General features: G+C 35.4%; 3 protein-coding genes across 3 annotated transcripts; all 3 read left to right on the plus strand.

Moving 5' to 3' along the window:
* Positions 1-4,007: 4,007 nt before the first annotated feature.
* On the plus strand, positions 4,008-11,205 carry LOC140151045 (monocarboxylate transporter 12-like). The gene is made up of 5 exons (XM_072173239.1): positions 4,008-4,092; positions 5,482-5,668; positions 7,173-7,313; positions 9,005-9,838; positions 11,082-11,205. The coding sequence occupies exons 1-5, from the start codon at positions 4,087-4,089 to the stop codon at positions 11,192-11,194; spliced, it is 1,281 nt and encodes a 426-aa protein (XP_072029340.1). The 5' UTR covers positions 4,008-4,086; the 3' UTR covers positions 11,195-11,205.
* A 639-nt stretch (positions 11,206-11,844) lies between these two features.
* On the plus strand, positions 11,845-27,558 carry LOC140151046 (uncharacterized). Its single transcript, XM_072173240.1, has 5 exons — positions 11,845-11,973; positions 14,195-14,440; positions 21,116-21,595; positions 24,640-24,857; positions 27,120-27,558. Exons 1-5 carry the CDS (start codon positions 11,895-11,897, stop codon positions 27,339-27,341), a joined length of 1,245 nt encoding a protein of 414 aa, XP_072029341.1. The 5' UTR covers positions 11,845-11,894; the 3' UTR covers positions 27,342-27,558.
* A 42,258-nt stretch (positions 27,559-69,816) lies between these two features.
* On the plus strand, positions 69,817-71,184 carry LOC140150251 (uncharacterized). Its single transcript, XM_072172254.1, has one exon. The coding sequence runs from the start codon at positions 69,817-69,819 to the stop codon at positions 71,182-71,184; it is 1,368 nt and encodes a 455-aa protein (XP_072028355.1).
* Positions 71,185-72,089: the final 905 nt, after the last annotated feature.

Genomic DNA, 72,089 nt, shown 5'->3' on the forward strand with positions numbered 1-72,089 from the left:
GTGCAATGTGACGTAGGCTATGTATTATCAAAAACATTTCAAGGTTTATGTTTTATTATATTGCGTGTTCATAAAGAGTATTATATATACTTAGCAAATAGACTGTCTGTCAACCTGCTACATGTAGGCCCTACATCTGTACATAAGGCGCAGAATCGCACATGACGATGAGGAATTTAACAAAGTGAGTATTTCGTCATCCTCATAACCAAAGTGCCTAAGTCATTATTACATGTTTCTCATTTGCAATTCTAATTTTCTGAGTAATAAACCCATAATTAATCAAATTTCCAGCTGCATCCTTCATAACTTGTGGAATACATAAAAAGAGATGAATTCCATCAGTTAATGAAGAATGCAGCTGGAAATTTGATTAGTTATGGGTTTATTACTCAGAAAATCAAAATTGCAAATGAAAAACATGTACTAATGACTTACGCACTTTGATTATGAGGGTGACGATTTGCTACTTTTTCTTAAATCAAAATACATTATAACGTCTATGCGAAAAATGTTCATTCACGCACGAACATTAATTCATTTACTCTACAACATAAACACTGTCAACTAAGAAAACCAACAAGTAGCCTATAGATGACTTCGTATGGGTCTTTAGAAACTTTCATAAATGGGACCAAGTTTTAAAAAGGCTGAAAAGCCACACAGGTAAGATTTTTTATTTTTGTGCCCCTTTTTACGTTTTGAAACGTTTTTGCTAGATATTAATTCTTTTTTGAGGTAAAAAATATTGCGCGGTAAAGTGGTTCTTTGTAGCCATGCGAGGCGAACTAGTTGGATATCAATTTTTCGCATATATCATATAGCATATATCGGTTATTAAAGTTAAAATAAAAAATTAAAATAAGTGTTATTATTAAACTTTGGGATTTTTCGAATTCACATAATGGTGTTTGATACACGCCCGTATTTGTTATACTTACGTCGGGGAGTAACATAATATTCTGTGTGCGTGGCCTAAAAAAGGTCTGTAGTACAAAGCTGTCTTTTTATCTAGTGTTTAGACAATGTTTACTCAACCATTGCTATCTAAAGACTGTGGATTCTGGATTCTAATCCGAGTATTTATGGCATTGTATCATGATATGCCTACTGCGGATGAAGTTACATACCATAATTCATCACTGACGCATAGAAAAGAAACTTTCACACTTCTCGGACCAAGATTATAAGGGATTAAACACTTGAATTATGTTGTATTCATACTTGCATCTACCGCCGCTATCGCCGTCGCTCGATGTTAGCCTTTCCAATATGCTTCTTGCGTGGAGTGTGTGAATAAACGCGTTATGTGTCAAGCATGTAAACATGTAAAATATATAAAAACGCCCATAGACAGTGGCTAATGTCAATGTAGGGGTGCACGTGTCACCACTTTGCTATGTTATTTGTGGCAGAAGGGACATTTTGAAGGTTTTTCGTCTCACACCGGAAGTGCCCCCTTAATGACCTTTGACCCCAAATAAAAAAATACCACATATATATTGGGTAACCACAATTCATGTGTGAACATACCGTTAATATCCTATGTTTTTCTTAGCAAATACAAATTTTTGAAGGTTTTTCGTTTTATACCGGAAGTGACCCCTTAATGACCTTTGACCCCAAATCTGTGAGGACCCCATAAACATTGTTACAGTTTAAATAAAAAAAATCTACTATGCTTAGTTATGGAGATAAAAATTCTTGAAGTTATTTAGCTTAAAACCGGAAATGACGTCTAAATGACCTTTGACCAAAAAAATAAAAATACAGTGCATACATCGGGTATTAACACTAATGCATATATGAAGTTTATGTTACTCTGGTCTGGTTACGTTTTGAGATAAAAAAAAATGAACATATTTGATGATTTTTGGTTTTTGACCGGAAGTGACCCCTTAATGACCTTTGACCCCGACACCCCAAAGACCCTGGTTTTGAACCGTTCCAATGGGATAATACACATAATGTGCTGCATTGTAAGAATGGAAGAAAAATATGAAGTAAACTCTGGGTACGAGTTGAAAACATCGACCAACCAACCACTCAATCTCTCAAAGAACGTTTTCACATCTTTCACTTGGGTTAACAATTATGTGAAAATATACCTTCTAAAAATATAGTTCACAAATTTCTCGAGCAACAACAGGGCCATGGAGTTCAGCGAAGTTCCATAATGTACACATGCGTGAGCAGACAAAATGGTCTTTTTCAGAGACTGATTCGCGCGAATCGTGTTGGGGGGGGGGGTCAAAACCTCATTGCATAATGCATTTAGGAGACATTTTATTGATCCCGCTATTTTTGCAAAGCGTGTTTCTATTGATTTGCATCAAGTTCAACACTCAAACATTATAAATATTGGAAAATGATTTTAAAAACACCGTATATAGGGTGTATCCTTTTAAAATTATTTATTGTTAAAATGCCCTCAATTCTTGTATAGGGGTGTTTTGCTCAAAAGGCTAAATCCTGCTTAGGCTGTTTTTAAATCTCTAGTCGCGTATCAACTAGCGTTTTTGACCCCCTAAACGCCAATTGTGAGATTCATTTAAGAACTTTTTTTCGTGTTTTTCTGGCCACGCATGTGTATACTATGAAACTATGTTGCTTGAGATATGTTTGAACGATATTTTTTTAGAAGATATACTTTCACCTGTTGTTGGGGAGCGTGGCCTAGCGGTTAAGGCGTTGGACTGTGAATCCAAGGGTCAAGGGTTCGAATTCCAGGTCCGCCTGAGCTCGGCTGGCTCTTTGTGTCCTTGAGCAAGGCACTTCACTCTACTTGCTTAGTGCTTCGGAGGGCACTTTAAGCTGTCGGTCAGTTGCGGTCAGTACCACTGACCTTCAGCTGGGTTGTGATGTTAAACACCTTGAGTCCCGATGACGTCATCCTGTGACGTCATTTGGCGAGGTAGAGTTCGGATGGTTCTGTCCCAGGCGTGTGAGAGGCTGTTTCGGACGGTCCTCCACCACGGTTGAGGGATGGTTGTTCTGCTTGCACCCAGATGGCTTCTTTAACTCCCCGTTCGTACCACCGTGCTTCGCGGTCGAGGACTTTGACGTCCCCTGGGTCCACCTCGTATTTGCTGGCTTTTATGTGTGTGTAAACCGTTGATTCTGCAGGCCCCGAACTAGAGCGTTGATGTTGCTGCAGCCGTTTCTTAAGTGGTTGGGATATTTCTCCAATGTAAGTGTCAGTACAGTTGAAACTCTCCGCGCACTGACTACCATATAACTCTGCCTGCCTTTGGGTTGCCTATCCTTGGGGTGGACTAAGGCTTGGCGTATGGTATTGACTGGTTTGAAGTGAGTTGTGATATTATACTCTCTGAATATGCGCTTAAGTTTCTCCGATAAATCATCGTGGTAAGGGATCGTAGCACTTTCAGTTCTACCAGAATTATGTTGGAATGATTGGTGGGCTCTTTACCGTCTTTTCCACCTGAGTTCAGGGATTTATCAATGGCCCAGTTCTTAAAGCCACAATGATGGAGGGCTTTACGCAAGTGATAATGTTCCGCTTTCTTTTCGGTATCTACGTGAGGGAGTAAGATGTATCATTAATTTTTGGTGGAAATAAAAGATCACCTGAAACATAATCATAAGCATACATTAACTCGATTTACTCAAAATTCTCGATTCGTCACGCTGCCGAATTGATGACAATATGAAACAATATGGAAATAGATTTCAAATATTTTTGATATATAGCCGTTTGGAAGGTGTTTATATGTTTGGAATACAAATTTATTTGATAAATTTATCGGCATAAAAAAAATTATGCTGTATTTTTATTGGTGTAATAAATTCATACGCGGTCAAAATTGCAGGCCTCAATTTAGTTGAACAATAGTTGAGTCACAACTTGACGTCGCTCATATCATGTATCTTAGCAGATATTGGTTGTAAGAGGGGTAGTCCTGATGTGAGCTGTAAATAAATATGGTACATGTATTCGTCATATTTACATACGATAAGGTTATCGGATATTATCTGCCAAGAATCAACGGATTGTTCAGTATTCTGTGTATATTGTGAAAGGATTTGTTAGAATCAACTATAATAAAAAGCATCCGTGTTGATATGGAGGTAAGATAATGGTACCTTTATTTATTTTATCAAGACATTTATAAGTAAGATTTGATGTATAGAAGGATCAAGTACGGGATGAGGGCGCCGAATTTTCATTTCGGTATTAGAGTGCCAAAATGAAAATATACACTGAAATTTTGTTTAAAGGCTTATTTAGTAATTTTGTACATTAGGAAAATCGTAAAACGCATCAAAAATCAGTATATTGCACCTTTGTAACATCCCAGCAAAAACAAAACGTCTTCGACATCATTCGCAAAAGGTTATCTAAGGTTGTCAGAAAACATTTAAATGTCGGGTTATATAAAGGGTATATTAAGGGTATATAAAACGTTTTCATAACCTTAAAAAACACGTTTTGATAATCTACTTCTCAGCAAACAAAAATGTATTACAGAAAACGTTTAAATATCGGGTTATACAAAGGGTATAAGAACGTTTTAATAACATTCCAAAAACATTTTTGAAAACTTGATACAAAACATTCTAAACAGAATGTTATTTTGGGGTTGAAAATATATTTTGCGAAAAATGTTTGCCCAAAATAATTGCAATAAAAATATTTTCATGACCTTTATATAACCCGACATTTAAATGTAATTAAAACGTTTTGAAAAAAAAAAAGAACATTTCTGTGTTTGCTGGATGTAAATATTTTAACATAATGTTATTTAAGTGTTGACAAAATATTTGACAAAAAATGTTTGAAAAAATTGTTTACAATAACATTTTGAACACATTTTTAAAATATCGTTGTGGTGTGTTTTCATTACCTTTATATAACCCGACATTTAAATGTTATTAAAACGCTTTGGAAAAAAACATTTTAAGAACATTTCTGTGCTTGCTGGGTGCAAAAATAATTTACAATAACATTTTGAAAACATTGTTGTAGTGTGTTTTCATACAAAACGTTTTAAAATATTTTCATGACCTTTATATAACCTGACATTTTAATGTTATCAAAACATTTTTACCTAAACAAAAAGCCAAAATAGAACTTATTTAAAACGTTTTTGTGTTTGTTGGGATGGATGGTAAAACCGAAAGCCGATTATTAAATTCAAAACAGAATATAATACATGAATATAATTTCTCTACTTCAGTATAGAAATTAGCTACATTTGTTTGAATCGGGCTACAATTTGTCAATACTGCTGTTTTACTCGTTTTTTTGCCAAAACAATTAATACACGTTTGCCGAGATCACTGAATGGGCCTTTAATTAAGTTATGGTAGTCGAGTATTCGGGGTGTCGGCCTGTCCGGTATGACTCGTGGGGAAGGGCCACTCTGACTGCACCCCCTTGGTTCGCCACGGCTAACACTCACTGGCAACAAATTTATTTACTGCCCATAATTAATTCCACCATCTCTTATGATTTAGCACTCAGAACTTAAAAGCGTCCGGGGATGGATCGTTATAGCAAGCAGTTTTCTCTTCACATTCTTTCATTTGGGAAGTTTCAAAGCTCTCGGCGTATTCGTGCCACAATTTGAAGAGCAGCTAAGTATCGGAGTTGGGGCGGTCGGCAGTATTGTCAGTTTTTGTGGGGCGCTTCGATTTCTTATAGGTAAGATAGAGCACACACTTATAATTATTTTACAAAGTTTTGTATTTGTGTGATGAACACCATAAAGAAACATTGCCGCAAGGCATTTTAATTGTGATTATCAATTTAAAGTAGAAATGTTAATATTTGTTCTTACTATTAAGAAAATTAATAAAACATAACAAGGTGGAAGGGTAACATTCCGCATTTAAAGACCTGGGTCATATCTTGAAAACTGAACAAGATATGACATGACCCCTTTGGTGATATCAAATGAAAGAGAAACGAAGAGCAAAGAATATTTTCCCTACATAGGGCGAGGAGTGACACTCCTTATAACTGTAAAAGACCCGGGTGAGTATTCATGTTGATATTTTTTACCATTAAATATCTCGAAAGCAAAACAGAAGTGTGACCCTAGGTGGTGTCAAATGAAAGAGAAAAAAGAAAAGAGAATTCAATAAAGTACACCAGGGGTGGAAATTAAACGTCCCCAGGTTGTGTCAAATGAAATAATAATGTGAAATAATAAAAGATGTGATTTCTATGTTATATGTTGGTATAAAGCAAATACGGATTCGGTACGCCGGAAACGGTTAAAAACTGTATCCAAAAGTTTAGTAAGCATCATACTGTAGCTTTGGATAATCCCCATAAAAAAGGTTTTAAGATGCGGTTGTCCAACTGCTTACTCAGGATAAATATTTTGTTCCTATTTGAGCTCCCTGACATGCCTTGCGACTTCAAAACAAAATAAAACATGTTTTATATAAATAGGAAACATTGAAGGGCTCAATAGACACACACATTTTAGTGAAATTTGCTAGATTTTGACTAGACCACGTTTAATGGTAATTCGTAATTACGTCCTTATTTTAAGCAATGGATGCGTCTTGATGTGGAACGAGAAGAACAATTTGTTAAAACCTTCTATATTTACTTACAAATACAAAAACTGTGCATACGATTGATTTGTTTTTAACTTATGAACCAATTAATACGACTTGAACCAGCAAGTGCTTACCCCCATCGAAATAAACAACCTCCAGAAAAGGGTCAATGAACAATTCTGAACATGTATCGGGTTTGTTGTGCAAAGGACACGATACCCAGTAAAACTGTACTATCTGCAAGCATTAGACATGTTAGATATTGATTCAATTATTTGAACAAATATATAGATGTGGGTAACCTCTTTAATAAAAAAAAGACTTTCTTTTCAGACCGTTTCCGACATACCAAATCTGTATTCGGTTTGACCAACACATCTTTAACAACCAAAAATCACATTTTAATCAAATGACTGTATTTTTGTGGCCAAGATTTAAGAGTATAATCATGTGTAACTTCAACTTCTTGACACGTAAGGTAACAGAGATATGACGACGGAGGTAGAACTTTTTGAATAACCCTCGTACAATAATTTTGGAGGGTTAGGACCATATTACACCCACCCCTTCTATTGATAATTTGGATGTCGAAATAAAATTACTGTTGGAATTATCGTTATAATCCCTTCTGACAGGTCCTGTGCAATCTAGACTAGCTAATGTGGTAAGCGCCAGGGTTTTGGCAATGGTTAGCGGGATTTTAACAGGCCTCGGATATATCTGTTCAGCTTTCTCAACGTCAGGAATTACACTTGCTCTTTCAATGACCCTTCTGAGTAAGTAATTTAAGTCACTTTAAGGGATCTAAAATGAGCGTTTATTGCGTTTCGACAGTATTTTTTGTGGGACATGAGAGCACCTCAGACCTATCGAATTGCATTCTGAATAAGAAGCATGTCTTTCTGATATCAAATAATTTTCATTTTTTGAAAATCACAATATAATTCAAATTTTATGACAAATTTGATATTTTTCAAATTTTTGATATATAACAGTCCTCGAAGTAAATTATATAAATCTAATGATATATTCTTAAAGTGTATGTAGCAGGAGGAAAAGCCGACGGTCAATGAAAATTTTGACCTTTCATATTGAAGATATGGATTTTTTTCCCAAAAAGACCTTATTTTTTTTTTGGTGTTTTGGGAAAAAATCCATATCTTCAATACGAAAGGTCAAAATTTTCAATTGATCGTCGGCTTTTCATCCCACCTACATACACTTTAAGTATAAATCATCAGATTTATAATGTTTACTTCAAGTACTGTTAAATATCAAAATATCAATTTTAATGATTTGCCATAAAATGTGTATTAAATTGCGAATTTCAAAAAATCAAAATTATTTGATATCAGAAGGCCATTCTTCGTATTCAGAATGCAATTCGATATGTCTGATGTGCTCTAATGTCCCACAATAAATACTGTCCAAACGTTCATACCGCAGCCCTTAAAAGATTAATTTGTTATCAACTGATTCAGTAATCTCTTGTTGTATAAAAGTTTATTGTAATAATTATTATTCTATACTTTTCAATGTGTATTAGCCTTGATTCATATTTCCTTCGTCTATGCCAACATACGTACGTCGTCTGTCTCACTTGTCCTGGTCCTGTCTTCTCGTTGTTTTCACCATGTCTGTTTCTTTGTCTCGTATCCTTCGTCTCTTTGCACTCCGTACAATTTTTCATTGTTCTAGGGTGGCCAAATATTTTCAAGCTGTGCTCTCTTTTGACCATCCCTCCATTATATGCATATTATTGTTATTTTGCATGACTTGATGGAAAAAATAAATTACACTGAACTATAGTAATGTTATGGTGAGACAATGTGGTTGTTGGTGATGGTGGTGTTTTTGGTATCTTAGTTTCAGATTTGTAACGGGTCATGGCTCAAGACTTAATTTTTCAAAATGAAATTACCTGACTCAGATTTGATCCAGAAAACTGATTTAATGACAGGAAGACCGCTGTTCTTCTATTTTAACGATGGTCAATTCAATGTTATGTTTGAGGTATTACAGTAAATTTCACTTAAAAAACGCATAGGAAATCTGCACCGCAGTAAATATTTTATTCGTTTAATGATTTAATTTCTATTGTCCATATGCAATACTGTAAAGCGCGATTGAATAGATAAACATACCCAAGACGTCAAATTATACTGGGATATTGAGAAAAATGTGAGCTTTCTTTTGATACCAAAATCTCAGTTTTAATGCCGAAAATGAGAATGAGCCAGTCGATCGGGTCACAACCCTTGAAGAAATACAGAGGTTGAAACTGCCAGAGATATTTGGGACGTTAGTGTACATTTCTTTGGTGATTAAAACAGAGAATGAAATAAAAATGTATGAGGTCAATTGATCGGATGACAATCGGAGTATTACATTCTCATGTTTTATCGACCAATTCTCCTGAAAAATGTCTTTTAATCTTATTTTCCCCATATCTCACTGTTTCCAATAGGTTTAGGACTGGGTGTACCCATGGTAGCATACATTAAAATTGGCAGGCAATACTTCAATGTAAATTTTACACTATATTCGTCGATAACTTTTACCGGCGGAGCAGTCGGCATGATGATACTTCCACCACTGTCCGAATTCTTTATCCAGACGTACGGTACTCAAATGGCTTTGATACTTCTTGGAGCATTGTCATTCAATCTCTGTGTTGGAGGAGCTCTCTTAAAACCACCTGATGAAACATTGACATCCAGGCCGACATCGAGAAAGAACTATGAACAATTAGACAGCGATCGCAATGATACTAGTTTAGCGACTTCGGGACACATTGAAGCAATATTGAATACCATTCTTTCATGGTTTGGGGTTTCCGCCATGAGAAAAAGACCCGTTTTATTCGCTTATTATTTAGCTTTTCTTCTTTGGAATATATCCCTTGCGGGTTGGATCATATTTTTAGTTCCATATACCATCGGTTTAGGTTTTCCTGCGCAACAAGCGTCGTTTATGTCGACTCTAGGAGGGGTCGGTACCTTAGTTGGACGAATAATTATGTTTGCTTTTCCCGATCAAACTTTGAACTCACATCGACTTCAATTTATGATGCTCTCAATAGGTGGAGCAGCAAGTATTTTTCTTTATCCGTTTGTGAACGCATATTGGCTGTTTGCAACACTTTCGTTTTTTGCTGGCTTGTTTCTTGGAACTCCAGTTCCTGTCGCAATGGTAATGATCAAATTCGTTGTTGCTGATGAAGGAGAAGACTTCGCTGAAGCCACTGGGTTATTACATACATCTTACGGAATCGGGACGCTTGTTGCAGGGCCAATTGTAGGTAAGTGAGAAACGATAAAGGAACGACGGTGATATAATATAACAAACCTCCAAGAAAGTTAAGATAATTTACACCGCGATATTATGTCTAGCTGCATAGCTTTAATGACGCCATGATTATCAACCAATCAGCGCGCGGCAATTTGGTAATGAGGAGCCTGTTTTCTTACACTTAGGGAATCTATTTTAATTAGTAAACGACTCATGCAGACATCGCACAGTGTCATCGCCCCGATATCTTCATGGCAGAAATCGCCATGGTAGGTTGAATCCACAGCCACGCATGGCCATTTTGTTCCGACCTTTGAGACGCATAATGAGCCGAGGGACATGACTAAGGCTACTGACAATAGCCTGGTAATTGACCTCTCACGCTTGTATACGCCATTGAGGTCAATAGTCATCGACTTTCGTATTGCCTCCACGGGAGTAGTGAGTACAGCTAGCCTACATTTTAATAAAACCTTAGAATATAGAAAAAAAATCACAACATTCTCTAAAATAACGGAAAATATCAGTATAGATATTCTAAGGTACTAGTAACACTGAATTTCAGGAGATATTCTAAAATAATTTGTTTTTTAAGGATACTATGCGTTATCGATCAAGTGACATCTAGGGCCTTTCGATCATATTGACTCTAGAAGGGATCGGTACCATATACTCTCTAAATTCTAAAGAGTGAAAAGTCAATCCTCCTCGGAGTGACTCTTTGGGTCAATCGAAAAGATTGATATTTCAATCTACCAAGAGTGAAAATCACATATTTTCCTCCATACGAGTAAAATTTTCACTTTGCAAAGAGTGAAATTTCAATCTTTTTAGAGTGAAATTTTCAATCTTTTCACAGAGTGTTCCTTCAGCACAATCTCTCTCGATTGAAGTTTATTTATGTTTATTAAATTTAAACACACTTCAATCGAGAGAGATTGTGCTGAGGGAACACTCTGTGAAAAGATTGAAAATTTCACTCTAAAAAGATTGAAATTTCCATTACTCGTATGGAGGAAAATATGTGATTTTCACTCTTGGTAGATTGAAATATCAATCTTTTCGATTGACCCGAAGAGTCACTCCAAGGAGGATTGATTGACTTTTTCACTCTTTAGAATTTAGAGAGTAGCCTACGCATAAACGAATATTAACTATGTTTCTTTCTCCCGACCATAATTATGACAAAAATATAACGCTTTGGTAGTTTGTACACCTGTAACTTTATTCATGTACCATTTTCCTTAATACAGGCTCAATCTATGATATCACTGGGAGCTATCACATTGGATTCTTCATAATGGCAGCATTGGAGGCTTTCGCAGCTATTCTCGCAATCGCCAAACCAAAAGCTGATACATGCTAGTGTCGCACAGAAGCTCACAGAGAGACATAATTGTGGATAAAACGAAGTAACGTTATAATTCACGGTCAGCCTGGGAACAAATTGACTTACAAACGAATACACACATACTAGTGCACATAATACATGTTACACATAACCATACCCCCATTATACACCCCACCAATATCCCCACCCATACCCCCACCCCACAAACAAATGCACACACATAAATATGGTGATGAATTTTGCAGTCTACACCTGTTGCCATCTCGTATTGATTTCAAAACCAGCATGAACATGATTCACGGAGTGCTGGATGGTTCGCGAAATTTAGGGGGGGGGGGAGAACTTTTGCATTTTGATATTTTTGTTTATGTTCTTCCAATGTAATTTTTCATCCATTTATTTTCAATATAAATCAAGCACATGCAACTTCTTCAAAATATACACGTTCACCTTGCTGATGAAATTTCTTTCATCTAAAAGCTTGCAATTAAATAACACGGATTTAGAAACACCGTTTACGCTGCTGCTAAAACACTCACCACATGTTACAATATTGATTACCAAATGATTTATTTAGATTTTAATTATTTCATTTTATCATTAGCATGCACCCTGTATAATACACGTTTTGTAACAGATGATCTTAACACGTATTAAATGCGCATTTAATAGAAAATTACTTCGACGTTCTTCCTCGTGAAAAACGGAATAAAACATGTATCCTGCGGACAACTTTTGTACTTCTGTGGTAGATAAACTTTGTATTTGCTTGATCTTTCTTTCCGCGGTTACTGGTAAGTATTAATGTGTTCTAATGTTTTGTATTTTTCGACGAAAGTGATTTATGAATATCTCTGGATTCTTAGGTAAACTGTACACACTTATCCATGTTGGATAATTTCGTGGATTTTAAAATCGAGATTTTAACTCGGAGACAGAAAATACATTTAACATAAATTATGTAATATGTAATTTTAACTCTTACGGGGACTCGTGTTGAAAAACCCAAGCATACAAACAAGGAAATACAATAATAAAATGGGATGCATCACTAAATTCATTGGTGATATATATCGGAACAATGTTGCACTTAGTATGATTAATATTGACGAAACAGTCAACAAAATGCATTTGTTGGTGAAAATAATGCATACAAACATGATTGGGAAATAAAATATTTATTATAGAATAATAATATTGGGAGTGGCAATGAATATATAATAAAATGCTTGGCACTGTATAGCATTATGGTTTTCAAAACTCAAAACCTACATTCGTCATACTTGTTTCGTTCATGAATATGACGTTTCAGAATTTAAAGACCTTTTTGTTACAGGCCGTTGATGGAGTGAATATCGATATAATAACTTAACTTAAGTTAACTTAACTTAACTTAACTTAACTTAACTTAACTTAACTTAACGGATTTATAACGCACATACCATCAAACAAGATGTTCAAGGCGCAATAGAAAAGCAATTTAAGGGATCTAGAATGAGCGTTTATTGCATTTCGACAGTATTTTTGTGGGACATGAGAGCACCTCAGACCTATCGAATTGCATTTGAATACGAAGCATGTCTTTCTGATATCAAATAATTTTCATTTTTGAAAATCACAATATAATACAAATTTTATGACAAATTATAAAAATTTGATATTTTTCAAATTGTTGATATATAACAGTCCTCGAAGTAAATTATATAAATCTAATGAGATATTCTTAAAGTGTATGTAGCAGGGAGGAAAAGCCGACGGTCAATTGAAAATTTTGACCTTTCATATTGAAGATATGGATTTTTTCCCAAAAAGACCTAATTTTTTTTGGTGTTTTGGGAAAAAATCCATATCTTCAATACGAAAGGTCAAAATTTTCAATTGATCGTCGGCTTTTCATCCCACCTACATACACTTTAAGTATAAATCATCAGATTTATAAAGTTTACATCAAGTACTGTTACATATCAAAAATATCAATTTTAATGATTTGCCATAAAATGTGTATCAAAAATCAAAATTATTTGATATCAGAATGACATTCTTCGTATTCAGAATGCAATTCGATATGTCTGATGTGCTCTAATGTCCCACAATAAATACTGTCCAAACGTTCATACCCCTTAAGGGGGAAAAAAGAAAATAAAAAGAAAACATGAAGTACAATGAAAACCAATACATTAAAACCACAATATACGGGCTTATTTTATATTTACATGATACCCTTCTTGGCCTCGCTTTCGTTATTTTACAATATGTGATATCGATGTTAACCCCATCATCGGCAGGAAAGTGTCAATAATAGGAATGGTTTATATATGCAAACATAACTACATAGGTGTGAGTTGATTTTAATAGGAAAATAACCGAAATAAAAGATTCTTGTTAAAGCCATCATCGATTTCTGTCCACCTTTAAGGGGGTACTACACCCCTGTCCAATTTTGTGCCTATTTTTGCATTTTTCTCAAAAATTATAGAGCATTAGTGACAAGTAAGATATGTATATTATAGGGGCAAGGACTACAACTACTGCACTGGAAATTTTATTTCAGCACAGACAACAGTTGTGGAGTTACAGTCAAAAATGAGGAAAACCAATATTTGATCAATAAATCAATAACTACTTGCCTTGAGTTGCTGAATTTTCAGTGCAGTAGTTGTAGTCCTTGCCCCTATAATATACATATCTTTTGTCACCAATGCGCTATAATTTTTGAGAAAAACGCAAAAATAAGCAAAAAATTGGCTAGGGGTGTAGTACCCCCTTAATGTTGTTAATATTTACCAGAAACGTTGAAATAATATAAGTATTATCCGCCAGGAAAGTTTTCTGATCATTTTACGCTGAAATGATGAGGTGAAATTTAAAAAAATAAACGTACTTTACATCTTGGCCGTTTCACGTGGAGCTGTACGAGGGATTTAATGTCGTAATTACGACACTTTTTCAAAATAAACACAGCCAAATTAAAATTATTAAGTTTGTAATTACTGTGTATCATTGTTTCATTTTCAGGGTTAACATTCGAAACGTGTCCTCCTACTGAGACAGCTATTGTGCCGAGTAATAGTGCCCGAACTCGAGTAGTATGGGATCCCCCGGAGACCGATGGAAAGGGTACCAATATTGCTATATCCCACGACCATAACCCGGGGGAGCTATTCCCTATTGGTAATACTACTGTCACCTACACAGCATTGAATTTCACGGCTACTTCTGTCATAGATAGAGCAGTGTGCTCTTTCCAAATCATGGTATTGGGTACGTATGTTTTTGTTTGTAATTCATGTAATTTGTTTGTTCCCATTTATTTTATTTTATTTATTTTTTGTCTTTTTTTTCCAACTTTTCAAGAAATAAAGCAAAATAAAACACACAAGACAGTGAACATGAAAGTGTGTATTCTATGCACTCAACTAGGGTTTACTATCCAAAACTACACTGTAAATAAAAATAAATAGGCCAATTGAGACACATCTGAGATACGTCTTCAGCAAAGAATTGTCATGGTAGAAGACATAAACTCCAGACATGTCTCAAAATTGGCTTCAATAGGCACGTCAGGTGCTATTATAGGGAGGAAAAGTCACTGCACGCCGGTAAATAGAAAGTTTCCGGACACATATCTGTCTCTGTTGTTATCAAAACGCAGATCTGGCCCAGTCGGAGGGGGGGGGGGGCTTCATCAGGATTACCAAAATGTGTAAATCGTTAAAAAATGTTTTGGAGCACCATTTTCGCACTATTAGTGCTCTAAACAAAATAATGTACCGGTGTCCAGACCAGAAGCCAAAATTGACACTTCTTTGTATCCGTACAAACATGCAATCTAGCCACGGAAGTAGTCAGCTTTCTTGGTTGTGGTGGTGGGTGGTGGTGGATTGTATTTTCACTAAGGAAGGAACCAAACTCTAAAAGCTTATTTGCATGTAGGGTAACCAAAAAAGTAAAAATAGCGGAAATTCCCAGAAATATTATTGTTATTATACTTAATTATTTTTATAGCGCCGTAAGATGTGCTCTGAACTGAACTGAATTTCAGATACATTGTAAGGTCAAACTTATGGTTTTTGTACTTTGCACAGTATAGACGGAATAAAATTCTAAAAGCTTTTATCTGTAGTGTAGCAAAATTGATACGGTATTTTTAATAGTCGTAAGATGTTCTTTGAACTGGACTTAATTTCCATAATTTTCTTGGAGTACTTGCTTTTCATAAAAGCTTTTATGATCTGTAGTGTAACAAAAGTAAAATGTATATTCGATTTTTTAGTTACCTGTGCTGTTAGATGTGCAGTGAACTGGAATTAATTCAGATAAATATAAAGTAAAATATATTTAATCCCCCCCTTAACGAGCCTTTCCACTATTCATGATATTAGTTTGACCAGAGAAGATGAGAACAGACAAACTCTTGACTTGATGAATTCTTAGAGCAAACAACGTATGCTGAGAATAGACCGTGGCAATCCAGAAACCGCGCTATATCATAGACCTTGGCTATATCGATATACAGAGAAATGCTAAACCCAGTGATCGCTATCCCTGAAAGTAATAATAACAAAGGCTCTACTAAACATCTCAACTGCATATTTCAAGCACGGATCTTTAATTATCACTGCACGGATTTTTAATCTCGCTGCACGAACGTTAAAATAGCCCCTGCAGTCACGTCTTACATTTTAGATTATGTTTTGCCATAGATTTTAAATCTATGGTTTTGCATACATTTCATACAGGCTGTATCAAGTGGAACCCATTAGTTTATTGAAAAGCTCGCTTCTTCCCAATGCAGCATGTAGGATCCTCTTGGAATGGCCCGTATTTATAGTTTTTAACATTTTTAACTCTAATACTCTAATAAGAACAACCCAGCAAACACAAAAACGTTTTAAAAACGTTTTAAATAAGTTATATTTTGGGTTTTGTTTAGGTAAAAACGTTTTAATAACATTAAAATGTCGGGTTATATAAAGGTCATGAAATCGTTTAAAACGTTTTGTATGAAAACACACTACAACAATATTTTTTAAATGTTTTCGAAATGTCATTGTAAACTATTTTTGCAAACATTTTTGGCCAAATATTTTCTAATATGAACAAACTCTAATAATTATAATTTTTAATAATTATGCTGTCAAATGTTTATTAATCAGTGTTCTACAACACATGTAGCTCACCCGATCTGATATAAATTTGTAGGTCTATATTTGGTTTGACATCATTGTCTTTGTAAAAATAAATTTGCCAAATAAGTACAGTTGCATAGATAGACTAATCGATATAAAAACAACAGGCTGTTGTGAACATATCGAATGCTTAAGTTGTTTAATTACTTTATTTGACACAAATCGAATATTTACTCGTAAGCTCCGACAACGTGGATAATTAGACATGACCTACCAACAGCTGTTCATAATAGGAAAATATGTTTTCATGTGATTTAAGGGGTACTACACCCTCGATAAATTTAGCGTCTATTTTGCATTTTCTCAAAACTAATAACACAGTGGTAACAAAAGTTATGTATATTATAGGGCAAGGAATCCAATTACTACACTGGAATTTCAGTAACTCAAGACAAGCGGTTTGTTATTTATGATAAGAAAAGAGGTACCGCTAGGATGTACCTCATTTCCTATCATATATACTGAACCGCTTGTCTTGAGTCACCGAAATTTCAGTGTAGTAATTGGATTCCTTGCCCCAATAATATACATAAATTTTGTTACCGGTGTGTTATTATTTTTTGAGAAAAATGCAAAAATAGTCACAAATTTACCACCACAGGGGTGTAGTACCCCCTTAAGAGTAAAATTAATAAATAGAATTTAAAAGCTGACTCGATTGGTAACTATTGTGTATACAGGTTGTATCAAAATAATTGGTACCGATCAGTTCGGATGGTTAACGAAAAGTTTGCGGGGAAAGCCTGCTCTTTCAAAGTAGGCCTACAACATGCATTATGCTATGCTATGATAGGGTCGTCTTGAAAGGATCATGTGATTTATTGTTATATGACTGTTTATGGCATTAATGATCAACCAATTATGTGGATGTTATGTTGCATTTTGATTTGGCAGTCGTGTCCATAATTATTAATCACCGGAAACTGATGGGTATCAATCATTTTGATACAGCCTGTACTATATATTGTTGGCTTTTTACTGATTTATACTGAATGAATAATGAGGTATTGTGACCCGTTGTATTAAGCAAATCCAGTTTTAATCAACAAAGAGGCATACTATAAAGAAATTATTTAAAATAGAATTGTTTTCACATTTGTTTACACAAGGTTCGATTATTTTTAATCGTATAGACCTATTTCAAAGCTGTTCAGTGACTTGTTAATCAGAAAAAAAATCAAATGTAGAAAGTATTATATACTTGTATACCGTAAAACCCCGTCTACAAGGATATACCTAAGAAACGCCCTCAATAAAATTGGTTGCTTGTTGTACTTGGAGTTTGAGCAAATATATACTGGCACTGGGTGGCTATGCATTCCATCTAAGTATGTTGTAACACCAATCAATTGTATTGACATAATAACGACTGTTTCGTATATCAGGATCGTATAGCTCAATTGATAGAGCGTCAGACTTTGGAACTGAAGACATGCTGAAGAGAGCATGGTCCGGGCACCAGTTCCGTTTTTTCATTCTCGTTTAATTTAACTTTTTGACATGTTCTTTTTATCTTTCTTCAAATCTACCTTTCTACTTTTAATTTTAGGTGCGTTTTTTTTTTTTTTTTAATAGTTTTTTTATAGTTTTTTTTAGTTATTTTGTGGTTTTATAGAAACTAGTAAAAGCATTTATTCTAAATAATAGCGAAACCCACGGTTAGACAGATGTGTTGTAACTACTTGTCTGTCCTCGTCTTTGCAATAAAAACCTATGTTGCACCTTTGTGCCATCCCAATTCTTGAGGTAGGGTGCGTTTTTGGCTTAAGCACGATTTTGTTTCTACTTGAAATGAAATCAAAATAAATATTGTTCTGTTGCCACAATTGCAGTTTTTCAATAAAAAAAAATAGATGAGGAATAATAATTATTCAATATTTGAATCTATTGTCCCATCAAGAATAGAGTGTCATCAAAACTTCAATCAATTCATCTGACAAAGGAAACTATTCTGGTCATTCAATTTTGTTTCGCTTGCACCTGTTATATCACAGGCGTTGGTAGAGAAGGCACACTTCTCTTGTCTTCACCGAAGTAGTGATGTAAACACTAACATGATTAATTACCATAGCTAGCAATGGACATACACTATTTTTTGTTCCACTTGAACCCATACTATAGGCTATTCGTTGTCGATGTGACGTAATTAATCGGATTAACTACCATAGCAATTGATGAATACAATTTCGAATATATAGCCCTGCACTTCATCGTTCACGTGGCACCTATGCATTAAACCATAGTTGTCAAAGAAATGCTAATCACTCGCCATGTAAGATTAGTATTTATGAAAGAGTGGTATTCAATCTATGTTTGGTGACATACGCGGGTGATTAGTGCAATCTGCTTGATGGTAGTTATTGCGATTATTACGTCACTTCGACAGCGAATTGTAGTATAGACGAATCCAACAAGCCAAGTGATGGTCAGAATTTATTCGGCCATTATACGCTGGTGAAGTTGCGTAATTAATCGGATTAATTACCATAGCAATAGGTGAAAACAATTTTGAACATATCGCGCTGCGCTACAAGCAGGTTACACTCATCACCTGTACTGTGTATGTCTGCAATCATAGATTGAATACAATACTGGTCTTTTCAAAGATCTTACAGGAGCAGCATGATATGGTTCAATGAAGAGGTACCGCCTGAACGTATCAGTGTATAACGCGGTATATTCAAAATTGTTTTCACCTATTGCTATGGTAGTTAATCCGATTATTACGTAACTTCGCCAGCGTATTGAAATAAAACAGGAGGATGTGAGTTCATAAGGGCAATGTCGGGGATAGGTCACAATCGATGTGGAGAGATGAGAGGTCCGACCAACAGCCATAGCGATTCAACTAATTCCAGCGGACGGTCTGTGGCTAGTAAGGAATCGTCTTTGACCACATGCGCAGATCTGTCTCGTCAGGAAGATATTTAATATCCCGAATTTATAATAGGCCTATGCCTACCAGTTCCATCGTATAACCAGAGAAGATGAGAAAAGAGGAGATCGCTCGAACATATAATCCGATTACCCACAGTTAACCTCTATTCACTTTTCTTTGTTTGGGGTACTTAAAACACCACTTGAAACTTCCTTTGTGGTAATCTGTTCATCCGCCACACGCTCGTCTGATTTGGTAGTTCTCTCCAGTGGAGAAAATATTCCACACACGGAAGTACATCGTTAAAGTCCCAATTTTGCAGTCAAATCATGCTTTTTTTGTTTAAAAAAATAATACTAACCAGGGTGACCATGATTTTTAAACGAGTGAAGAAGCATTATATATATTGCAACTCCCATTAAAAAAATCAAAAAAAATTGTTAAGTTATGGAAAGTCAAGCATAATTAATTTTCCAGTCAAATTAATATAAGGTCAAAGGAAAAGAAATTTAAATGATAACTATTTGAATATTTGCGGCAGTTTACGGAAACATAAAACCAGTGTAATCAGTAATTCAAACTCGTGTCAGTTTCTCCATATACTCCCGTTTTGTGTCCAAACGTGTCCAAAAATGCTATTTGGATCCAAAATGCGGGTCTTTTTCACAGGGATCTCGGGTCAAACTTAGCAGCCAGTCATGCCAAACAATACAGAAATTATATTTCGCGGTCAACTGACGTAACAAATTGATATCCGGGCATGCGTCGTTTAGAGCTAGACAGTCGTGACTCGCAAAGCCACTTATCGTATTAGTTGATCAATCGGATTAGATCATTGTTTCCATCAATAGGCGGATGCACACATTATTTATTTGATGTGGGCAGCGAGCGACCTCCTCTTTTATCATCTTCTCTGGTATAACCGATCTGCTAGAGAATATTTGTTACCATGTTTAATAAATTCGTATTTATCGTATAATAAAATGTAGCCAAATGTATATTATGTGTCACACGGTTTTCTGCTGAACCACTAGCAGGCTATGTTACCACTTCTATGACAATGACAAAGGTGAATTTTGATGATTTTTACGATCGTCCGGATGAGCAAATCACTGAATGGGTCTTTAGTTCCTCCTCTCCTTATCCTGCCAATATTATATGAATCAAAGAAAATAAAGAAAAATAAAATTAAACAAGAAAAAAAGACAAAGAAAAGAAACAATAAAAGAAAAACAATAGAATAAATTAAACTAAATATGTAAAAAAAATGATCACGAAAGGAGTCTTTAGAAAATGCAAGAATGTATAAATGAAAAGTTTGAACAATATTTTGGTTATAAAAGTTTGTGTGACCGTGACGAGTCTCGAACTCACCATCTTCCGATCTAAAGAACCAAAGTCTTATGCCTTGCCAAGTGAGCTATGCTCGTGAGATGCGAAATAAAGATAAAATAATACATTGTATACCTGCTTGTGTCGGTAAATGATTTGCTCAAATTCCATAATGATATAATATTGTGGAGGGCGCTAGCGTGAAATATGCTATCATCACAGTCGCTTCTATTCCTTATAGACGGGTTTCTACGGTATTCTGCGAGTGATAAGATTTCATTGCAAGTGATTAAGATTTGGATATTTTTAGGCAATTGAATGGAATTTCATCAATTTTGCATTTGAAAAAAATATGAGAATTATTTAATGCTTATCTTCCACTTTTTAAACTACTCCTACAAACAGTATATGACCACAAATTTGTCATATTTTCAATTCATGCTGCTTCTGCAACAGTAGGGTATATACAAGACTGTTTGTTACATTTCACAAAACCAGTTTGTTTATATTTACTTTGCTATATTTTCACCAATGCAGATATCACTCCACCGTTCATTGTATGCCCTGATACCATCTCAATTGGCGTTCCTCCAGGCCAATTCAACACGTCCGTAGTCTGGCCCTCTCCGGGTGCCTTTGACAATTCAGAACAAGTCTCGTTGATTTCCTCACATGAGCCTGGTGACGTCTTCCAGCTTGGGACTACTGAAGTTAGTTACATTGCAAGAGACCCTTCAAGGAATGAAGTCGGTTGTTCATTCAATGTATCTTTACATACCACCAATATCAGCATGACAAGTGCTAGAACTGAGAAGACACCGAGTTCACGCACTTCTACAGAAGGACCCCTTTATGCACTTGTTGACATGATCGAGGAGATAGGAAACGCTACCGGTATGAATGTAACTGAAGAAGCCAATATATTTCAAAATTTAACGCCTCTTTGGAAAGGAATGATAGGATCTGTAGCTAAGAAACCACTGGGAGATGTTTTAAAACCTGAGGATGGTAGCTTTGGTAAGTAATTAATTGCATGCGTGGAGGCTATTTTATATACAGGCCTATATTAATACTCTTGCGCGCGCGCAGCCCCCCAAAAACAAACACACCCCACACATATACCCACAACATACATGCACCCACTGCACACGCACATAAACCGTCCCCTCTCCCACATGTATCTCACAGACGCACCCCTACACCCCATGTGTCTGAGTACCAATCATTCGTCCGCGATATGCCTAATGTTGTCAGTTGTCTTACCATACCCCGGATCTCCCTGTACGTAGAAATCTTATAAGAGTCAATTCCTTAACCCTAACCCGCCTGAATACTACAAAATACTACTTGATTTTTTGCACTGTTCGTGCATGCATCCCACGTGGTGTGATGACGCAATCGCCCTAAGTGATTATATACGCTGGCGAAGTTACGTAATAAATCGGATTAACTACCATAGCAATAGGTGAAAACAATTTTGAACATATCGCGCTGCACTACAAGCAGGTTGAACTAATCACCTGTGTATGTCTGCAGTTATAGATTGAACACCAAGGAGTTGAACACAATACTGGTCTTTTCAAAGATACTAATCTTACAGGTGCAAGTGATCAGCATGATATGGTTCAATGCAGAGGTACCGCGTGAAAGTATCAGTGCAGCGCGGTATATTCAAAAATAGTTTTCACCTATTGCTATGGTAGTTAATCCGATTATTGCGTAACTTCGCCAGCGTATAGGCACGGTTTCGCTGGCCAGCGAAGCCCAAGACCCGTGGCAAAGTGTCGCCGACCGAGTGCTTGGCATGCGAGGGGTCTCGGGTTCTTTTCTCTCTTTATTCTTTCCTTCTTTCCCTTCCCGTCGCCGAAAAGCCCTTAGGGGGTTAGGGTTAGGGTGGTACTACACCCCCTGATAAATTTTGTGACTAATTTTGCATTTTTCTCAAAAAATAACTACATACGGATAACAAAAGATATGTATATTATAGGGGCAAGGAATCCAATAACTTCACTGAAATTTCAGTGATTCAAGACAAGTGGTCCATTATATATGTTAATAAATAGGTGCATTCAAGCGTTACCTCTTTTCTTATCATAAATAACGTACCACTTGTTTTGAAATTCCAGTGTAGTAACTGGATTCCTTTCCCCTATAATATACATGACTTTTGTTACCAGTGTGTTATTATTTTTTGAGAAAAATGCAAAAATAGTCGCATATTTATCAAGGGGTGTAGTACCACCTTAAAGGTCTATTCAGTGATCCAATCGAAGGTGTAAAAAAATGTCTATAGATTGCCTAAGAGTGAAGGATTAGTCATTAAAATTGTAATTTGGTATTTTTGCTATGAAAAATTTGGCCAAAAAACTAGGAAAACAGCAGTATTGACAAAAGTTGAAACCCCATTCAAATATATACATGTAGTTAATTTTTCTACTTAAGTATATAAATTACAGATTAATGTAAAATATCTCATTTTGGCTTTTATACATGGCTTTCGCTTTAACCACCATGCAGCAGGCTATGTTGGCAGATCTATGACACTAACAAAGGTGCCAAAATCTGAATTTTGGTGATTTTTACGATACTCCGGACGAGCAAATCACTGAATGGGCCTTTAAGATATCCCCTATATCTTTTTCCTTCATTTCAGTGGACTTCCTTATTGCGCTGGGGACATACACAGAGAACAATCATGATGCAATCAAGTGCAAAGAAACAAAAATATACACAATTTCAAAGAAAAATTAATACGACAAGTGAGGGCAATCCCTACAACAAGCTCAAATCAACTTAATTCCAGCAAAACATTCATTATCATGATTATTGCACACTGATATCAATTCTCTACAAACGGAAAATTGCTGTTATTTTTGTTTCGATTGATCTGAAGGACACATTAAACGTTACACTTCTCTTTTTTACCAATAATTATGATATTGAACGCAAACGACGTGCATGGTAACAGCTGGTGTACATGCACGTATGCATTATTTTTGTATGATTTTATTTTGCACTATTTGTGTTTCTTTTGTGTGTGTGTAAAATAAAACATAATTTAAAAAGCTAATTGATCGGATTTGATTCAAACAATATGACGATGAGAAACACATGTTTTATCATTTTGATATTATTATTATCATTACTTCTTTTCTTAAGATAAAGATGTGTTGATAGATGATTTTCTTTAAATTAACTTTTCAATATCATGTAATTACAGTGTACCAATAAATCGAAACATTAAGCAAAATACTTAAATATCAACGTGTTACCACTTACCATTGAATTGAAAACGATTTCATAGATTGTTAATATGACAAAACAGGTCTTTAAACCTTTTTTGAATTATTAGAAATCCTATATTGCTTTTTCGATTAAGTTGAATTAGTTAACTTGCAATTGATTAAAAATTATACGACACAATTATACGACACAATACGGCAATTGATTAAAAATTATACGACACAGCTAATATATTAATAGTTGAGGATTATAAGCAATTTTTAACGGCATAGTCGAATTTGACTAAAATTGAATCAAATTCGACTATATATTGTTTAAAAGGGCATTTCGTGATCCACAGCATCATCCCCATTTCTCAAAAAAATTGAGATTTTTATATCACTGGAAACCTCTGACTATATAATGTTTATGTACAAAACATTTCTTGCAGATTAATTCGTTTAGCAAAGATATCGTGAAATTTGAATTTCGTTCTGGTATACATGAACCAGAACGAAATTACAACACATTTGTCTATGGAGCAGTCTATAATCATGCATAACTCCCAAACGCAAAATCGAAATCAACTGAAATTTTGGGAATAAGCTTTTTTCGTAGATATCTACTGAAAAATGTCATAAAAAGAGAATGCTAGTATCACGAAAGCGTATTTTAAATTGTATTCTTAATTTCTCATTTACTTCTCTGTCATGTCATTGGTGTGTGTTGTGAGATAAAAATACAATATAAATATCTGAATACTGTAATATGCGATACTTGTCTTTGTCCCTCATCATTCTAATAAATTATAACATACTTTCTCCATGTTGTTTTTGTAGATACGGCTGCACATGACCATGATGATCATGATGAGTATCATTCACATGACCATGATGATAATGAATCGTCTATCTTTGACTCCCCGACAATGCGCAAAATGGATTTATTTGTACATCGTAATGAGAGGGCAATAGAAATTGCCTGTGTCACTTTCATCTCATTGGTTCTCATCGCACTCATTATTTTGGGCGCTCTTTATAATAAGACCATCATTCAGGTATGTATTTAGTTTATTGCGGGGTTTATTGACCTAACTACAGCCTGTCTCCAAAACAATTATTATTATCATATAATATTGTGACACGTTGTCTTCTGTTCTTGTTGCGATCTACGAAGTTAAGTTTGTGAAGAAACCCAAAGACAGGAAAGGCTACCTTGCTTCCACGCCTTGCTGATTGTTACGTGCAATAATGTCACTGTATTACAAGACTAATTTTTCTCACGTGGGCACACACAGTGTGATTCAAGAGTGCACGTGCCAATTGGTTTAAGAGGTTGAAGCATAGGCGTAGATCCCGAGGGGGGGGGGGATTTATCCCCCCAATATTTTGCCAGGGGATGCTCCATACAATCATCCCCCCCCCCATGTTGACGCCTGAATATAGGTTTCTGACCAAATTAACCTCATATTTGCCCATTTAGCCCCAAAATGCAAATTTTCGCGCGCTTCGCGCGCATTTATTCCACTTTTGCACCATATTTCATCAGTTTAGCTTCAAAATAACATCAACTTATTCTGTCGCCAAAAGGTCATGGATTCACTATTCTTCAAGACTTTTTTTCAACACCATCCCCCCCATGTCAAAAAGAAATCTACGCCACTGGGTTGAAGTGACATTTTAATGACGTCACACGCTAGCATACCACGTCCGCATTCAAAAATGTAATCATGACTAATGTATAATGTGCGTACTCGTTCACCAGGGAAAAACACAAAAAGATTGAATTTCGTTTGGGAGAAGTGAGGTTTAAAATGTTGATTATGTTTCTAGCGTTCTGTAAGAAACGTCAATGTTGTGTATTTACTCTGGTCAGTTGTTTATTGATCCCTTAGCACGTAGATGGCTGACCAAGAGCTAAGGAATGACAAGCCTAAGAAAACACGAAGGGCAATTTATACATTGATGCTTACTGTCAAAAAGAAAACACTTTTATTTCAATTACAAAAGATTTTAAAACATTCGAATTGTCTATCAACAAGAGCATGAAATTGAGTTTAAAAAAGAAAACATTGTCTGTTTTTATTCCTCGGTTAATTGAGTCCCATTTTCAGTATTCCACCCTTTGAAGCAATATTATGAATATCAACGGTAATATTTTAACATCGACTTCTAATAACAAAGCAAATACTGCCAATCATAAATCGCTTGGATATGTTGGGCGAATTATACACGCTCCAATTATACGTATGTATAGCAGAGATGGAATTAAACGTGGTATTTTGCCGGGGTATTTTGCTTTAGATATTAGCATTAAAGCCATAATGTGTGATTTGCTTCACAGCGACGCCCTCAATTTTACTCGGATTTCTACTTTGTGCATAATTATAATGCCCAGTGGTATACTAAAATACCACGTAAAAGACTAAGCCTGAAGTGCTTTAGTAACAGTAAAATTTAACTTTTTGTATTAAAACCGGGTCGACCCGGTTTTATTCAGAGTTCAACGATCGAGTACTTGCTAACATGTACCGTGGATGTCAGTTTGTATGTACACACTCCGTGCAGTTACATGTAATACGATCGGCGAGCGTAGTACACGCATTGTAGTCGTTGAAATGAATCGCAATTTTCTTCGTTATACCTCATTTGTTTGGCTCGAAATTAAAAGGGGATAATGTGATCAGTGAAAACAAACATTTAAACAAGAACATATTCTTTATGCATATCACACATTATGGCTTTAAGATCACAATGAGAGATTGATGGTGACTAGAGATTTCATTCCAGAGAAGATCTGAACATCTTTTCTGATCATACACAAACTCAAACAACAGGGTCAAACTAACATTCCATGGTTTTCTTAAAGGAAGACTCCGGCAATCACAACATTATGTATGTTAGATAAATTATTATCAAGCACGAATCACATGGTTTTATTTTAAAGAAACTCTTATTGACCATAAAAAAATTGCCACAAACAATTTCGGCGCGGGAATTTTGAATAGCGCTTGTTGAGAGACGATTGTTTTATTCTTTAATGTTTGGTCAATTAAATGAGTTTGTTTTAGATAAAACCATGTGATTCGTGCTTGATGATTATTTTCTAACATACGAGGCATAATGTCGTGATTGCCGGAGACTTCCTTTAACAACAATAAAATGTATTTGTATTACACGTCAGCTGTCACATGGATATTACTTACCGGGTAGTATCATTCATGTTTCATAGCAGATTAAACTAAATTAAACTATTTTCAGTATTTCACACTGCAATTTTAATTGGTATAGGCCTACATGTACTTTTCTTGTTTTTCCAGACTCTAAGACTACGACATGAGCGAAAACGGACACCATTTCCATCCACAGCTTGGGAGCAATGCCCCCAGATGGAAGGCATGAATGATCCGCTACTTCAACAGGAATATACCGATCATCCAAACAATAAGAGAGGCGGCCAGGAAAGGACCTTGCTTCAGCCGGGAGAAGTTTTGCCTCTGTTAATCAATGGGAATGGTGGCAAAAGAGGGAAACAAAAATAAACTCCTGGACAATGGATTTGATGGACTGATAATTGGATAAGATTCCGACCATAATTATTAATGTGGAAGGTGCAATATGTTATTAGAGAGCTGGCGAGAGCCAAACGTACGTATCATAAGCCCGTGCATCTATTCCAAAGCACTCTAATGTGACGGGATTTTGAATAGATGCGCGGACTTATGATGCGTACATTTAGGAATCACAAGCTCTATATTATCTGCAATTCTGCATCTACTGAATTATTATAAATATGTAAATATCATTTTAATCTAAAACCTAACAAACCTTGTTTGGTAAGGGATGCAATCAAAACTCGCGGTTCCATTGTTTAGAACAATAGAATCGGGCTCCAGCCGGACGGAACCGCCCGGAACCGGTGGTCGACCGCAGCTCGAGTTTTGATTTCACCCCTACCAGGGACAGATTGTCCCTCTAAATATCAGGTAAATTTGGTCTGATAAAAAAAAAAAATGTTAAATCCAACCTTTTTTAAGCTCTTTTCCCTATAATTCTTACATTTGATGACAGCCATATGCATGTGTGTATTTTGAACATGTTTTAAAACGATTTTGTCGATAATAATTGAAAGAGATTTACTTGCATTTTTAAAATGGAACAATGATTGTTAGCAGCAGAAGTAAAACAAATTGAGACCTGCTTTCACAAAACCTGGACAAAGTCGCCACAGCTGTATTTGAGATAAATCCAATAAAAGTTATCCTGGTTCGTCCTGGTTTTGCAAGAGCAGGTCTCGTTTGCATATAGTATTGTTTATACAAGGCCTAGTCTTACGTTTTGTAAAAAAAAAAGCTTTTTAAATTAATCAAGACGTAGTTACAATGTATTTGAGAAAGTAATATGCGGGATCTTTATTCACAATGTTCAGGAGAGATTGTTTATTATGAATGCTCAAGTATTTAGTTTAGTTTAGATCCATGTGGGTGGAGGTTCATAGAACCAGTGACTTGACATGCTTAGGTAACATTTTATTAATGTGCAATGATTACCACCAATGACTATTTTCAAAAGAAAGATTTACATTTGCTGAGATTCTATTAGGTGCAAGTACCTTGTAATAATGGACTGATTTTGGGCAAATGGTGGCTCTGAAAAGATCAGTTTTAGAACAAACGCGTGTTTTATTTCCGATTCCAAAACAAATACAGCACCAATTTGTTGGGATTAAGAAAACATTGACTCTGTTTTCTTAAATGAAACATATAGCCCGAACTTTATACTCCTAACTAACTGCCAACAAAAGTAAAATTTGTATATTTGGGAATTATTTGTGGGGCAAAACATGCAATTTTCATGTTTTTTGTTTGTTTGTCAATCCATTCATAATCTTGAGTATAGGCTAAGATATTACTCTTAATCTTACTATTTTAAGTTTATTTATAATTGACTATAAAATAGGGTGCATCGGATATTAGACATGGTTATAAAATTAGGCTTGATTGTCACAGCATACAAAATTCTGTATATATAAATTCTGTATTTTTTCGGGATCGAGAGTAGGTGCTGACATGTACTAAATGAAGGCATATGAAATGGTGACGAAACAGCACCATCTAAAAACATGCAATATTAAAAGTACGCCTATAATAAATAGTGCGCAGTGTTTGGGCGGCAAAATGTTCATAATACCGCATCCCAATTCTTTATCTTGGGAGAGGTTGGGCCGCAAAGAATGTAAATAATTCCGAATTTCAGTGTTTCCGTCTTTTTAGTTAACATCTCGTAAATGCATAACTAAAAACAGGTTTCATACGCAACGATGTAATGAAATGTATGATGTAGTTTAAGTTTACATATTATTTTACTGAATGTTTGTACTGTGCACGATCAATGTGATACTACTTGACTAAAATAAAGCAAAAAACCCGGGCAAAAAACCCATGAAAGGTGGTCTTTATACCTAAAACAGTCAGTAAGTTAATGTTTTCCGCCTTTTTAGTTTAACATTTTGGCAAATGCAAAACTAAAAACAGGTTTCATAAGCAAAGATGTAATAAAAATGTAATATGTATAATGGTAAAGTGATTTTATATACTATAAAGGAGGACATAAAGAGGTGGTCTTTCGATCTAAATCAGTCATGAGCATGATAATTACAGGGGTTCGGCCACTGTAAATTCCAGGTTTTGCGCCTTTTTAGTTGAACATTATTTTTGGCTAAACCTAAAACAGGTTTCTTACGCAACGATGTAATAAAATTAGCTAAGTTTATAGATTAATGTTTTAGTGAATGTTTGTATACTGTGCACATTATACTGCAAAAACAGTGTCTATAGATATTAAACACTATTCTAGCCTCCATCTTGTCCTTGATTTGTAAACATGCTTGCTAAACATGTTTAGGAATTTTATACCGTGTGTTTAGGTATTAAACACATGATGTTTTGAAATTTGATATTGATGTTTAGGTTTTAAACATGTTTATACTAGTAAATCGAGGACAAAAGAGGTTCAATCTCTAGAGATTGTTTTTGCAGTGCATGATCAATGTGCTACTCACTTTTCTAAACACTGCTAAATAAAAGGAAAATATGAAAAGGGCAATCTTTATCTAAACTGAGCTCAAAAAGAAACTTATAATTTTTCACAAGGTCATATACTGTCCATCAAATTGAACCAAAATTACACACAGATTTACTTCAATAATCTACTCTTAACACGTGTCAGTAACCAAGCAGTTATCCAACTGACACAACAGCAAAATGCACTGACATGGGGCAGCTTCCTGGACCACATTCACAGCCCAGCCCTGTTTCATGAAAAAAGTGTATGAAAAGCAGAAAGCAGCACCGTTTTATCATCTGTGCAAGGATCTTGTGTGCATTCTCACAGATTTTTTGTCCTGGGTGCCAAATGTTGGGCTGTGAAAGTAAAGGAAGTCCAGGAAGCTGTCCCATGACAGTGCATTTTGCTGTTGTGTCAGTTGGACAACTGCTTGGTTACTGACATGTGTTTTGAGTAGAGTATTAAGGTAATCCTGTGTGTAATTTTGGTTCATTTTGATTGACAGTATTTTAAGATATAACCTTGTGATTTACAAGTTGTAAAAAATTATAAGTTTCTTTTTGAGCTCAGTTTATATAAAATAGATGTATCAGTGGTAGATATGAGTCTGGTGAGTACAGGAGTTGGGGTCGTACTTAAGACAAAATAATTCCGCATTCCAATTTTTCGTCTTCTTAGTTTAACATTTGATAAAATATGTATACTAGTAACTAAAACAGGTTTTATACGCAACGATTAACATGATTAATTAAATAATGGTAGATTGGTTTAATTAACTGCATCTTTGTACTGTGTAATTCATGTGCTACAAAATAATTCGAATATAAATAAAGTACAGTATTCCATAACGTTTTCTAACGATAAGATGTACCCTCTAAATCCCTAAGATTAATAATGATTAAAATGTTAATCTAGCATTAGATTGCAACGAGAGACAAATCCAAGATTAGATTACACATTCTTAATCTAATAGATTAAAATTGAAATAATCTGAATTAGATTACCATTTTGTAATCTTATAAATTTAAATTCAAATCCATATGATTAACGTTTTAAATCTTAGCATGGATTAATCTTGGATTAAAATATACGTTAATCCAAGCCTAATCCAAATTAAGAATAAAAATTCAATCTAGTGGTTTCAATTTTAATTTTGAATCTAATCTTTAATCTTGTCCCTCATCGCAATCAAATAGATTAACCTTTTAATCTTAGGAAGTTAAAGAGTATTATTGTATAATGTGACGAGTCGTCACAGCAAGATTTGGGCGTGGATTTAATATGTTTATAATGAGGGTGAATGGTTGGGATCAACAGACTGGTTCAGGGACGTCATTAGATATTTATGTTGCAGTAAACGTTATAATTAGGCATATATAGGGCTGGGTCATATATAGACTTTATTATAAAGTTGTTTATTTGCGTTATTGTCAATTGTTTAGTTTAAACAAATTATATACATGTTTGTGTGAAAGTGTGTGTAACTTGAATTTTGATTAAATTATTTCATGTATAATATGAATACAGTGTCAAGGACAGGAAATAATTGGTAAATAGAATATTCAGTAGCAGATGCGTGACATTGGCGAACGTTCTGATAGTAAAAACATCGTCTAAATTTATTTTAAAAATCATGACGATTTAATAAACACTGCCTGAACAGAGATCACATTGTGTTATTTCTAAGTAGGCCCGTATTATATATAGCCAGGATTGATTTGGGAGATGGGGCTGCTTAATTTCCAAAATGTGAACCTTTTTCCAAAATAAATTTGCCTACTATTCAAAAGTAAAATTTGTTCCCCAATCATAGGGCCTGCACTTTGGCTCGTTTTTTGCAGGTTTACATGGTCCAATAATCACAAGATGACTGACATGTGGTAACAAAGGTAGCAGTCACTGCAATTTGATTATGTCCCATATGATTGGCCATTCAAGACACCCCTGTGAATATACTATAGCGGCCTTTTCAAAATATAATACCTGTTTGCTTGACTGTATTGACAATACCCGGGAACAATTCAGTATCGAAGTTACGTAATGTTACTATGTCAACGGGATCACGCGCTAGAGTAATGAACCACGATCGAAATGATCACCACATAAAGTATATGGCACTCGAAGGCATACCAAAGTAGCGTGATCCGGTAACCAAGAGAATTACGTAACCACTTCGATGCTGAATACACACAGTATATGGTCGAATCCAACCAAAAGTGTCCACGGGCCAAAAATAAAAGTCCGAAATAAAAATGTCTCCACAATGTTTTCCTTTTGCCCATTGATTGATGACATATTGGCCTTATAGGAACCAAAAGTGCCATTACTAATCTTGAAAAATAAATCCAGGACGTGTGATAGTAAATGTGATATCAAAACCCAATGTTACCTACGAATACCACTAGGATGCTTTCACTATCGCAATACTATCAACCTAAAACAAATGGAATATTCCCATTAACGCCTTTTTCGTGTAATGTAGACCACAGGGTGTCAGGAAAATGCTAGCTCAACCAGAAAATATTTGTTTTTATTTTTATAACGCGATCAATATGATCTTAGTCAATTTATGCTAGTTTATTTTTGAAAATGAAGTTTAGGTCAGTTTCTGTATTTTATTTATCAAATGAGTATGAATCAATTTACACATTGTATAAGAACGAGTAGGATATATGTTTTCAAGAATATTAGGAATTATAAGCATACACCTAACGCTTTATACAATGAAAAGGTGAACAAACCCGGGTATTCGTAGGTAACATGAGCGATTTAACAATATCTATATTGAGTTTAGAGGTTTAAAGTTTGCTATTATGGTAATGAATTAATAAAATGGTAGTTTTAGATCTCTTTCAGATGGTACGTCCAAATGAATAAATGCTATTACCTTAGATCAAAAATTTTTGATGCTTTTAGCAAGATTTTGACCACTTCATTTTGATATACAAGTAGTTAATCAGCAATTTTACATAATAAATAATTGTTGAATGAATCCGTATATGGGTAATAATAGTGTCCTGGGGTACCGCTTAAAGTTTTTGACAATTAATTTCCATTGGTAGCGACACTTCATTACACATGTCATGTATTATGCTGTATTCGTAAGTAACATTTCAGTATTTGTAGGTAAGAATTAGACTTTTGGTGGATATCCCAATCAAAACTTCATTTTATAAAGCACTTTGAATGTATCATTTTCTTTATGTGCGTTTATTGATACTTTAGACCCTATCATGTATTAATAATGTCGGTTCACAGCGGTTGAAAGAGTATTGAAGTAAGAAACAAAGTGACTTTAATTTGCTTAATTGCACACAACTCGCTTAAAACCGTTATTGCAGACTTGTGAAGTCCATCTTGGAGTCAGTTACGTCTTGTGGCCTTTCTTTTGAGGGCAACTACAATTAGCTTTATACCAGGGTCCATCATTATGTTGTCTAGATCATGAGACAATGAGAACAGTCGTTTTTTCCATGGTATTCGTAGGTAACCTTAGCGAAAACGTCAAAAGTTACCTTCGAATAAATCAATTTGGACACAAATTACTCAGACACCAGAAGGTCGGTAAACATTTAAAATGAAGCACACATGACAGTTGACAAATCCAAGTATTTATCCCCTTCTAATCTTCTTTGAATCTGATTTTTCTTTCAAATGAGCAGACCGTCGTCTATTTCAGTATATATTTTTCAACAATTAAGCCGTATTCAGTTTTGCATGGTGGGCATGTATGTGAATTCGCAACTTTCATTGACATATGATTTGATAGCAAACATACAGGCCTTCGTTATGTACCAATATGGGCATTGGCATGAATGGCGGTGTTTCACAATACTGTCATGATGTCAAATTGTATTCGTAGGTAACATTCGGTTACCGAAATTTACCTACGAATACTTGCTTTTTATTGTTGACATCTCAGAAATATTTAAACGCAGGCTATTGAAACTTGGTAGAAATAAAGAGTGTATTACCCTGCACCTATTGCTTAACTATTGTTTACTATTCTCTCACTTTGTGGAAATGACACAGCTTTTAACATGTATTCGGAGGTAATGCATATTTTTTACCAAACCTACCTTTGTGCCATTTAGAATTTCTGGCAGCTAAACACAATAATAAAGATGCCCGAATGCAATGCATTTCAGTATTGGACATATCAAAGCTTGTATCAATTGCGCATTTATTAGTGATTTCCATTTTTAAAAAATATATCTAGTGCTATGAAAAATTGTATTCGTAGGTAATGTAAAAAATACCACTCAAAAAATGATCACAAAAAATTCATAATTATGTACAAATATGTGAAAAATTGAACAGGCAATCTTTGAATACACGCCTTTCAGGAAATCAATTTAGATTCAATCCAATGACTTCTTTTCATAACTGATTTAGACGTTTTAAAAATACATTAAGAAATATTTTGAAAAAATGGGTAAAAAAAGCATGTTTTGGGGTCTCTGTGTCTAAGATTTTCACAGAAGGGGGTCTTATTATATATGGCGAAGCGTATGATCAAGGCGAATAAAAACAATACAAAAATGAATGCCAATTGATTAATACTTTTAAGTTATGGCCCTGAACATGCCGTGTACACTTTTCGTTGGATTCGACCATATGCATTGGACAAACTTTTTACAATAAGCATGATAAGTGATGATGTGACCTCCAGATTTATACATCGTTCGTCTCGCACACTGACAACATTTGATTGAATGGACTGTAGGCTACTGCGCCGTGATTACGGTGAAGGACACCGGTTCAAATCCTTTGTTTGGAGCCAATCGATAAAAGCATGCAGGGCTTCTATACCCATGTACAGTTTATCCCTACATAACCTATGTCTTGAATACGCTGGCAAAGTTATGTAATAATCGGATTAATACTATATAGCAGTAGGTAAAAACAAGTTTTGAATAATCCGCGCTATAAAGTCCCATTCAGTGATCCCAGCGAAAGTGAAAAAAAATCAAATTGTTACGTTTATAAATTTTTTTGATGAAAAACAAATGGCAAAAAAACAAAACAGGAAAACGACAGTATTGACGAAGTTGAAGCCCCATTCAAATACATGTAGCTAATTTATATACTGTCAGTACCGGTATATAAATTACAGACTCACGTAAATGCATTATTTTTTGTCTTAGATACACGGTTTTCGGCTGAACCACTGCACTAGCAAGCTATGTTAGCACATCTATGACAATGACGAAAGGTACAAAATCACTAAATCAGCCATAGGCCTTTAGATAGCAGAAGACACAAAAGTGGTGTTTTATGACCTTTGACATTCTTTTGTGGCGAGTGACATGGTCTTTCAATTCACGCTGAGTGTCCTTGACAGGTTTGACTATGCTTCAGTGGTCATGAAAGAATTCAAAAGATAACCTCTGCCCCAATAATCCTAAGCAATTGTCTGAAACTGCTCCTCGGATCATAAGAACTCAGTCCTCAAATGATGTCCAAAATATAAAAATTACTGACTATCATTGAAGACTGAGTTCCGCAGTCTAGTATCCAAAATCTGAATTTTGATGATTTTTACGATCGTCGGGATGAAAAAAAATCAAAAATCACTGAATGGACCTTTAGTTCCCTCTCCTTACCCTGGCAATATAAATCAAAGAAAAATAAAGAAAGAAAACAAGAAAAGAAAATCAACCAAATTAAGGGATCTGGAATGAGCGTTTTGAGCGTTTCGATAGTATTTTGTGTGGGACATGAGAGCACATTAGACATATCGAATTGCATTCTGAATACGAAGAATGTCTTTCTGATATCAAATAAATTTCATTGTTTGAAATTCACGATATAATACAAATTTTATGACAAATTATTAAAATTTGATATTTTCACATTTTTGATAAATAACAGTCCTCGAAGTAAATATCATAAATCTAATGTTATATTCTTAAACAGTCCCTGGCATGATACCATACATGTATAGGCCTATGTATAGTAAATTTGTCTGCTTTATCTGTTTTGTGCTGTTTTAGCAAATAGTTAAACATAATTTCCATAAAATGTAAGCTTTTACTGTCAGCTAGATATGTCCCCTTTTAATTTTGAGCAGAACAAGTGAGGTAAAGCAAAGAAAATTGAAATTTACTACTACTAGCGCCAATGAATGTTATACGATTGTAAAACGGTACGATCCTCTGGGTGTGTGTGGGGGGTGTGTGCGTATGTGTGTCCTGCACGCGTATTTTTTCTGCAACTATAACGGGACGCAATACGATACCGGTATGTTATAAGAATCAAACTTACAAGAAAGATGGCTCTTGTCAAATCCTACAATTCTGTCAGAGAAAATATGCATATTTGCATTAAATTAATTGACATAATTGATTAATTAATAAATATTTTATTTAATGATTTACCATAATTCCAAATATGTCAAACAATATGTCAAATTAAAGCTAATGAAATGCTTTATAAATTGGTCAGAGCGCATTTTGCAGAATGCATTTAGTACTTTAGTTACATGATTCCAAACATTCTATTCCAATTTTTTGCTATACACGCATAGGAGCTGTACTTTTAAAATCCGCGCCTAATCAATAATAATAGTCTTTCACTCCATTGTCAAAGTACTGTGCTCCCTGTAGCTGTAGCATTATGGAGTGACCAGGTCCTAGAGTACACCACATTTCGCCATAATGCATTCTAGAAACGCTTGCTGTTAGAATAAGAAAAATTTTAATGCTAATTTATTGCATATTCTAGGGAAGCGTGGTTACCTTTTTAAAATAACCGAGTGAGAGGGTTTTCAAGAAAATATTTTCCTGTCAAAACTGAAGCATCCTCTGTATAAAAGAAAATATGAATATTAACTGCACATCATATATAACGATTCGTGATACCCAATTGTGGCACATTTGATGTCGTTTAAGAGGCAGAGAATTTTATTTCAATTTTATATACGCCAAAATATTTTTCTAATTGAGCGAGAATGGCGATAGAAAAACGTTGAAAATTCCATGTATAAATGACATTAGACCCAACAAATGATTACTGTTTCGTTTTTATGGTAATCTAATCTTTTATTTCCTGAAATAAAATTATGGGTCTAATGTGGGTTAATTGTATAATTGATGAAAACATCGACGTGTATAAAAGAAGCTACAAGAAAAATGGTAGGCCACGCCACGCCACATTGATAATCTATGCTTTTAGTATACGGCGAGTTCGTAGCGCACGTGTGAATCAAAATCGATACTATTGTCCCGACTATTGTGCGTGTATAGCCTCATTTATAACACGTAGTTATCAACAATTGAGCGCTATTAATACACATTAATGTTTTTAAACAAATACAATTCCAAAATATGGTACGTTTTCTGTCTTTGCTTGTCACTTGGTATGTTGAAGTAATGAAGTTGCGATTATATTTTTAAATTTTCATCATGACACCATCAAGCCTGATAGCCGAGCGGTCTAAGGCGCTGGTGTTATGTCAATATCGTATAGGGGTACATTATAGCGCAGCGTGGGTTCGAACCCCGCCGGCGCCTCTGACAAAATAAATTTCATTTATTTTTTTAAATTTCATATTATTTTTAGGGAAATGTGGCTGGGAGAATGTATGTATGGCGAAGAGTGGTGTGGTCCTAGAGCGTGATGGTTTTGTAGCAGATGACAGTGCTCATTCAAGCCTGTCAAGGTCAGTTAGTAGCCACTTGCTGAATGGATGGCCATGATCAGCTATCAAAGAGATGCCTTGTGCAGCTGCCAATCACAGTAGAGGTTTGATAACATTTTGTTAAAAACCCAAATGTGATATAAGGACAAAGCTGTGCATGTTGGTACTTAATTGTTTGGATTCTTACGTTGAAATTCCCTTGTATTAGTATTTTTATGTGTAGTGTATAGTGGTCATAAATTATATAGCTTTTAAATTTTGGGCATTTTTGCTCTGTTGCACTGTACCATTATGGAATTTGAGCAAATCAATTACCGACACAAGCAGGTATACCGTGTATTATTTTATTTTTATTTCGTATCTCAGGAGCACAGCTCACTTGGTAAGGCATCAGAATTTGGTACACTAGCGCTTCGAACTTTATATCGGAAGGTGGTGAGTTCGAGCCTCATCACGGTCACATTAATTTTATAAACCAAATATTGTTCGAACTTTTCATATTTGTTTTTCTTTTATTGTTTCTTTTCTTTGTCTTTTTTTTTCTTGTTTTCTTTATTTTTTTCTTTATTTTTCTTTGATCCATATTGCCAGTGTAAGGAGAGGAGGGAACTAACGGCCCATTCAGTGATTTTTTTCATCCGGACGATCGTAAAAATCATCAAAATTCAGATTTTGTACAAGACTGCGGAACTCAGTCTTCAATGATATAGTCAGTAATAATCTTTTGGTCATTATATGACTATCATCATCTGACGACTGAGTTCTTATGATACATCATCCGAAGAGCAGTTTCAGACAATTGCTTGGGATTGTTGGGGCAGAGGTTATCTTTTGAATTCTTTCATGACCACCGAAGCAGAGTTAAACCTGTCAAGGACACTCGGCGTGAATTGAACTGACCATGTCACTCGCCACAAAAGAATGTCAAAGGTCATAAAACATCAACTTGGTGTCTTCTGCTAGTGGTTCAGCCCTAAGCCGTGTAGGCCTATTTAAGACAAAAATAATGCATTTACGTGAATCTGTAATTTATATAGGCCTACTGACAGTATATATAAATTAGCTACATGTATTTGAATGGGGCTTCAACTTCGTCAATACTGCCGTTTTCTTGGGTTTTGTGCCAATTTTTTTTCATTAAAATTTTTTATAAAAGTAACAATTTGATTTTTTTTTTCACTTTCGCTGGGATCACTGAATGGGGCTTTGCAACGCGATATATTCAAAACTTGTATTCACCTACTGTTATAGCATTAATCCGATTATTACACAACCTCGCCAGCGTATTCAAGACATCCAATGCAAATAATCACCTAGATTATGACGTATCATACCGTAAATATGGCGGAGTACTCAAATTCATTCAACAAAAGCATGATTACAAACTATTGCAATCTACCGCGACAGCTCGTCTCACACACATAACAAATGCACAAATACGATCAAATAGGTTGACGACAACGTTTGATTGAATGCACTGCATTGTGCCATGATTACGGTGAAGGACACCGGTTCAATTCCTTTGTATGGAGCCAATCAATAATTTCACGCACATCCTCTATTATTGCCCAATTATTGCCCGGGATGATTGCACACTGTAAAAGAGCTATTGTTATAATGTTTGATGAAATCGTGTTCAACTACCGTATTTGCTTAAGAACGGCACAATACAGATAAAGCAGACAGATTGACTACATGTGGTACATGTATATACATATTAATATAGGGAATGTGTGTGAGTCGAGTATTATCTAATTATAATAGGGGCGTATCCAAAAATGAATTCACGCCCCTTTCAAATGTCGAGCCAAAGTGCAGGCCCTATGTTATTTTTCGGGCGAATTGGCATTTTTGGTGGCCGTTTTGTATTTTCTTTAAAACTTTGACCTTAATTTTTGTGTGCATTTTAACCACCGATAACCACTAATAATACTCGATTTTAACATATATCTCCTTTGAAAAGTGGACTTTTCTGTTGATTTGTGGGGATCGTAACCCGCACCCCCTGGCTAAGGTTCTGAATAGTTATATTAGGCGGAGGCGCCCTATTTAGCGTTAGCTTTGAATATTTAATTATTTTCTTTATTTTCCACCCGACTAAACCGGGTGAAAAATCAATAAAATAATTAAAATGTCCAAAGCTGACGTTAAATAAGGGGCACGCCTATTTTTACGAGCAGTGGCGGGTCATGGCGGTATGGTGGGCAATGTGAATTTCACGGGGTTAAAAATGAAAATGGTAAATATTTGATTTTTTTTAATTTCCTGCTGGTGGTAACTTTCTGGGGGTATTCTGGCTTGAAATAGAAAGCCCGAATTTAATTATCAATATCTGTAGATGACTTCAGCTCTCCCTATGGTTCATTTAGAATTGGACAAATGAAGTAGGGCTAAAACCTCTGTCTGTCCTAATCCATCACGATTACATCCAAGGGCGTCGATATGGAAAGAAATGAATGCTAGCCTCATAAATATAAATAAAATATATTAAATGTTGTTAATTTAATATCAGCAATTTTTACGATTTTACGAATATAAGATGGGATATTATAACCTCCCCATTCGGGTGTCGACTGCAGACAACAAGTTTCAAATTTTCTTTGAAAATTTAAAAATGTCAGAATTGTACATTTTCATGTCCATATTTGGAATCGCATCAAAAATGCATTAAAATGAGTACAGACAAGCCTGGTATTGGTTCAGTGGTTCTTAGGGTTTTAATTTGTACTTTTTATGTTGAAGCCTATGGTTAGCTTGAAGAGCATTAAGATTACAGTTTTCTCAATAATCCAAACTATTATTATGTATTTTATATTATTTAATAAATAAAACATATATAATATATAGTTAGGTCTATGCGTCACATGTCTTCCGGAATAAACGGAGTAAAATAATTATTTAGTAGCATGTTGTACAAAAGAAAATAAATTTTGATTAATTACGTACCTCTGTGTGATGTTTTTCAACGTTCATTGTATAAAATGGTAATTTGTTTAAATTCAAATCCTTTATCACCACTAATACATAACAGTCAGCAAGCAATACAATGGTGCGAAATTTTATTTTATTTCATATAACTAATGTGCATTGAATTATGCATACTTTTTGCGCGGAAAACCCACTCATGAAGGTGAACAAAAGAATCATAATTATATAAATTTACGCTTTAGATAATAATTACAATCCCTCGTTCCTACGCGAACGTTTATATAGTGGTCATAACTAAATGAAAAGACTTGATTATGCGTATTACGGAAGCGTCTAAGTGCCACGATTTGACATGGCGATATAAATTATCTCGACAAGACTCCAAATAATGTAAGTCAACATCGCAAGATAAATTTTCATGCAAAGTCGACAGTATCGTAGCGTCATGGGGGCATTTGGGGGGGGCACGTGCCCCAATCGATCTGAATTTTTTAAATCCCATAGGAAAATGGCCGAAAAATGGCTTGTGCCCCCATCAAACCCGGTGCCCCCCCCAATCGGATGACCCACGCTACGCCACTGCAAGTCGACATACCAAAAATGGATGTCGTCTTGGCGAAAAAAATTACCATGCCAAGTCAACTTAGCAGAAATTGATAATTTGTCACGTCATATTTGACACCATAGAATATAGAAATATAATGGAGTTGCAATATATAATGGCCCCGCAGGGCAAGAAAGCAAGATGAATGCGTAACCATAAGTTTTCAACAGCCTGTCACCCAAGTGCAAGGGCGCCTACTTTACGATAACAAAATCTTCTGGAACAAATGGAAGGCCCTATTTGAAATCACCCTTTTCTGAAATGAATTGCGATAACTTTATGCTAGACTAATTATTGTTTGACAGTTCTTTGAAGGATGAATGAGTTAGCACAATATACGAAATAACCTGCAATTAATTCGAGCATTTTGGGTTGCAAAAAAGAGAACTTGAAAAGCGATGGGGCCTATGGCTATCAGCCCCCCCGAAGTTTTAAATATCGTTGTTTAAATATATTGTTTTAAGGATACGATACATGATTTACCGACAAGTGACTCATTTCGGAATGCGATCATGAATTTTGAAGATAAAAAAAGTTTCCACAGGCTTCGTTGGGATTCGAAACAGCGATTCGAACCTTCCTTCGATTACGCGTCTAGCGCTTTACCGTTCGGCCACGGTGGCAGTTGAGTGGCGGAGTGTAATGATAAATGATAAATCTCATAATGCCATCTTTAGCCTTTTGTTTACTAAAAAAGACGCGTTTTGTAAAGATAGATTACCCGTTTTATGCATAAAGAGCACGAACGTTTGGGAAAGGTTTCAAACAAATAATAAAGACACTGATGTGATGATGAAATTGCGTAAGTCGGGGAATACATGCGTCGCAATGTTTTGTTTTGGTTTTAGGAATTTGACCTTAAAATTTACGACTTCATGACATTATCATTCGAAATCAACAAAAGATATTTCAACAGTATATGGCATCATTCTTTCTCTAGAATGTTTTATACATGTATGTGAAATAGCTTCAACAATGGTTCGCTGCATAATGGTAAAAACAGCCTTGACCTAAAAAAGGGCGAGAGGTACCATATTTACGGATTCAGGCTAAATTTAAAATTGATATAAAACGTTTGTTTTTTGATCGATTACAAAAATTAATTTTTGTCATATAAAGAAATTGTGTCTGGCGTGAATTACACTACAGTTTTTATTCTTAGGGCTCTTTGACTTCTTCAAATGATTTTTTTAATGATAGAGTGAATCCCCTGGCCCTCTATAATTACGCACAAAAGATCGAGTCCCCTTAAATATCGTCAGCCTCATTTTTCCATGTTACTTGTTTGGAATTTTGACCCTGTTGACCCTGTTGAGTAATAAACCAATAAATTGTTCACCTTGGATGTGTTTCTTAAGGGATCTAAAATGAGCGTTTATTGCGTTTCGACAGTATTTTTTGTGGCACATGAGAGCACCTCAGACCTATCGAATTGTATTCTGAATACGAAGCATGTCTTTCTGATATCAAATAATTTTCATTTTTGAAAATCACAATATAATACAAATTTTATGACAAATTATAAAAATTTGATATTTTTCGAATTTTTGATATATAACAGTCCACGAAGTAAATTATATAAATCTAATGATATATTCTTAAAGTGTATGTAGCAGGGAGGAAAAGCCGACGGTCAATTGAAAATTTTGACATTTCATATTGAAGATATGGATTTTTTTCCCAAAAGACCTAATTTTTTTGGTGTTTTGGGAAAAAAATCCATATCTTCAATACGAAAGGTCAAAATTTTCAATTGATCGTCGGCTTTTCAACCCACCTACATACACTTTAAGTATAAATCATCAGATTTATAAAGTTTACTTCAAGTACTGTTAAATATCAACTATCAATTTTTAATGATTTGCTATAAAATGTGTATTAAATTGCGAATTTCAAAAATTCAAAATTATATGATATCAGAATGACATTCTTCGTATTCAGAATGCAATTCGATATGTCTGATGTGCTATAATGTCCAAAAATAAATACTGGAAATTTGATTAATTATGAATGTATTGCTCAGAAAATCAAAATTGCAAATGAGAAACATGTATGAATGACTTAGGGAATTTTGTTATGAGGGCGACGATATGGTTTTCTATCATTGCTATTAATGTACACCTAGTCAATACATGACATCTTAAATATTACAAATGTGGAAATTATTTGTTTTAACTTAGCTACTTTAAGACAGCTCATAGTAACTTGAACTAAATCAAATTTCAAATTTCCTTCCCTAAATCAGAAAATCTGAAAAATTATTAAAATTGAGATTTTTGCGTTTTTGTAACAACAAGTGTGCTATTGAGGAAGTAATAAGATCACAAGCGAACACGTGCGGACTTCCAGGATCTGTGCTTAGAGCACTTGGAGCAACACGCGCTTCAATTCAACACTGCTGTTTTCTCACATTTTGGTACTTTTCATACGAAAACAATACGTAATGAGAATTGTATTGACATATCCCCGGGACATATCCTTCACATTTTAAAAGCTTTTCCTACATTTCAAATATCACTGATACGAAGTAGCGTTAATAACGATATGATGAGCATGGCGTATAGCTTACATTGAACACATTATCGAAGTCCAGGTCTACTTGAATACTACATGTAGTACATATTAACCTTTGATGCCCCTAAGACACTTTGTGTAAGACGCTAATGGGAAGGACTGGTTTGTCGTTAGGATAGCGTGGAATATGTGCGGGATTTCATTATCTTCAATTGAATTATCATGGATACCCTTCTTACGTTCAATGCCACTAGAAAAACCTTATTATAAGGGTTGTGTAAAGCTATATCAGGTGGGTAGGGGTAAAAATAAGATTATTGCCATTTTGACCAAAACACGTACGCATTTATGATTTGCCAAACAGAAACTAACAGAATAACACCTAAAAGTATCATTTTTTGATCATTTTGCATAAATACGACTTTCCACGATTTACAAAATGTTTGTACCGGGTGTGCCTGTTGTCAAGTCGATGACAGACACGCGTACCAACCTTGAATAATTATACTGAATTGTGATGTAACATTCCGTACAGAGGGTATTCAATACGGCGGGACAGAGCCATTATCATTCAAATAAAAGTCTGGCCTCCATAAGGCAACAATAAAACAGGTAATAGGTATGACTGGTCGTGGAATCGATCTAGAAACCTGTCTCGCTGTCATCTTAAGCTACAGGGTGTCACTTGCATTTATTATGGAGTGCAGAATTAACCATCCATTTGTTGCCGAAATGAGTAACATGTAATTGTGGACATAGCTTGTTCTTGCTCTGAGCCCTCGTAATATTGAAAACACATGAAAAGGTCACTTAATCCAATATCAAGAATTATTCAGTGTTTCAAGCTCTACATCTGTGCCAAATTTGGTGTATCTCCTATGACAACTGTATGATTTCTACACATAATTGCAAAGTAGGCCTACGCGATAGTGATAAAGCAGCAATGTCTTGTGCTTATGAAGCCTTTGCGCTGTAAGTTACACACATGCAATTTTTACACATGCAAAACATCCAGTTTTAAGAATATGCAATATCACGCCAAAACGAAAGAAGGTTTTGCAATGAAAGTAACACAATAAGTAGGTGACATTTATGCCATTGTATTTCACGTACCGTACTCAAATTAAATACAATGTTGATTAATGTTTTCAAACACGGTATAGATCATTCTGGAACACCCTGTATCTTAGAACCGTCCTTCAACACAGGTGACAGTGTAATTGTTATATTGTTCCGGTCCATTTATGACATAGCCTTCCTGTTTTAATACACGATGATACAATAAAACACGAGATCGGTTTGAATGGTTGTGGAATCAAACTAGAGACCTGTTCCTTTGTCACATTAATAGACCTGATAAATCAAGCGGAACGATTTCATGACAAATCCTTTCACAGAATTGACCGTGTTTCCAGCGCTGCAGTGTTGGTATTAACTTTGGGCTTCTTATGAATTGATTGTCAATACATTATAGGTATATACATTAAAACTCAAACGGGAGAAAGAATCGCGCATACGCACCTTAGAACATTTTAAACACTGTTTTAAAATTGTATATTACAATTTATTTACATTAACATTGTACCCTAAATAACATGGACATTTGGGTGATATATTGATGTAGTTACGGGCCATGTTTAGTGCCGATTTGTCCCAATTTGCTTTTGACTTGCCTGGCAACACTCCATAAAACATGGCTATAATTGAAGACCGAATTAAAAAGACTAGTTTGCGTCTGACGTCAGGGCAAAGGCGAGACGTTATTGGTTACTGACCTGCGCAGTACGGCATTTTTGGTCTGGTTGACAGGACGTCATACGCAAACTAGTCTTTTCAATTCGGTCTTCAATTATAGTCGTGTGTAGAAGCTTGAAGACAGGGGAAGTTGGAGACCCATAAGGAATTATATTAATTTGTTCTCAAACGGAATAATGAAAATAATCGTAAGTAAAAGTAGTTAAATAACATAGCGCTATTAGCTCGCCTATGAACCTTTGTATTCGTTAGTTAACCGGATAAATAACTTTGGCAAAACTGACAAATTTGTACCAAAATTGGCGTTAACTCGTTACTGTCGAAAATGTACAAAATATGGCTTCCGTGAATCTAAACAAATTGATATTTAAAATTGGTTAATTGTATTACCATAAATCGAACATGGACATGTAGGATGGTATCTCTAGAAGTCTTTTTGCCTGAAAAATTGGAATTTTGTTGAATTTATTAACAAAATAACATGCGCCAGACAGTGGTCGACGAGAGTGTAAAATCAGGTAGTATTTTGTGTATTGACGAGCTTCAAACATGCCTTCGTTGCATTCCGAAGTCGCAAATATCTATCATAATTCTTATTTCAAGGTCCTGTAAATACCTCAGCAAAAAGATAGGGTCATCGTCCAACACGGACTGCTCGAAAAAAGTTCACCTATAAAAAACTGCGTGGGCTGTTATGCGTCGTTATATGTACAGGCATATTTGAAGAATTTCCTATCAACTAATATAAATATTAAGATTGCTAAAATATTAATCTAAAGACTTCATTCTTTCATGTGCACCATAAATTTTGCACCTGAGATAGATATTGCTAGGCAAAATTTCACAGCAAACATGGCAGTTTTCTCCCATTTCGGAGATATTTGAGACAATACAGACCGACCCCTTAAATTAATGCATCTTAGGGCCCCGGGCTTAGGGCAAATTACAGATGCAACCGAATGGTTATTGGCTTTGTATTTTGCAATTATAATTGCAAAGCCAATGATCATTCGGTTGCATATGTAATAACAAATAACGATTAAAAAACTCAGATAAGCCTACAGTAAAATTGTTAAGAACGCATTTACTTTTACCCATAATAATTGATCAAAAAGTTGTATTAACAGTTAGGTTTTCACATCATTGTTGGAAGTGGCTCCCATCTATATCAGATCACACAACCTTAACTGTGAAAATAATAGAGTCAATATTGTCTATCACACAGAAGTCTATTAGACCATGGGACAAGGCTTGTTAAGTGCTTCAGAAAGTAGTTTTCGTTCTCCCTTTCTGGGTAGAGGATGGTTTATACATGAAAATATAGCTATTATATCACTGATCAATAATATAACATTTCCCACTTTCAAAAGTTGCACGTTACTGTGTAATTTAGGAGTTATTTGGGGTTAAAATGTGTTTTCGTGATTTTTTTTTTTTTGCCCAAAATGTCAAATATTAAAATAGCTGTAACTTTCAAAATAAATTGAGTAGAAATTTCATTTCTATTGTAGATGTTACATATTACATGGATGTCTAACACTGGTGAATAAAAATGTCACAGCACAACTCTAAAATATAAAAAAATGGCAAAAACCATATTTTTGTGCTATTTCAGCCATTTTTGAGCTAAAAATGTAATTTTGCATGGGGAAAAATAAATATAAATTTTATTGATTTAAAAAATATGTCATTATGTCAACCTAGTTATTCTGAACAAAAAAGTTAATGATGGTGAATGTCTGTGACCTATAGTTTTTGATCTTAGATGGCCCTTTCAAATTCATATATGGACTAAAATAGCATGTTTTTGTTCAATATTTCCAATATTACGCCAAAAATGGTCCTTTATGGCCATTTTAACCAACTTGTTAGTTTTTGGAAAGTGGAACTTCACTTAATAATATGAACATGTAATTGTACTTTAATGTTAAGCTATTTCAAGATCCACTAGTATGCCCACTACCGTGGTAGCAGCAATTTTATCTACTTTCAATGCAGTAAAATGATGACTAAAATGATTTTGCTGCATTGAAAGTAGTAAAATTGACGATATAATTGCTTCTGCCATGGAAACCGAGCTACCAGTGGATCTACAACTATCATAAAATGAAAGTACTATAATGTATCCATAATATATGTGAAGTTCCCACTTTCCAAACACTGAATATTTTGTTAAAATTACAAAAAAGTACCATTTTCAGCCTAATATTGGAAAAATTGACAAAAACATGCTATTTTAGTCCATATGTGAATTTGAAAGGGCCATAGATCAAAAACTATAGGTCACAGACATTCACCATCATTAACTTTTTTGTTCAGAATAACTAGGTTGATATAATGACATATTTTTTTAAATCAAGAAAATATATATTTATTTTTTTTCCCATGCAAAATTAAATTTTTAGGTCAAAATGGCCAAAATAGCACAAAAATATGGTTTTTGCCATTTTTTTTATTTTAGAGCTGTGCTATGACATTTTTATTCACCAGTGTTGGAAATCCATATGACATGTAACATCTACAATAGAAATGAAATTTCTACTCAATTTATTTTTAAAGTTACAGCTATTTTAATATTTGACATTTTTTTGCAAAATGGAAAAAACCCACGAAAAACACATTTTAACCCCAAATAACTCCTAAATGAGTAAAGTAAAACGTGGGAACTTTTTGGATATTAATTCAGACATATATTTACTCTTGATTTGTTATGTTTTTATGTTCTGCCCAAGAGTGGACTACGGAAGTGAAAGATAAATGCCCATGTCCCATAGTCTATATGTAACTACAAGCATATTGTACGGCATATCAGCAGTTTTAACTAGATTTGCAGAGCTTCGAGCTGAAGGTTAATCGCGATCTTGGCGCCAACCCATCACCGCTATATACAGCAGATGAGTGATGTATTGGACCATTACATCAGTCATCTGCTGTATATAAAGCGGTGATGGTTAATGCCGTAATTACCCTAGATATAGAAAATTCTGCTATGAAGCAACTAAATATACCATCTACAGTTTTGTTTTTCATCTCCATTTTGATCAACACATTCATATTTATCTTAGTGCTCGCGCCAATTATATGAGCACCGACCATCGTGTACATGGTGTAAGGAGATTGCTCAAATGAGTCAAATAAATACGCCATAGTGCTCTTCTAAAGAAGCAGTGTCAGATATAAATTCATGCCGCAATTGTTTTTGAGGTCTTGTTCAAACATATTTTTCACGTACTAATTACTATCTAAAAAAGTCAAGACTAAATCGCTGTCATTCTTGTAAAACAATCATGATTAATTGATGTAAGGCCAAGTAAAAAAAGAAACAAGTTTCTCGTCCGGACTTTTTCAAAAAAGGAGGAGGCAGGGCTTTACTATTTACTATTTTTCAATTTTTTGCTATTTTTTCCAAAATGGCCGCCATGCTAAATATGGGTGTTCAATGTATATTTAATCACCGATATTGTGCTATTTGAGTACTGATGCAATGTATGACAAAACATATGATCAAGTATCATTTTTAGTCCACTTGCTAAGCATTTTTTTAAATTCAGAAACAGTGAAAACTAGTGGCAAATGGTGGTCATAGACCACAAACCTAGCTGGGGCGTGTTGGTGTTGTGGAGGTATTTGACCCCTGCAAATGTTCCCCTGGTCATGAGGTTTGTTGTCACCGAGTTTGAGTCCTGTATTCCTTACAGATGTCCAAAAGTACATTTATAAGATTTGACCTCTGCATGACCTTTGACCTGACCCCTGCAAAATGTTCCCCTGATCATGAGATTTGTTGTCACAGAGTTTGGGCCCCATACCCCTTACAGATATCCAGAAAATGAAATTATAAGATTTGACCCCAGATAACCTTTGACCTGACCCCTGCAAAGTGTTCCAAAATGTCCCCCTGATCATTAAATTTGTTGTCACCAAGTCTGAGCCCCATAACCCTTACAGATGTCCAGGAAATTCATTTCTAAAATTTGACCTCTGCATGACCTTTGACCTGAGCCGTGCAAATTGTTTCCCTGGTCATGAGATTTGTTGTCACCGAGTTTGAGCCCCATACCCCTTACAGATGTCCAGATAATGCAATTGTAAGATTTTGCCCCTTTAATGACCTTTGACCCCAATTCTGTAAGCAAGTTCTAGGCGTCGGGTATAGCCGATGCATATGCAAATGACATCATTGTACTATATAATATGTGGCAGAAGAAGCATTTTGAAGGTATTTGGTTAAATACAGGAAATGCCCCCTTAATGACCATTTACCCCAATTCTGTTTTGACCCTATGGGCACTGGATATAGCCGATACTTATGTGTAAGTTACGTAACTGTAGGGTGTAACATGTAGGAGGAGAAGCATTTTGAAATTTATTGCCAGAAAGAAGAAAGAAGAACTAGATCTGGTTACAGATCTGGACCTAGCCGGGGCCGGAAATGCCAGTCTTAACTTAAAGCTTGACATTTGACCGGCTATTATGGACATCTCACACCATTAATGGTGCATCACTGTAGCATGTAGGGGCTTTATCCGTCTTCCATAGGCTGAGATACAGCTACTTTTCCGTAATTCTAAACATTATTTTGCAAATTTGACGTTTTGACCTCCTTAATGACCTTTGACCCCAATATAAAAAAACCTCATATACACCGAGAAAATGCATTGTTACAGTTTAAATTTAAAAATCTACTATGCTTAGTTATGGAGATAAAAATTCTTGAAGTTATTTAGCTTAAAACCGGAAATGACGTCTAAATGACCTTTGACCAAACAAATAAAAATACCGTGCATACATCGGGTATCACATATATGAAATTAATGTCACTCTGGTCTGGTTATGTTTTGAGATATAAAAAAATGAACATATTTGATGATTTTTGGTTTTTGACCGGAAGCGACCCTTAATGACCTTTTGACCCCAAAACTGTAGACACCCCAAAGACCCTGGTTGGTAGCAATGCATGTGTGCTAATGACAACACTCTGCTGTGTAATTTGTAAAGACAGTGATTTTTTGAATATTTTTAGCTTTCAGACCGGAAATGACCCCCTTAATGAACTTTGACCCAAATTCTGTGAATAATTTATAGGCACTGGATATAGCCGATGCATATGTGCAAGTGACGTCATTATATGATGTAACATGTAGGAGAAGAAGCATTTTGAAGATATTTGGTTTTATACCGGAAATGACCCCTTAATGACCTTTGACCCCAAATTTGTGAATATCCTATAGACACTGGATATAGCCGATGCATATGTGCAAGTGACGTCATTGTAGGATGTAACATGTAAGGGAAGAAGCATTTTGAAATTTGTTGCCAGAAGAAAGAAGCAGAAGAAGAAAGAAGAAAGATCCGATAGCATCACAAGACCTAGCCGGTGTCCCGGCTAGGTAACTAGTGAACTCAGAATTCTATACCCACGTTTATATTACCTTGAGATATTCTTTAACCCTAAAATTATTTTTTTGAAGCTGTAGGTGCTTCCATAAACCCGCCTGAATTTTTATTTATTCCATCTTTTCACTCATTTTGTTCCTTTCCCTGCGTGAGATCAAGTTTTTCTGGGTTTTCCTGTCAAACCTGCCCTGTTCCAACAGTCACTCTACGAAATAGCGCCACGTTATTAAAAATGTTCTCAGGTTAATTGACTGTATAGACATTTTCCCTAATGGTCATCTAAAAATGGTTATGATAGACCTGAATTTAGTCTCGCCGCATACAAAAAACTATGGGTACCCCCTAATCAGAAGTCAATTCTAGTCCCTTCGATAACTCGCTGGGTCTGCCAGTCTTAGTCACAGCCTATATGGCACAGCATCATTCGCATTACGTGAAATACGACCAAGCGTAGACTTTGCGTAGACTATACGAACTATTTTTAGCATGACTCCACACAACTCGCGTTCATCAAGGTCACTATTGCTTTTCATTGTGAAGTGAATATTATTTTGGGTAAAAAACATGTTACTTTTCACATAGAAAGGTTTTGATATGCTTCCCCCTTTGCCCACCTGGCTATGCCACTGTGTGAGATAGGATGGTTTACAGTATAACAAGCATTACATTCCCTGAGTACACTAATGTGATCTGCGCCAAATAGTCATGTGACAGATTCTTTTCACACTGTGTGGAAACAGCCTTAAGCACATAAAATAGGCAAACTTTTAACAAGTACCGAAATCTCAATGTAAAAGCTACGGAGCGTAAACTGTATCATTTCAATAACAAGGAACAACTTCAATAAGAGTCAACACCCCCTTTTGAGCAATGTAGTCCTGGTTTCTCATGAGACTTTTGGGACACCCTGTACTTTGTTGCTTTAGTTCATAAAAGTGTAACTTATCTACATTTGTAAGTTTGATTGTATTGCTTTACTGCATGATTTATCAATGCTAGTATAATCAACATCAATTTAGGAATGGCTCTTGTCATTAAGGGATGGGGTATGAACTTTGGACAGTATTTATTGTGGGACATTAGAGCACATCAGACATATCGAATTGCATTCTGCATACGAAGAATGTCCTTCTGATATCAAATAATTTTGATTTTTTGAAATTCGTAATGTAATACACATTTTATGGCAAATCATTAAAAATTGATATTTTTGATATTTAACAGTACTCGAAGTAAAATTTATAAATCTGATGATTTATACTTAAAGTGTATGTAGGTGGGATGAAAATCCGACGATCAAGTGGAAATTTTGACCTTTCGTATTGAAGATATGGATTTTTTCCCCAAAACACCAAAAAAAAAAAATTAGGTCTTTTGAGAAAAAACATATTGAAAGGTCAAAATTTTCAATTGATCATCGGCTTTTCCTCCCAGCTACATACACTTTAAGAATATATCATTAGATTTATAAAATTTACTTTGAGGACTGTTATATATCAAAAATGTGAAAAATATCAAATTTTAATAATTTGTCATAAAAATTTCTATTTATATCGTGAATTTCAAAAAATGAAAATTATTTGATATCAGAAAGACATTCTTTGTATTCAGAATGCAATTCGATATGTCTGATGTGCTCTCATGTCCCACAAAAAATACTGTCAAAACGCTCATTCCAGATCCCTTAAGTGCCACTCTGAAGGAAAAAAATCGGGAGGGCATAGAAAAGGAAAAGGGAAAGGAGAAGAAAAAGACTAGATCTGGTTACAGATCTGGACCTAGCCAGGGGCCGGAAATGCCAGTCTTAACTTAAAGTTTGACCTTTGACCGGCTATTATGGACATCTCACACCAATGGTGCATCACTGTAGCATGTAGGGGCTTTATCTGTGTTCCATATAGGCTGAGATACAGCTACTTTTCCGTAATTTAAAAACAAAAATGCAAATTTGACGTTTTGACCTCCTTAATGACCTTTGACCCCAATATAAAAAAAACCTCATATACACCAAGAAAATGCATTGTTACAATTTAAATTAAAAAAATCTACTATGCTTAGTTATGGAGATAAAAATTCTTAAAGTTATTTAGCTTAAAACCGGAAATGACGTCTAAATGACCTTTGACCAAAAAAAATAAAAATACCGTACATACATCGGGTAACACTAATGCATATATGAAGTTTATGTCACTCTGGTCTGGTTACGTTTTGAGATAAAAAAAAATGAAAATATTTGATGATTTTGGTTTTTGACCGGAAGCGACCCCTTAATGACCTTTGACCCCAAAACTGTAGACACCCCAAAGACCCTGGTTAGTAACAATGCATGTGTGCTAATGACAACACTCTGCTATGTAATTTGTAACAACAGTGATTTTTTGAATATTTTTAGCTTTCAGACCGGAAATGACCCCTTTAATGACCTTTGACCCAAAATCGGAGAATAACTTTTGTGTACCTGTAATAGCCGATGCATATGTGTAAGTGACATTATCGTACTATGTAATTTGTGGCAGAAGAAGCATTTTAAAGATATTTTGTTTTATACCGGAAATGAACCCTTAATGACCTTTGACCCCAAATTTGTGAATATCCTATAGACACTGGATATAGCCGATGCATATGTGCAAGTGACGTCATTGTAGGATGTAACATGTAGGAGAAGAAGCATTTTGAAATTTGTTGCCAGAAGAAAGAAGACGAAGAAAGATCCGATAGCATCACAAGACCTAGCCGGTGTCCCGGCTAGGTAAAAAGAAAGAAGGGGAAGGAAAAAGGGAAAGAAGCCCCTGGTCCCCATTTTACACCAATGCCAAACTTGGAGCAAAATCCGAAAATTTCTTTGTAATAAAGTCTTTGTAAAAAATGCCCGGTATATGCAAAGTAGGTCAAAATGAAGTACAGCAGGAAATTATCCCCCAACCACCCCCACCAAAACCAGGAAGAAACATTTTATTTTGATCCCCCCTGTATATCATAGGTAAAAATTCATCTTTGCTCTCAAATAAAGTTCTTCACCTACAAGTCAGGAGTCCTGATGAGTTCCAACAAAGTTCAAATCTGCACTCACTTTGTTCCTCAGTAATCATGATAATGCCATTGAGTTACCGACTGTTGGAAGACAAAAGACAGACTATTCAATTATTATTATTAATCTAGATTTGGTTTGCCCTGTCAATCTTCATTAGAAACAATCAAAGGAACAGACCTGAAGTACAAACATCAAGTTTCGGCTCTTCTTTACAGAGCCCAATGAGACACAACAGTGCGGTTGTGTTCTCTGTGATCACCACTTAAGGCGCCCCTCTCACTACATAAACATCGGCAAACTTGAAAGTTGCTCGAGTGGGAAGGAAAGTAAACTTTTCATCCAGATAACCTGTCGCTGCAGAGTGGAACCTCCATAGTCGTGTTCACATTGTCGTACGCCCGGCGGAACTTGGTCGGCACAAGTTGCTAGGAGTAGCGGTAGGCGCTGCCAGGAGTAGGTACAGTGTGAACGATGGTCAGCGTAAGTTCCGCCAGGCATACGTCAGACGATTTACTCCTGACAAAAGCCAGGAGTAGCGAGCTGGGTGTAACCTCCGCCAGGCGTAAGTTGCAATGTAAACGCAGATTACGCCTGACACCCGGAGTAAGTTTGACCTTTTGTTGGTCAGAACTAAGAAATTACATATCGCGTGGTTGATAAAGGTCACAGATACACCGGAAGTGGTAGCCAATGTTTACGCCGACCAGAAGTGAATGATTGGTGGAACTCGTCGGCGTACTGCTAGGAGTAGGCTAGGTGTGGACACGCGGTAGGAGTAGGGAAAATATTTGTGGAATTTTGCTCAATGTTAGAGTAAGTTTACGCCGGGTGTAACTCAAAATGTGAACACGACTAGAGTGGAACCTCCATGTAATGTGTAACTTAATCGCTAACTTAATCGTGATACAGCAACTCATTCAAACTGTGTGGTTCTCACTGTTTGAACTTGAGGTTTGTATTGTGTTACAATAAGACCAGAGATCAAGTGGATATTCCAAGGTTAAATGGTCTTCTTTTTACAAGTTTCTCATTATCCTCAGGGTGCAATTATGACATTAGCTTCCTTGAAACTAAGGTCTCTTGTTGGATCAAATTTTGTGAAGTTATGGTCCCTTGCCCAATAATACACTTGAGATTAGTGTGATTGTTTGGTAACCATGGTGACCAGTATTAAGAAAGCCTACAACCAATTATTTTGTTAATCTGAATCTAGATAGGTTATGTTTCACACTGTCACAAATTCACAGAACACTTTCCTTTCTTTATTATTAAAAGCTAAAAGAAACAAATATAGGAAAATAAGGAAACAGTCAAACAAAAACAAACACAAAATCTCACTAGTGGCAAATGGTGGTCATAGACCACAAACCTAGCTGGGGCATGTTGGTGTTTTGGAGGTATCTGACCCCTGCAAAATGTTCCAAAAATGTTCCCCTGGTCATGAGGTATGTTGTCACCGAGTTTGAGTCCCATACGACTTACAGATACCCAGAAAATTAAATTCTACGATTTGACCCAGATGACCTTTGACCTGACCCCTGTACAGCATTCCAAAGTGTTCCCTGGTCAGTTTGTTTGTCGTCACGAAGTTTGAGCACTGTACCCTTACAGATGTCCAGAAAATGCATTTCTAAAATTTGACCTCTGCATGACCTTTGACCTGACCCCTGTAAAATGTTCCCTGGTCATGAGATTTGTTGTCACTGAGTGTGAGCCCCACGCCCCTTACAGATATCGAGATAAGGCAAAATATATTTTACCCCTTAATGACCTTTGACCCCAATTCTGTGTGCAAGGTATGGGCACTGGGTAAAGCCGATGCACATGTGTAAGTGACGTCATTGTGCTATGTAATATGTGGCAGAAGAAGCATTTTGAAGGTATTTGATTATATACCGGTAATGCCCCCTTAATGACCTTTGACCCCAATTCTGTTTGCACCCTATGGGCATTGGATATAGCCAATACATATGTGCAAGTTACGTAATTGTAGGGTGTAACATGTAGGAGGAGAAGCATTTTGAAATTAATTGCCAGAAAGAAAGAAAGAAAGAAAGAAAGAAGAAAGATCCGATAGCAAAACAGTACCTAGCTCGGGGGGTTGGAAAGCTAGGTAAAGATCGGATAGCATTACAGTACCTAGCTTGGGGGGTTGAAAACCCCCCCAGCTAGGTAATGTACATTTGTTCAGCTTGACAATAGTTTGAAATCAATACCGCAACCGATACCGAACATTTTTTTTAATTTTTAAACATTTTTTTTAATGTTTTCCTCTTACACAAACTCTAACCCACCCCAAATATACACCCACCCAAGCCCACAACTAACCTTTAACCTAATCCAAAACCCTTGCCCTTACCCCAAAAAGGGAATTGGGGGAGAAATTGATTTCACCTAAAAATCAGACCTATATTTAATATTTTAAAATGCATGAATGTGTTACCGTTTTAATTACTTTATTTTGCCTCAATTCATCGAAATTGTTATTTTTATCGCTAACAAAATAAAAGAGAAACCTTTCACATAATTTTGGAAATTAAATTTTTTTTTCTAAAATTCTAAAAATACCAAAAAAATACATTTGAGTGCAAAAGCTTTATGCAACAGCTTTTTTTTATTGCATGTTAGAAATTTGATAAATAGGTCATCATATACAAAATGCATGCATGGGCCTATTTATCAAATTTCTAACTAGCAAGAAAAAAGCTGTTGCACGTAAGAAAAAAATTTTTTTTTGCACTTAAATGTAATTTTTGGTATTTTTAGAATTATATGAGCACCGACCATCGTGTAAGAAGATCGCTCAAATCATGGGCTCAGATGAGTCAAACAAATACACCATAGTGCTCTTCTAAAGAAGCAGTGTCATATTTAAATTCATGCCTCAATTGTTTTTGAAGCCTTGTTCAAACATGTTTTCACGTACTAATTACTATCTAAAAAAGTCAAGACTAAATCGCTGTCATTCCTGTAAAACAATCATGATTAATTGATGTTAAATTAAGAATCCTGAATTAAATTTGCATTCCAGTTCAATATCAGTTAAGCAGTCTTTTATTTTCATTTTAATAGAGTTTTGTCTTTAAAATACTGATCGGTAGTCTCCATGAGTATCCGATCTGTAAACATTTCTATCATTTGATATTTTTGCGATCAACAGCACAGCTTTTTTAAAAGACAAAGACATCCTATCGTAATGATATATCATTGAATACAGGGTGATTTAAAATGAACTGTACCCAACTTTACCCATTTTTTATATATATTCGCGGAGATTGCATATATCAAAAAATCATCATAGAAAGCAGTGATAAGTGTTCTGTAGTAGAAATTTTGAATTTTGATAATAAGTGGTTTTAGTCAGAAGATATCGCATTTTCAATTTATCATCCCATATTTAGACCAACACGTGGAACTATGTTTATCCGTGTTCTTCACCGCAGTAACAAAATTGGTGTGTTTTATAAAAATGTACTTTTCTTCAAAACCATTTGAGGTAAAGACATGATTTTTTCACCAATAATAGAAAACATACTATCCTGATACAGCTTACAAACAAAAATTATTTAAATGTCGCTAAGTATTTTATTTTAATTTTTGAATTTGGGTACAGTTCATTTTAAATCACCCTGTACATATCAACTTTTTAAGACTTTCACAAATCAAATCAATTCACTACACTCGGAGCGGTCATTATGGTCTCTTCTTGCTGTGTTTTAGTCTTCAATCCTTTCTGAAATTGCTTATGTCTAAACACAAAGACAAAAGTATTTGAAAAAGTATTGAAGAATGCCCAGATCACAGTGAAATGAAACCATGTCCCGGTTGGGTCGAGAGGTCCACCAAGATTGAACTGAAGAAATGTAATTTGATTCGGCGCCCAACAAATCACGTAGATAATGAACAAAGAAAAGAACGTATAGATAACATTTTTGCGAGCTTTGATGGAATTTTTCACATGGTTGCTCGTGTCTCTTCCTCGCAATGTGCCATTGTTATTTTCACCTCCATTTCCCGGATGAATTAGGAGCTCTTTTTTGTTTAATGTTTTTATGATTTTTAAGTACGCGGTTGACATTATACAACATGGAATAACAAATTCCCAATGAAACAGAAAGACACCTACAATTAAGGCAACCTCAGGTGTCCAAGTTGATTTAATTGTGTATTGTCCGTCTCAGCTGTATTCTTAAATATAGGAAACATATATTCTGCAAGAAATTATCATGATGAATTCAAATACTACGCCTCGTACATTAAATATCTTAAAAATAATACGATACACAATGAAATAACTTTAAGCCGTACAAGGAAATTAGATAAATCACTAAATGTAATTAAGAATAATATTATCTTTCACTTTCGTTTTTAAAATGCTTGATCGTCTTTATAGTCTTTATGTGCTTCTCAAGTGAATTCCACTTTATTGGGCCCGCTGTTTTATGAGCGAAATTTGTTTTCGTTTTAGGAATCTGGTAATGTTCATTATTTCTCGTGTGGTACTTGTGCAGAGTACTCTGCATAACAAAATATTTTTGCAAGGCTTCTGGAAGTTGATTGGTAAAATGTATATACATAAAAGTACTTAGTTCAAGATCATAGGTATCGTAGACATTAAGTACTTCTAGTTCTTGAAGAGAGGAGCTGACTGACTTATAGGCCTATACTATAGGTAATGACTATTTGATACATTCGAAGTGCCCTTTTTTGCAGCTTGAAAAGCTTTTCTAAGTATGTTTTACAAGTGCTGCCTCGTGCTATAATACTGTTATTAATATACGGAAGTATCAGTGTACAATATAATGAATAGAATATGCTCAGGTACGAAATGTTTAATTTTATTAATGATTCTAAAGCAGTATTCAGACTTTTTATTGTACGTACAATATTGTATGCAACATATCTACGTTGTTTAATCTATTGCCATTCTATTTCCAGTAATGTTTAAGTTCTAACGAATGTTCGATGACGTAAAATCGATAATGTATTTCTACTAGATATTACATGTAACATATTATCGATTTTTCGTCATCAAACATTCGTTAGAACTTAAACATTACTGGAAATAGAATGGCAATAGATTAAACAACGTAGATATGTTGCATACAATATTGTACGTACAATACACGGAGTCTGAAGCTAGCTTTATACCATACCCTTGGATGTGTTTTGCAATGTTATCGACATAATTTTTCTATGTCAGATTCTCGTCAATTGTTACTCAAAGAAATTTTGTATTTTTAACTCTTTGCAAATTTGTGTTATCCAATACAATACGAGGGTTGGTCAATAATATCCCGCAACCATTATTTATCTCCGCTCATGCATGACTTAGATGACTGTTACTTACGATCAATAAAGTTTGTACCTTTGTCTTTAAAAACGCACAACAATAAGGTGCGCTTCAGACTCCGTATTGTACGTGCAATATTGTATGTACAATATTTTTCGTGACGTCAGAAAGTATTGCACGTACAATAAAAAGTATGTACCGGAAAATATATATTTTGCCACAATCATTGGTTGCTTAATTGATACAGAGTTGCCAAATTTCTAAGAGTGGTAAATTTAGTGCAGTGTTCGTGCACGGAATGATGAACATCTTGTTATGTCTTCTTGTATTCAACTGTACTTGAATTATTATATAATCAATGGGCACCTTTAAAGTTAATAATATTAATACTGAGCCCCCCCATTGATCTGAATTTTAGAAAATGCATAGGAAAACTGCCAAAAACGGCTTGTGTCCCTCCCAACTCATCAGACCCGGATGCAACGCCTTCTATACTTTTTCATTAATTATAGGCCTATTAATAGTAATGCGTTGAGATTTTAAAAAGTAATATCCGCCTTTATTTCTTTCTTTTTGAAATGATATACTCGTTACAAAAACAAATCAGCATGGAAAACATTTTTTTTTTTCAGAGGCAGATATTTGGTCTAATCAGTGTAAGCTACAAAATAGACGATCTTTTAAAATCATTTTTAAATGGTTTTTTTTAAACCTTATTGTTTGTATTTGTAATGTTCACACAATCTGACAATGTCCCAACTGATACATAATGTGAATCGAGCCATTTAACATGTGCTTGTAGGACAACGATTTTGAATTAAACGTGTTAATTGTGATATCTTAATTCTCCTAGAACACCACAGTTAAGCGTCCGAAATTGTAAGTGGGTTTTCTTTTATTTTACCTCATTATTTCGTTAAAAGTACTCGAAAACCCTCCTAAGAGTTGTTACTAATAAATATTTCATAATTTTGGGCAAAGAATAGCCAAATAGTTGACCGAAATCGTATATTTGTACCAATATTTGACTGAAATCGTATATTAGCATTACCGTCCCTTCGTGGCTTTATTGCAAGCCAAAGTGCTGCTATAAATGTGAAACGAGATTACTTGAAATATATATTTCAGAGTTGAAAGAGTTTCAGCTATACGAACATATTTCTGAATATGTCTCTCTGATTGGTTGATTGTCAAGAGGATTACGGCATCCTCAAAGCCTCCTGCTGTAATTCTCTATTCGATATCTATTATAGGACCGATCTTTTGAAATCCATACAAGCGTGTCAAATGAAATAGTCTCGAATCATAATTTGTGCACGATACAACGTTGATAGGCCTACTGTACGTCAGATTTCGGAATTTTATTGAAAATAGGCATAAATTACATCAGGGAAGTGACAGGTTGAATGCTGGCAAAAGTAGACAAAATAACTATGGGTCGAATTTACATTAATCAGTGTCCTGGGCCTGGGTAACATTTAGGACTCCTTCGCATTCTAAAACAATACTTCACCAAATGTCCTTGCTTTCATTTTCTCATTTAATTTGTTTTAATTTTAATTAATTTCTTTATCCACTGGCTCTGTGGTAAATCCGGCGGTATTGCCAAATATTTCTCGTCCGTTATCCGTGTTAATCTATTTATTTATTAAAATCCTGTAATCACATGTATAGGCCTAGTGTATTTGATAACAAAGTTGTTTTTATTTTTGATTGGAATTTGGGGTTCCATAGATTTACAAGTGGTCTGTTTTTACACGATTTCATATATAAAATATGTTTGGGCATGGCGGAATTAGTATATGATTAAAAATAGACATACTCTTAGGCCCCTTTTTTAATGTTTGTACATTATTAATAGGCCTATTAATATTAATATTAATGTACAAAATGCAAACGAATGTATATATATTTGATTGTTTTGTAAACATTAAATTTGATGTTTACTCATAATTATGTCTGGAAAGTCAGGGATAAAACTAAGGAGTATCGGTATTTAGTTTCCTGGGAAAGTGGATCAGATGAGCAGTGAGTAAAAACATTCCCTCTAAATGTTTATTTTATTTTTATTTGTTAATGAATTTATTAGGCCTATGTACTGGTAAAGTGCAGAAAAAACCCCAAACGCACTCTAGGATTTTTCATCAGCAGCAGTAGAAATTTCTCTTGCATAGATTTTCGGGTGACCTCGCTTGGATTTAGCAAACAATGAACCGTCAGGGTTATAGCGCGTTATTTAATCTGATTCAACTCGTCGTGGCACGTATATTTATTGGACGTGCAATACTTTTTGACGTCACGAAAAATATTGTACATACAATATTGCACGTACAATAAGGAGTCTGAAGCGCACCTTAGTATCAGAGTACCTTTAATTACGTAATCTCATTTGCATAAAGTCATTGTTATGTGTACACTGACAATTGTCAACATTGGCGAGAAATTTGAATTGGCTTTGAGGAACGTGTAATAAAAAGAAGCAGAAGTAAGGACCAAAGCAGTTTACAAGCCTTATTTTTGGTATGAGGTAATCTGAGTATATTCAATTGATAATTGTGAAAGAAGAAATGTATCCGTCAACAGATGAGGAAAGGGAACGTCTTTGAACTTCACCAAAAATAGGCCTATAACAACAAGCAAAAATGGTGTGAAAATCGCGAAAAAGAGCCCACACGGCAGAAGAAAGAGTCAAATTATCTCAAAATAAAACAAAACCAAATATGCTTATTGGTATGGTATTAGAGATCATAGTCAGGCCAACAGAATTTGTTGCAACAAAAATAGAAATATGCGCATGCGTTGATGATATGCATGATTGAAAGTTCCAAAAATGTATGAAAAAAGTAAAAATTCATCAAAAACGCGCTAAAAATATGACTAATACAAGGTTTGCGGAACAGTAGCTGTGTGAGTGAATTGCTATACCAAGTCTTATGCTAAAATTAGACACACCTTTCGAAATTCAAATTTCTTATTCAATCCAGAGCCTCTCTATGGTGTGCTACTTTAATTACAAAAACAAGACCTTTTGAAATTAAGGGTTCATTAAGAAAGAAATGTTTATGGTTTCACAACTGGGACCTCCCTTTTTTATAATCAGTAGATACCCAATCAAACCAGGTACCATAGGTTAAATTTTGTCATCGATTAATCTTTCTATCTCTTATTATGTAAAGAACAATGGGTGATAAAGCCTACTCAAAATTGGAGATATCCAACACGATTTCTTTTCTTTAATAAAAATGGTATATGTCTAAAAAGAGTCCAGCATCATGCCTATGTTATCGGTCTATAAAGCTGCAAAAACCGTGCCAGATTCTATACTTTTATTCTCGAGATATTTGGAATTATGTAACAATACCTCAATTTGGCGCGAGATTTTCTTGACTACTTTTCACCATAAATCAGACAGTGCCCATACGCTATTGTGTTTATGTTAATGTCATTACGTAATCAAGCATTCAGCATCGCTAAAACATATTCGTTTTGAAAGACAAAAGTACAAACTTGAATTTAGCGTAAGTAACAGCCATCCAAGTCATGCATGAGCGGAGATACACCATAGTTCCGGGAACTTATTGACCAGCCCTCGTATTAACACTATCATTATAAATACATTTTTTTCGACTTGTACCGAGTAGCATATAATTTGTCTTGCTTGCATTTACAGACAGCTTATTTGCTTTAAACCAATTAATGACCTCTTCTAGTTCCTTGTTAATGAGATCAAATTTAGATATAATATCTGGATGCGAATAATAGTAGTGTCGTCTGCAAACAAAACAAATTCTAGAACAGAGGTAGTATTTATGATATCATTAACATACAATATGAACACGCATATCAGTGCTCTCTGTCAGATTTTGAATTCATGCCTCGATAGTTTTCCCAGTCTTGTGCAAACAAGTTTTTCACGTACTAATTACTATCTGAAAAGGTTAAAGTCAAAACACTAAAACAATCACGATTAATAAGTGATGTAATTAAGGATCCTGAATTGAATTTGCATCCTAGTTCAATATCTGTTAAGTGGTCATAAAATGTCTTTTATTTCTATTTTAATAGGTTTTGTCTGTAAATTGCTGCTCGGAAATCTCCACTGAATACCCAACCTGTAAATATAAGACAACTTTCATCTGATTCTTTGCGACCTCTGTCACAGCCTCTTTAAAAGACAAAGACATCCTATCGTAAATAATATATCATTGAATAGATATCAACTTTTGAAGACTTCCACCAATCAAATCAATTCATTACACTCGGAGCGGTCATTATGGTCTCTTCTTGCTGTGTTTCAGTCCAGCTGCAGCGTAAAAGTTTCTTCAATCCTTTCTGAAATTGCTTATGTCTAAACACAAAGACAAAAGTATTTGAAAAAGTATTGAAGAATGCCCAGATCACAGTAAAATGAAACCATGTCCCGGTTGGGTCGAGAGGTCCACCAAGATTGAACTGAAGAAATGTGATTTGATTCGGCGCCCAACAAATCACGTAGATAATGAACAAAGAAAAGAACGTATAGATAACATTTTTGCGAGCTTTGATGGAATTTTTCACATGGTTGCTCGTGTCTCTTCCTCGCAATGTGCCATTGTTATTTTCACCTACATTTCCCGGATGAACAAGGAGCTCTTTTTTGTTTAATGTTTTTATGATTTTTAAGTACGCGGTCGACATTATACAACATGGAATAACAAATTCCCAATGAAACAGAAAGCTACCTACAATTAAGGCAACCTCAGGTGTCCAAGTTGATTTAATTGTGCATTGTCCGTCTTCAACAGTATTCTTAAGTATAGGAAACATACCCCCTTTATACCCTGCCAAACACAAAAAAAAGCCTGATTTGTGTTCAAGAATATGCAAGAAATTACCATGATGAATTCAAATACTACGCCTCGTACATTAACTATCTTACAAATAATACGATACACAATGAAATTACTTTAAAGACGTACAAGGCAATTAGATAAATCACTAAATGTAATTAAAAATAATATTATCTTTCACTTTGGTTTTTAAAATGCTTGATCGTCTTTGTAGTCTTTATGTGCTTCTCAAGTGAATTCCACTTTATTGGGCCCGCTGTTTGTAAGGTTTTATGAGCGAAATTTGTTTTCGTTTCAGGAACATGGTAATTTTCATTATTTCTCGTGTGGTACTTGTGCAGAGTACTCTGCATAACAAAATAACAAAAATATGTTTGAAAGGCTTCTGCAAATTGATTGGTAAATTATAATACATAAAAGTACTTAGTTCAAGATCATAGGAATTGTATAAGTACTTCTAGTTCTTAAAGAGAGGAGCTGACTTACTTATATAGGTAATGACTATTTGATATATACATTCGAAGTGCCCTTTTTTACAGCTTTTCTAAGTATGTTTTACAAGTGCTGCCCAGTAGCGTAGCCAGCAGGGGGGCAAGGGGGGGGGCAGAGTGCCACCCCTGACAAAAAATGATAGAAAAAAGTGCCCCTCTGGCAAAAAAAATGAAGAGAAAATCGGGAGGGCGAAGGAAAAGAAAAAAGGCAAGTAGCCCCTTTCCAGCAAAATTCAACCAGAAAATGGGCCAAAATAGTGTAAAATACAAAATTTTGCGCGCTGCGCACCCACATTATCACAATGAAGCCCCTTTCATCTCAATCAGGGGCGAAAATAGTGTCAAATACAAAAATTTTGCGCGCTACGCGGGCACATCGTCCCTAAACCCTTTTTGGAAGCTCCAAGACATGTCATGTGCAGTCTCTCTAAAAACAAAAACGGTTATGTACCGGTATGTATGATGCAACTGCAATTTATTTTTTGTCTGTGCCCTCGAAATTTTATTTTGCCACCCCTGACCAAGAAAGCTGGTTACGCCCCTGGTGCTGCCTCGTGCTATAATACTGTTATTAATATAAGGAAGTATCAGTGTACAATAATATAATGAATAGAATATGCTCAGGTACAAAATGTTTAATTTTGTTAATGATTCTTATACCCTTGGATATATTTTTTGCAATGTTATCGACATAATTTTTCCATGTCAGATTCTCGTCAATTGTTACTCCAAGAAATTTTTGTATTTTAACTCTTTCCAAATGTGTGTTATCCAATACAATGTTAACACTATCATTATAAATACAGGTTTTTTCGACTTGTACCGAGTAGCATATAATTTGTCTTGCTTGCATTTACAGACAGCTTATTTGCTTTAAACCAATTATTGACCTCTTCTAGTTCCTTGTTGATGAGATCAAATTTAGATATAATTTCTGGATGCGAATAATAGTAGTGTCATCTGCAAACAAAACAAATTCTAGAACAGAGGTAGTATTTATGATATCATTAACATACAATATGAACACGCATATCAGTGCTCTCTGTCAGATTTTTAATTCATGCCTCGATTGTTTTTCCAGTCTTGTGCAAACAAGTTTTTCACGTACTAATTACTATCTGAAAAGGTTAAAGTCAAAACACTAAAACAATCATGATTAAGTGATGTAATTAAGGATCCTGAATTAAATTTGCATCCCAGTTCAATATCTGTTAAGTGGTCATAAAATGTCTTTTATTTCTATTTTAATAGGTTTTGTCTGTAAATTGCTGCTCGGTAATCTTCATTGAGTACCCAACCTGTAAATATAAGACATTTTTCTTTCATCTGATTCTTTGTGACCTCTGTCACAGCCTCTTTAAAAGAAAAAGACATCCTATGGTAATGATATTTTATTCAATATATAGCAACTTTTGAAGACTTCCACCAATCAAATCAATTCATTACACTCGGAGCGGTCATTATGGTCTCTTCTTGTTGTGTTTCAGTCCAGCTGCAGCGTAAAAGTTTCTTCAATCCTTTCTGAAATTGCTTATGTCTAAACACAAAGACAAAAGTATTTGAAAAAGTATTGAAGAATGCCCAGATCACAGTGAAATGAAACCATGTCCCGGTTGGGTCGAGAGGTCCACCAAGATTGAACTGAAGAAATGTAATTTGATTCGGCGCCCAACAAATCACGTAGATAATGAACAAAGAAAAGAACGTATAGATAACATTTTTGCGAGCTTTGATGGAATTTTTCACATGGTTGCTCGTGTCTCTTCCTCGCAATGTGCCATTGTTATTTTCACCTACATTTCCCGGATGAACAAGGAGCTCTTTTTTTTTTTATTTTTTTATGATTTTTAAGTACGCGGTCGACATTATACAACATGGAATAACAAATTCCCAATGAAACAGAAAGACACCTACAATTAAGGCAACCTCAGGTGTCCAAGTTGATTTAATTGTGCATTGTCCGTCTTCAACAGTATTCTTAAATATAGGAAACATATATTCTGCAATAGGAGCAACAATCCATGTGATTATAATTACCATCATACAAAATCGTTTATTGAAGATCCGCCTATATTGTACAGGATACATAACAGCTATGAATCTTTCCACAGACATTATAGTAAGATTATACGTAGAGATGGCAAAAGACATAAACAGAAGAGGATCGGATCCTGGTGCCCAGAGAAGGCATAGGAAAACACCAAGCGGACCTGGATGTGCATTTGGATCAATAGCAATGCCGAATATGATCAAGAGTAACGAAGAAAATAGATCGACTGTTGCTTGATTTAGAATGAATAAGTTGACACGGCTGGTTTTTGATGGAGAGAATTTGAACACTACTGTCCATATCATGGTGTTACAAAACACCCCAATTATTCCGATAATGATATGTAGAATATTAGTCACGGTAAAACCGTCACTTTCCGTAACTCGGCTTGCTCCCGAATTTGTAGACGTTTCGTTATCCATTTTTCGGAAATCAGACTATAAAAAACAATGATTATAATCAAAATACAATTAATCGACGGTTTCTGTCAAATTTACTACGATAGGTTCGCGGTATTCCAACAATGTATTTACCAAGAGTGATTCAGTAGTTACCTGCGTAAAGCCCGATGTAGGATTTTTGTATAACGTAGCAACTAGAAATCGCATGCGTACATCCTTGTTCATCAGAATCCAATCCGATATTGTGATGGATTTGTTCTCTTAATCATTGTTAATAGTGCGCAGCGATAACATTTGGTGCAAAAGTCGACGAGCCAGGTACACCTCGCAATGCGACATCAATCAAATTGATAAATACCAGTGTAAAGAACCTATACACGGTAATGCTGTCCACACGACCGCGGTATTTCTACTTAAATAGCCAATTTTAGCGCACATACGTTGGAGTTGAACTTCGGTTTCCAGATTTTCTTACGCCAATTACATATAAACCAATCAACGTTTACTTTTGAATTCTAAAATCACGAACTTGACACGCGTCTCTTCTCGTTTGCTACGATACCAAAACATTCACGTTGTTAATGACGATTATTGGAACTCGTTTCCATTCATTATGTTACTTAGTCAAGGTGAAGTCTGTTGAGTTTACTTGAAGGAATAGATGGATGGAATCATACTTTGTGTGTGCCTATTTAAATTCAATTGATTTTAAAGGGAGTTTTTAAGCAGTCGTAATAGAAAGATATTGACCAAAACGAAAATTCGTCTGTTTTCTCTGGACATGGACATCTCAGGGCACAAGGGTCTTGGCAATTACCCCCGTATAAGCCACCCACTGGTCGTCACATTCAACCAAGTTCAATAAATGCAACTTTTACTCAAAATATACATATGTTTGGTTGAAATTTTAAGAAATGCATGTTTTTCTTCACCGATGTATAATTTTTTATTATTTTATCTTGTCTTACCGCATATTTTAACAAGCATACACTGAACGCTGAAGCCAAATGTTTTTCTTGTCGCCAACATTGAAAGTACCAATTAAGTATACAGCAGATAAGGGCGAATTATATCTTCAAAACTCACGGTCAAAAACAAATTAGCTCAAACGATCTTTATAAATCATATTTTTTCATTATATTTTTTACCGTGTCCTGGGTCACCGTACAGGTGAAGTTCAATTTGATAAACAAATGAATAAACTGAACGCTGAAGCCAAATATTTTTCTTGTTACTACAATTAATGAAAAGTACCAATTAAGAATACAGCAGATAACTAACTGAAAGGCGAATATATCTTCCAAACTCACGGTCAAAACAAATTAGCTCAAACGATCTTTATAATCACATTAATGTTTACCGTGCCCTTGGTCACCGTACAGGTTAAGTTCAATTTGATAAACAAATGAATAAACTGAACGCTGAAGCCAAATATTTTTCTTGTTACTACAATGGAAAGTACCAATTAAGAATAGGCTACAGCAGATAACTGCCTGAAAGGCGAATTATATCTTCCAAACTCAAGATCAAAAACAAATTAGCAAGCGTGTGGCTTTTTTAACGTCATATATTTGACTTTTAACAACTTTTATTATTTTGGTGAGTATGTGTTGGTTTTTGATGATATTTTGTGATATTGATTCGACGACATTCAGCTTCGAACTCAACCAGCCGAATTCAACAACCTTGGCATACCTTGTGATACCGATGTTTACCGAGTTCTTCGTGTCATTTTTTATGTATTTTCATCTCTACTTATGATTGCTTTGTGACATTTGCGACTAACGTATTATGTATGTATCTTATTTCTTCATATTTTGGTGCACTTTTAAATGAATGCAGCTCGTTTTAACTTCAATTTCAAGCCTCATCATTACCTCTGCTTTGCATGATATTGCCTTGATTGACTTGGCGGCCATTTTGAACTTTCTTAAATAAATTATTCGTGATCACTGTTAACAATGAGACCAACGCTCAAAAACCCAAGAAAGCAACAGAACTATGTATTGTATCAATTGTTTCTCCTGTTTGTTGTATCATACTTGGCAAAAAGGTATCAGCCCATCCTCGCCATTCCATGATGGGCGTGGCAGATGTAGACTCCCAAGCAAAAACAACATGGCTCCCGGTGAGATTCTTGGGCTTTGACACAATTACATTGGTGCATATTGATGAACTATTTGAAATTATGGAATGTCATCACCAAATTTCATATAAACTGAACACATGTACTGAATCTGATCATTCCCAGTTTTTGCTGTGCAAAAATAATTCAGTACAGCATCAGCATCACCTGTATCAAGACTAAACAATCACATCAACCGCTCTATTTTGTTATCGTGCCTCCTTTTGTCAGGTGACATAGAGTGTAACCCTGGGCCACCAGCTAACACTAGTAACCAGTCTGTGACTAGTGAATCAGACGTAAGTGCGGATGCGTATAATCATAACTCCAGATATGACAGAAACTGTGTATTTCTGTGGTTCTTGCAGAGAACAAGTTACATGGGATCAGAAGGGACTAATGTGTGAACATGTTGACTGTGAGACCTGGTACAATATTGATTGCCAGGCAGTAGGTGATTCAACATCCGACTACCCCGGGGGGTACTCAAGTTTGGTTTTGGTAGGGACGTGCCGCTGAGATTTTGGAAGTAGACCCATAAATATACCAATTTTTCAAGAAATTTGGACCCATTGATATATACCAAAAGTCAAAATTTTCGGCCGAATTTACCCAAAATTGTCTTAGTTTTTACAAATTTTCCTAAAATTTTGGGAAAAGTTTGAAAATTTTGATTAGATTAAGGAAAAATTGGGCTGTTTTCCGAAAAAAAAAACCCAAAACAAAAAATTTGTACTGAGTACACCCCAGGACGACTACCTTGTTAGATCCGACGGCTCATGGACATGTCTGGTTTGCGATGGACCGAATCATAGTACTACCTTCTTTGACCTCCATGACCTTCAGTCTGAAAATAGGTATAGCTGCCTCGCAGATATTGACTCTAGCAGCATGAGTTTAGACTCTTTGCAAGACTTCGACATGCAACCCAAAGCCATCTCCTCGCTATCGAAGCCTAAACCTAAACCTGCAGCTGTGCATCGACCCCTCCGTGTTCTTGATGTGAACTGCCAATCGCTTTGTAGGAAGAAGTGTCCTTTATACAACCTTATGGACAGCACTAAGCCTGACATTGTAATTGCAACTGAGACATGGTTTGATAGCAGCATTGCAGACTCAGAATTCTTCAACTCCCAATTTACAGTGCACCGTCGTGACAGAAGAACCCATGCCGGTGGCGTTATTGTTGCAGTGAATAGTGACTATCAGCTCACGAGAGGAATTGAATCACTGGAGTGTGATGACATTGAGTCAGTGTGGGTGAAAATTAACATTACTGGATGCAAGTCCTTTTTCTTCGAGGCTATTACCGGCCCAAGCTTGACGATGTTGCAACCGTTGAAGACCTTGATTCTGTGCTGCAAAAGATCATCCAAAAACACAGTAGCAGCACCCAAAACACCTTATGTGAATCTTCATTATACCTTTGCAGATATTTTAGCTGACAACGGTCTCACTCAAATGGTTGAGGAACCAACCCGTGGAGACAACACACTTGAATTGATTATGACTAACCGTCCTCATCAGATTAATAGAACTCAGGTCTTACCTGGTATTAGTGACCATGAAGCGGTCAACATTGACTTTGATATTAATCCAACAAGAAAGAAACAAATTCCTCGCTATGTTCCTTTATATAGTAAAGCGGACTGGGATGGCTTTCGCCGATTTGCTTCCAACTTAGCTGATCGTATCTCGGCTGCTGAATTGTCTTCATCTACTGAAGAGCTGTGGATATTGTTTCGCGATGATTTGAGCAAGGGTATCCAATCTTACATTCCTCACAGACGAACCAAGTCTAGGGACTCACAACCTTGGATTAGTCTCGAGTTGAAGAGGAAGATTAGGAGAATTGATAAAGCATTCAAAGCTAGCAAGAAGTATGGTAAAATGAAAGACGAGCACAGGTTTCTGAGACTGAAGAAGGAGGTGCAGAGAGATCTGCGACGTTCCTACTGGCAGTACGTTGAAGATATCGTAACCCCGCAAGACTCGGACCGCAGCGATTACAGCAGCATAAAGAGATTCTGGACATTTATCAAGCATAAAAACTCTGACTTCAGTAACATTTCACCGCTGAAAGTGGCTGGTAGACTGATCACCGACTCAAAGATGAAGGCTGAGACTCTGAATCGCCAGTTTCAATCAGAGTCAGACTTTAATTTCACTCCATCTAATTCGAGCTACATATCTATGCCGTCTATTAATATCACGGTTCCTGGTGTTGAGAAGCTGTTAAAAAAATCTCAAACCTGGTAAAGCAGCTGGACCAGATAATGTTAGCCCCAGAGTCTTGAAAGAGCTTTCAAGTATCATCGCGGATCCTCTAACCAGAATTTTCCGTAAATCTCTCAGCGAGGGTAACGTGCCATCTGACTGGAGACATGCGAACGTGTCACCCATTTTCAAAAAGGGACAGCAGTATGATCCAGCTAACTATCGCCCAATCAGTTTAACTTGCATTGCCTCCAAAGTAATTGAACATGTGATTTGTAGTAGTGATGAACCATGCGAGTCGTAACAACATCGTTTACGCACTGCAACACGGTTTTAGGGACCGCAGGTCATGCAAGACTCAGCTTTTGGAATTTGTCCACTATATAGTTACCAACATGCATGAAGGTAATCAATCGGACGTGCAGAGGAGGCTTAAAGGCATTCCTACAATACACTATGATCAATATAACCTAATTTTAATCGAGGTAGTCACTGCGTGCACCATACTCTCGTTTGTCAGCGTTGACATCTGAGACAAGAATACCAAAAGAGATCAGAAGCATAGCCTGAGTCCATTCATCGATGTGTGCAACGTCCGGTTAGGCATTGTTATTTAAATAACATGCTTCACTTGACCGATCGCCAATCCATTTCCGCTTCAATAACTAATTGTACCTAATGCGCATGAGCAGTCCAATTAGACTGGCGCGATTCATGATGCAGTCATGTCTACAGTAGAATTCATCTCGACCTTTGCAGGACTTAAACCCCATTAAAAGCTATTAAACCAAGATAACACTCATTGAAGCAGCTCAACTGATTAAATCAGATCTTCTCTGGTTGTGCACAAGTGTCTGTTTTACATGTGCGACATCGCAATAAAGCTGGTATTATAGCTTCAGTTGGGTAACCGATTATAAAGGAAACGAAAGGAAACAATGGTATGT

The sequence above is a fragment of the Amphiura filiformis genome, chromosome 4 (assembly GCF_039555335.1).
Source record: "Amphiura filiformis chromosome 4, Afil_fr2py, whole genome shotgun sequence".
Lineage (NCBI taxonomy): Eukaryota > Metazoa > Echinodermata > Ophiuroidea > Amphilepidida > Amphiuridae > Amphiura > Amphiura filiformis.

Coding starts and splice junctions, on each gene's coding strand:
- LOC140151045 (XM_072173239.1), top strand. Junction 5,669..7,172: donor GGCGCTTCGATTTCTTATAG/GTAAGATAGAGC, acceptor CCCTTCTGACAG/GTCCTGTGCAATCTAGACTA. Junction 9,839..11,081: donor TGTTGCAGGGCCAATTGTAG/GTAAGTGAGAAA, acceptor TCCTTAATACAG/GCTCAATCTATGATATCACT.
- LOC140151046 (XM_072173240.1), top strand. CDS start 11,895: ATGTATCCTGCGGACAACTTTTGTACTTCTGTGGTAGATAAACTTTGT. Junction 11,974..14,194: donor CTTTCTTTCCGCGGTTACTG/GTAAGTATTAAT, acceptor TTTCATTTTCAG/GGTTAACATTCGAAACGTGT. Junction 21,596..24,639: donor ACCTGAGGATGGTAGCTTTG/GTAAGTAATTAA, acceptor TTGTTTTTGTAG/ATACGGCTGCACATGACCAT.
- LOC140150251 (XM_072172254.1), top strand. CDS start 69,817: ATGAGTTTAGACTCTTTGCAAGACTTCGACATGCAACCCAAAGCCATC.